The sequence below is a fragment of the Physcomitrium patens genome, chromosome 18 (assembly GCF_059467195.1).
Source record: "Physcomitrium patens ecotype Gransden chromosome 18, ASM5946719v1, whole genome shotgun sequence".
Lineage (NCBI taxonomy): Eukaryota > Viridiplantae > Streptophyta > Bryopsida > Funariales > Funariaceae > Physcomitrium > Physcomitrium patens.
In genome coordinates this window covers 10,665,364-10,737,452 of record NC_143427.1, presented here as the reverse complement: position 1 = coordinate 10,737,452, position 72,089 = coordinate 10,665,364, and the positions used below count along the sequence as shown (strand labels likewise).

General features: G+C 33.5%; 2 protein-coding genes across 5 annotated transcripts; both read right to left on the bottom strand.

Annotated features, from left to right (window-relative positions):
- Nucleotides 1-15,570: 15,570 nt before the first annotated feature.
- On the bottom strand, nt 15,571-20,825 carry LOC112295371 (U-box domain-containing protein 44). The gene is made up of 5 exons (XM_024546871.3): nt 20,689-20,825; nt 18,029-19,547; nt 17,468-17,910; nt 16,491-17,360; nt 15,571-16,265 (listed from the first exon to the last, which is right to left on the bottom strand). The coding sequence occupies exons 2-5, from the start codon at nt 18,972-18,974 to the stop codon at nt 15,984-15,986; spliced, it is 2,541 nt and encodes an 846-aa protein (XP_024402639.1). The 5' UTR covers nt 18,975-19,547; nt 20,689-20,825; the 3' UTR covers nt 15,571-15,983.
- A 3,419-nt stretch (nt 20,826-24,244) lies between these two features.
- LOC112295183 (uncharacterized) lies at nt 24,245-36,804 on the bottom strand. 4 transcript variants are annotated; one of them, XM_024546414.3, is made up of 19 exons: nt 36,651-36,804; nt 34,866-35,224; nt 34,021-34,707; nt 33,632-33,840; nt 31,899-33,430; nt 31,730-31,801; nt 31,242-31,346; nt 30,727-30,910; nt 30,475-30,566; nt 30,026-30,139; nt 29,556-29,647; nt 28,926-29,040; nt 28,644-28,799; nt 28,291-28,400; nt 27,825-27,963; nt 27,373-27,540; nt 26,797-27,088; nt 25,101-26,542; nt 24,245-24,769 (listed from the first exon to the last, which is right to left on the bottom strand). In XM_024546414.3, exons 2-19 carry the CDS (start codon nt 35,186-35,188, stop codon nt 24,587-24,589), a joined length of 6,015 nt encoding a protein of 2,004 aa, XP_024402182.1. In that variant the 5' UTR covers nt 35,189-35,224; nt 36,651-36,804; the 3' UTR covers nt 24,245-24,586. The 4 variants fall into 4 exon arrangements, with proteins under 4 accessions (XP_024402182.1, XP_024402178.1, XP_024402180.1 ...); XM_024546410.3 differs by having other exon boundaries at nt 27,373-27,543; nt 36,651-36,795; XM_024546412.3 differs by having other exon boundaries at nt 27,373-27,543; nt 34,866-35,247; nt 36,651-36,776.
- Between the last annotated feature and the right edge of the window lie 35,285 nt (nt 36,805-72,089).

Genomic DNA, 72,089 nt, shown 5'->3' with positions numbered 1-72,089 from the left:
TTGTTCTCTTCGAAGATAGTTGATAGGGCCTTTCAACCATCGATAGTGTTCCATATCAAGGCAAAAAGACCACCATGTTATTTGGTTGTTGTTGAGGCTTTTATAACTTCTTCCAAATAAAATATTTGAAAGACCATTAGGAGTTGTTCTTACCTCTAATAAAATTACCAAATATTACGAGTCTCTTCTAAGGTTGTAATACCAAACGCATTGTATCTTGCCATCTATTCAAGGAAAAGCATATTATTTTTGAGGATCTTTATCTTGATTACATCATCTTGAAAGTTGTGACAATTATAATATTTCATCTGACAAGTCAGCAAACAAAGGCTCTTCAGTCAAATCCACTGGCTGTTGGTTCTCCATCTCCTTAGCATCACAACTACAAAGAAGCTATAAATAAGGATTGAAAATAGGATGTTATCTTGCCTACATCTTGTTTCTTTTATAAGAAAAGTTTTCATCTTAATTTTGATGGATATCGTCAATAAAAAGCCTCCACTACCTTTGCTACATTTGCAAGATTCTTTACTGGCTCCCATGTGCATTCACTAATATCATATTTATGCCAATGGACAAGATATTTTAATTTATTTTGGCATCGCCTTGAATCTAGGACTTCTTCTATTTTGAACTCTTCATCATTGTCTACTTCTATAATAGGAAGTAGAACTTATCTTCTTTTTGATATGTCGACTGTCTTGTATAATTTAAGAAGAGACACATGAAATACTGGATGGATTTTCTTTGATTCCAATAGGTATAAACAATATGCAACTGGATTGATTTGTGCAAAAATAGGAAATGGTCCAAGTCTATGATAGTCCAACCTGTTATAAGGACAAGTGGTCTTGATATTGTGACAAAGTAATCATATCTTATTATCCGTGTGGAATGGTAGTTGTTTCTTTCGATAGACATCTGCATTGATCTTTTGTTGTTCTTGAGCTTCTTTTAAATGCGCCTTCATTGTTACATGTACCTGTAATAAATGATTTTCCAAATCTTTTGCCACAGAATTATCATCTTTTGAAAAGCCAAAAGTATCAAGTCGTGGATGATAACCATAATTGACAAAGAAAGGTGTTTATTTTGTAGAAGAATATAGTGTATTATTATAAGCAAATTCTATCAATGAGAAAAGAATTGTCCAATCATCTTGTTGGTACTTCATGATACATCTTAAATACTACTCCAAAACTTGATTAACACACTCCATTTATTCATCAGTTTGAAGATAGAATGTCGAATTAATTTTATTTCTACTTTTAGAATCTTGATACAAACTAAGTTCTCCTATCCAATATAATATCTTTGAGTAATCTATTATAGCGATAGATATTGTCAAAAAAAAACTTAATTATTTCTTCACCTATGATAGATTTTGTACATTGTACAAAATGTACCATCTTGGTAAAACGATCTACTATCATAAATATAGAGTCATAAGCACCTAAGATTGAAAGATCTATGATAAAATCCATAGAAACAGAAGACCATGGTTGTTCTCAAATAGGTAATGGTTGTAGAAGTCCGTAAGGTCGATGACAAGGGGTTTTTGATCTTGAATAAACGTTGCATGACTGAATAAAGTCTTTCACATCCTTTCACATTTGTAGCCACCAAATATCTCTGGATATAAGCTCCAAAGTCTTGTTGTATTCAAAATATCCTCCTACTGTAAAGTTGTGATATGCTTGAAGAATACGTAATCGTGCTTCTCCTTTTGGAGTATATAATCGACCTTTGAAATAGAGTAAGTTTTTTTTGAACTCAAACTTAGAAGTAACTTAGGACTTAGAAGAAAGATTCTTGATATTGTGAACAAGAGGATCAGAAAACAAACTTGATTGGATTTGTTTTACAAGGGTCGAATCAACAGTCAACATTAATTTCATTACTCGAAAATGAAAATGATTTGGCTTCAAGAAAATTGTTCTTTGCTCATTAAAAGATGCATCTCTTTCTTTTGGTGCAAGATAAGAACATCTGGAAAAGACGTCAAATAAACCTTATTATTTTTTAGGTCGATATGTGATCCTAAAATCAAATCTTGATAAGAACATGCTCCTACAAGCTTGGCGATGATTTAAAATACGTTGTCATATTATGTGTTGTTTTGCTCAGAAATGCACGTGGCACTTAGGTGTGGAACGTGAGATTATGTATTACAAGAAGCCAAAAAATTCTAATAGGTTTCGTCCATATGAAAAGAATATAATCTGAATTTCAATTCAAAAGTACTTAAAACACACTTCTTAGTAGTCTCAACCATACATAAATCCCAATTATTTTATTAATGTTATATTTAAGTAATTTAGATTTTTCTTGTAAGCTCCAATCCTAATCAATGAGCTTTAACAAGCTATAACTTCTAATCTGACCATCCACTTGATGTGGAAATTTGCATGCAATTTTCAATATAAGTCTTCTATATGCTCAAGAATTTTTAGTCCAACCTAACTTAAAAATTGTGAGAAAACCTCCAAAAATTGCACTAATATTACTCGGCCATCAACTTGAAAAGTGAAGTAGGAATCCTAGCAATGATTTCTCCCTTTTCAACCATTAACTATGTCTCAAAATTGGTGTATAGCTTGATCTTCAAGTCTTCCAACACCATGCCGATTTTCACCTTAATCTGAGTAATAGATCTTCAAATATCATAGAAATCCTATCCAACCTCAAACTGCCACCTTCGTAAACCCTCTAGTGCTAAAAATTAGATATCTCTAAACTACACTAATAGATCATCACAAAATTTTGTATACACTTAGTACACCCAATAATCCAAATAGTATCAAGTTTTAAGTGTAGATGTCACACCAATTGCACGAACTAGCTAAAATTGCTAGCCCAAATTATATTATATAAAATCCAAATCACTGATGCAAACCCTGACTTTGGGCAACAATTGCTAAGTTCTCCAAAATCCACTCAAAACAATTCTTCTGTCTCTCAAAAGAACTTCAATCTAGCTTTCAAATCCTAACCTTTGATCTTCAAATGAAACCCTATTTTGCCCTAGGTCGTCATTTTAGTAGCCAGAGGTCTAATTTCGACCCTGTCTCACAAATGGTCGACCCTCAAGTATCAATCTATCCTATCCTAAGGATTTTTTAGCCCAACCCTATTTTCAACTTAATTCTAGTATCAACTATACTAATTATTTACCACTTTAATCTGATTTCATCAATTTATGGTCTTTCTAAGGTAGTAGAAGAGTCTGTACAATCTAGTCAATAAAATTACTAACTAATCTTCAACCTACTAATTATTAAGATAAGAAAATAACCTAAGAGGCTTTTATAAAAGCCATGTTTAGATACCTCAAATTATAATTAAACTAAGATAATTAGATATTAATTAGAAATTTAATATTTATTATAATTTCACTATATAGTCGTATTACATCATGACAATCTGCTGACATGAAATATTTGAGATTTTTGTGATTTGTATATACCGTGATTAGATTAGAAGCACCTCCTAGATAATGATGCCATTCTTGAAATGAATCCATGATTGCAAAAACTTCTTTGTCGTAGATTTCATAGTTAATCTCGGCTGCTGAAAATTTTTTAGAATGAAAAACTTTTAGATGAAGTTTATCATTTATTCTCATTTGTGATAATAGAGCACTCAAAGCAAAGTCTAATGCATCTATTTCTATAAATAATGCCTTAAAAAAGTTAGTGCAATATAAGATTGGTATACAAATAAAGGCTGACTTCAAAGTTTTAAAAGATGCTTTGGCTTCTTTAGTCCACTCAAGTTTGTCTTTGCAAGACAAATGTATAAGTGGAGCTATAACTTGAGAAAAGTCTTTGATGAAGATTCAATAATAGTTGAAAAAGCCCAAAAAGCATTGGACATCTCTTACCATTTTTAAAATCTTCCAATTCATAATTATTTGAACTTTCTTAGGATCCATCATAAGTCCATTATTTGAAATGATGTATCCTAAGAAGTCGACTTGAGTAGTGTGGAATATACTTTTTTCTATCTTGGCATAGAGTCCCACATCTCTTAATTTTTATAATGCATGACGAATATGAAGTTCATATTCATTTGTGTTCTTAGAATAGATCAAGATGTTGTCTAGATAACAAATAATAAAATCATCTAAAAACTCTCAAAAAACATCATTCATTAGATGTTGAAAAGTTGCCAATGCATTTATAAGTCCAAAAGGCATGACATTGTACTCAAAATGCTCATACCTAGTTCGAAACACAGTCTTCCATTCATCTCCTTCTTTAATATGTACTAGATTGTATGCTCTTCATAGATCTATTTTTATATAGATCTTAGCTTAATTTTATTGATCAAAAAGTCTAGATATCAAAAGTATAGGATACCTATTCTTGATGGTGATCTTATTGAGTCTTTGATAATCAATACACATTTGTAATGATCCATCTTTTTTCTTCACAAATAAGATTGGAGCTCCTGCTGATGATTTGGAATGGCATATGAAATTCTTGGCTAGATTTTTTTCAATATATTCCTTGAGTTTAGCCAATTCATTTTGTGATAAACTATAGATTGGTCCAAATGGCACTTGTGCTCTTTTTTGAAGGTCAATTGAGCAATCATAGGGACAATATTCTGGAAGAGTATCCACATTTTTCTTTTCAAATACATCTTGAAATTCTTGATATTGGCTGAGAATGCCACTTAAAGTCTTCACATCATTAGAAATAGGCATGGCATAAAGGACACAAGGTGATCCTTCTTTTGCACCATACAAGAAAGTATAGGTTTAATTGCACTAGACTTATGACTTTCTACAAGATTAATTTCACTCTTAATTATGCTTTTAGAAAAGTGAAGGATACAAGAAATCCAATCTATACAAGGATTGTACTTTTCTAATCATGATAAACCTAAAATGACTGGATTAAAAGGAGATCTAATTATATTAAAGATTACACAACTACTATGACCATTTATTACTACATCTATAGGAAGTGTTTTATGAGTAACATCTCTAAAAGATAACGGACAACTATCTATGACTTCTACATGAATAGGTTTGATTTTTTGTACTAACGAAATTTTATAACTTTTAACAAATTCTATATCTAAAAAACAAGCTAAGGCTCCTAAATCTATCAAGGCAAAGGCTTTATAATTATTAGGTCCTAAACACACATCTATTATAAAATAAAGAGAGGGTTCTAAGGAGAGGATAAGACCTTCATTAGAAATTATATAAGATTCTAGTTGCACGGTCCTAGTGTAGCTGAACAAATTTATTTTCTAACACATTGTCTTTTTTGATAGATGTGATCCTCATTTTTTGATTTCATCACTTCTTTGTACAATGTTGAGTAATGTATTTAGATTCTCTACAATATAAATATAAACCTCCTTGACGGCGACAAGTCTTTTCTTGTTTGGTAAGAGGTTTAAAACATATTGCTTCAATTTACATATTCTCTACTTTTGAATATATGTGTTGAGGAGATGTCGGTGTTGCCATTTAATTGTAGTTGTATTGAGGACCATTTGTACAACTCTCAGATCAAAATTCAAAAAGTCGATTGTCGCATTTTGTAGCAAAGTCAATTGCTTGACTCAATGTTTGAGGATCAGGTAAGTTGAACATCAATTTCTTTACTTCATATTGTAATCTATAGAGAAATTGGCTAATAAGTGCAGTATCATCCCATTTTATATCAGTTAGAAGTTATTAAAATTGTGAAGCACATAACGTTACAAATTGATTGTCTTATCGCAAAATACAAATCTTGTCGGTTGCAACACGAGTTGTATCATGTTTTCTATACATGGATCAAAATACCACCAAAAATGCCTCCACGTTATCCAATATTAGATCTCATCGTTCAAAAAAAGATGAAAACCAAGATAGTGTTGAACCTGAAAGAAGTGTGTCAATGAATCTAACTTAGAATCTTGGAGTTGGATAGCTTTGATGTTGAAGTTCAATTACAAGTTGTATTTGATTGATAAATCTTCAAAATTTGGAACTTCTACAATCAAACTTCTCGAGCAAGGATACTCTTCGTTCTCTAATACTTGAAGAATGTTCCACCATGGGTGGAGGGACATGATTTGGTGCAGATATTGAAGCAGCTCTAATCATCTTTATATCCTCACTTCCTGCCATTCTTGTTGATCCTTGTGGTGATAAGCTAAGGTGATGCATCATAAGCATCAACTCTCTTAATTACTCTTGCATTTGTACCATTATACTCTTCATTTCAATAAACTCTACCATAATAACACTCAAAAAAATATCTAATATCACTCAAGATAAGTAGAAGAAAGGACTTGAGGACAAAGGAAATACTAAGAATAATATCAATTTTGAAGAGGGTAATCCGTAACTTCTAATATGCTTATGTCTTATCATGAAAAAAGAGTAATCCATTCTTAATCAAGACAAGACAAAGCTCTAATACTATAAGTATACTCTTATCAATCTGTCAAGGACATGAACCAAAAGATGATGCATAAACCAATGAAATCCGTATCAAAGAAAGAATGAAAAAATAAAAAGAAAGAAGTACGTATATTAAAAGAAATTAGAAAGGCTTATTGCCAAAAGACAAAAAAACTTGAGACTATTGAAACTAGATTAGAAGCTTGAAAGGAATTGACAAGAGTGAAGAGGGCTTCACTCTTATCTCTATATATACTATCTAACTAGGGGCTACATGGCAATGCCCTGTAGGACCTCCAATGTGTGTTGACTTTGTAGGACACATGCCTTGACTTATAAGGCAAATTTTTCTATAAGTGGGCCACATAGTTAGCTTGGTCTTCAAGCTAACAACATGTGTGGTACATGGTCAACTTGTTGACCACATTTCTAATCCAAAAAGTCAATTAAAGATATCCATAAAGCCAAAGCAATATCTATAAAGCTTCTAAGAAGCTTCTATAGAAGATATTATAGAATTAACTTATTTTTACTTACTTCTATTTACTTCTACCTATTTATATAGGTAATTACTAGCTTACATGCATATGTTCATGACAGTTCTTTAGGCTTTGAGTACAATAATATATGCTTCTATTGCTATATAAATGATTCTTTAATTTAAATTTAATATCTTGTTAGATAAAAATATTAGCAAAGAAACTCTCTATTGAAATAAATATATGATCTTAGCTTTGGTACCAATCCACAAGGTCACTTTTGTAGCCAAGTAAGTCAACAATCAATTGTGGTGTAGCTAATATTTAATTCCAAGCCATAGAATTATACCTATGTTGGAATAAATTATTAATATTTAATAAAGAAATTTCTAATTATTTGGATTAAAATTATATGACATGAACTACTATTACAATTGCTAGAATAAAAATTATACATAACAAAGCATAGTCATGAAAAAAAAATCTTTAAAAAATAATACATAAAAGATAGGTTGAAGTAAAAAATTAATATTAGTATTATCTTTTTTATTAGAGGAGCTTCTACTTAATTTAAAGGTCTACAAAAGAGGTATAACAAGGTAATTTAGATATTGAACTATTATAGACATCTTTAGATAAATGAAAGAAGTAGTTTCTAATAAAACCTATATAAACAAATACTTAGATAAATACCTATGGAGAACCATTTATAAACAAGAGTCAAAATCAAAACTTGAGACATTAAAATAAGTGTCTATAGCAAATGGATTTTTTTTAAATTTAGGAATGAAATATTTTTTTTAATATCCTTGTTGATTTATCTAGAGATCTTGTCATTAATTACTTGATTAAAGATCTAATATTTATATAAATTTTGAAAGCAAATTAAGAATACAATGAGATTTTGATGCTAAAAAATTAACATTAACATTGAAGAAAGAAGTTGTTTAACACCCAAGTAGTTTGCTTGTCTTTTCTTTCGATTTTTAAGTGAAATTCTATTTGAAATTCTTAAATATTTTATTAATTAGAAAATTAAAATATTTAGAAATTTTAAATAAAAATCATTAATTGATTAAAATATTATATAGTTTAAATTTTCTTATTGAATCTACTTAAAATTTATTATGATATGTTTAAATTAATTAAGATTTGATTGGAATTTTTTCAGATTTAATTAAGTTTATGAAATTTATTTTAGAATTTAATTATTATTAGTTCAATATTTTTTAAAAATTTAATAGAATTACATTAGGATTTTTAAAAAATTGATAGAATTTTTTCAATATTTTATTGGAATTTACTTTAAAATTAATTAATATTTTTTCAGATTCATTATAATTTTTTTAAAGTCTTCTTAGAATTATTTTGAATTTACTTGAGATTTTTTGGAGTTTAATTAGGATTTGATAGAATGTACTTATTATTTTTAGAAAATATTTATAATATATTTAGATTACTTGGGATTTTCTTAGATTTTTTATAATTTCATGGATTTATAATTTTAAATTAATAAATAGTAGAATTGATTGATTTAGGATTTCTAAGAGCATCAAGATTGTCATCATGAATATTTCTAAATACCTAAAGTATTTTTGAATTACAAAAAGAATCATAATTTTCAATTACAATAATAAGATGTTTAAGATTCATAAAATCTAATACATTTCAATCATTTCTCCAAACACAATCGAATATTCTTTTAACTATATGATATAGAACCTTTTACATCATGATATAACAACTTCTTTTATTATAAATGAACCAATAATTAGTGATTTAGAAAAATTAATTAGTACCATGATTCGTACCATGATTTGTATTTTTTAGCATTGATATAGATAAAAGAATAAAAATTTAAAAGAACCATTGGATAAAACAATCTAATTTTGTACAAAGAATTTGCTCTAGTTATACAATTGCATCTAAATTTAATAGTAAATCTTTAAGTTTCTAAAATCTTAGCTTTTTCTATTGTAAAACCTTTAAAATTATATTTTCTTTTTTTACTTTTAATATTTTCTATTGATTGATAATGTTACAATTTCAACTTCACCACTTATTTGTATCAATAAGAATTTTTTTGTAAAATGAAATCAAAATCCAAATTTTTTCCATGACAATGTAAGAAGTCATAAGAACTTTAAATAAAAATGTGTCAAAGCTCCATATGTATTTATTCTACTTCTAAAATAATGAAAGATAATATTTTTTGTACTAAAATAAAGATTTTAAATAAATAATAAGAAATAGACAACAAGATATAGAGCCATTTATTCAAAATGCATGTACTTTTATTAATAATATTTGATCTTTAATAATAATATTCAAATCTTAAGTAGATTTTTTAATAAATAATTGCATATAATATCATCATTCATCAATTCTCTTATGAGCTTTATAACTATACAATTTTTTTTTTAATTCCTATCAATAGATCATTATTTTATAAATTATTAATTATAAATTTAAAAACCGATTAATTTTTTTTATTTTACTTAATTAATTACCTTCAATTTTATATAAAATCCAATTCTTTAAATATTCTAATTATTTTTTTAGCAAAAAATTAATTGTAGTCACGTTACAACCATCTTAATCCTGAACAATTTCAATACACCACCTTTGTTTTTACATTGATCTCCGTTTCTACTTGCACATTTCCAAATTCAACAAAGTTAGTCTACATTAAAAGACTTAAAAGGATTTTCTTTAGAACCTCACACATAAGAATCAAACTTGCATCTACTTATCCAACTTTTCTAATTTCTATAACAAATTATAATATTTTTTAGGATTTAAAATCAAACATTGGAATTAGATGCAACATTTAGGTTTCTTATAATTTTTATCTTTATACATAAAAATTATCTGCTCTAATATTATATTTAACCTTTGATAATTTGGCACGACTTTTTACACAATTTCTTCTTCAAACAAACAAACTTTGTACTAACATTTGTATTATTAATGTTGACAAAGAATTTTACTTATAATTGTACTTAACAATTGTTCTCTTATTCACCTTTGTTTTTGGCTTCTTAATAGATTCCACCAATTTATTGTCTAATTTTATGCCTTCCTTCTTGTTTTACAATCCAAATTGGCTTCCATACTTCACTTTATACTTTTTTTCTTTGTTTCTAGCTAGATCTATATTTTTCCTCTTTAGTAGTCTTCCTGAATGTGACTTCTGATTATTTTCTACTACTTTTTTTTCCATTTTCTTTTTTAATTCTACAACATTCATCACTGGAATTTTGCCACAAATTTCTCTTACTCTTTATTTTGATAATATTAAGCTCTTTGAAAATTTTACATAAAGTAGCTCTTATTTTTAAAAATCCCACCCCAACATTTATCAATTCAATATACTAACTGTGAAAAGTCCAATATTACAATTCACATTCTATATATTCCTATGATAATCTAGTCTTGGCCAAAAAAAATAAAATTATCTTTATAAGTTATGATTTAATGAATAGTTCACAAATCTAATGATTCAAATCTTAATTACTATGAATACCACACAGCTTAATATAAGCTATTAAAAGTTGAAAGAAAGAAAAAATTATGTTCAAACAAAAGAATAAAATTCACTTATTTTTTCTAAGCTTTGAGATCCATTCAACAAACCCTTCTTTTTGTTGGCATCTGATTCTTTCTTGATTTTTACTTTCTATTTGTATAATTTTGATTGTCATGAATTAGGTCTACTTGACTCCTTATGCCTCTTATTTTGTATTCAATACTTTGCTTTTGTTAACCTTTATCCATAATCATTTAATTCAAATAATATTTTTTATTTTTTCTATTAATTATTTCAATCTCTCATCATCTTGATTCTTAAGGACATATATTTCTTCAACAAAAGTAATATGCAATATTCACACAATGCATAGTGATGCAAGCATTTGTTTTAGCATATACACATAGATCTAATTCTATTTCTTGATTAATACTGTCTACAATCCGTAATAAGAAAAAATCTCCAAATTTGATTGGAGTTGAAATTTTACACCAAGAACAAGCTGCAAGTAGCAGAATTGGCCATCTTATTCCTCTTATTGTGCATGCACCACTACAATCCATAATACTTTTCTTTATACAAACTTGTTAAGCGTAATTAGAGAATCAACACCTTATTATAATTAATCACATCCTATATACAAGTAATATTTCTATGACCTTTTACAAACTTATGTGCATTGCATGTTTATGCAAAAAAATATTTGTATATATATCCAAAAATTAAAGACGATCAAAATATAAATAATTATTTTTTTGATTAAAATATTATCCTACTACTTTTTGCCACTAGATAGACCAACCCTTTCTAAATGTCTATACTCTCTTCTTCCTAACCACTCTTGTACATTGTTACTACTCTCAAAAATACAACAAAAACCAAAATCAAAAGAAAACTCTCTATATCTCTTGATGTACTTTAGCAACCTTTCATCTAGCCTACTTCTTCACTTTTTTATTGATCTCTATTCTTCAAAATCTCATGGCATAAAATCAAGATGCCACCTTTAATTTTAAGGTCAATTTAAATAAATGTATTAGAATCTTTAAACTAATATTTAATACCACAATATATAAATTTAACTCAAAAGATTCAAAATTAATTCAACTAACTCGAAGATTAGAAATAAAAAAAAAAAAAAAAAAAAAAAAAGATAGAAGATTAAATCATAAGTCTTTTGGAAACAATTTGGTGAAAAAAATTCAAAATACAACATTAAAGATATTTCATTAAAAAAATATGGAACATTCTAAGACATATTAGAAAAAGAGCCACATAACCTTGAAGATTTTTATTTTAATTTTTACTTTCATAAATACAAAAAAAATATGATATAAATTTAGAATCAATAGAATCATCTTTTTATTTTTTAAATAGCATATCATATATACATTAGTTAAATGGACACAAAATTATCTATTCTTTAAAATTTTGATAAAATTAGAGAAGACATATATATAATAACAAAAGATAAGGTAATTGGCTCATATGGCATTGAAATGAAATATTTTTGGATATTTTGACATATCATTAAATAATATTATATTGCAATAATTGACTAAGCTCTAATAGAAGATCATTTTTTTAAAAGTATTGTTAAAGATTGTATCATCTTTGTAGATAATGGATATAATTAAATTAAATTAGAAAATTAATATTCTACTATCTTACTCAATACTTCTTATATTATTTATAATAAGATTATCCAAAAATAACTTAAATATGTGTTATTAAAATTAATTCATCTAAATTAAATGGTCTTTCTTTTTTTATAATATATTTTGGATAATTTTCTAATTACTTACAAAACCATAAATTAGATCACATCCTCAAGTCAACCACTTCTTTTAAAAAGTATTTTTTCTAAAGCTTATAATAAAGTATCTTTAGAATTATCATTGAAGCATTATTTTATATTTTTTGGATTTAACACCTAGTTTTTTCATATGATTAAGATCATTTTATAGAATATAAGTACTAAAATTAATTTCAATAGATTATTTATAAAAAAAAAAAAAAAAAAAAAAAAAAAATGATTAAAAAAAATATAAGACAAGGATGTTTGTTGGCTCCATACATCTTTATTCTTGTTTGTAAAATTTTCAATATAGCTATTTCAAATGTAATCAAAGAATAAAAACTTTATGGCATTAATATTATGTGGAGATATGACTAAGAAGTCAAATGTCAATATGCAAATGACTCTACTATTACCATCAAAGAAAAAGAAAAAAACTTAAAAATTTTAATAAAATTCATGAAAAAATTTAGTTTGACCATTGATTTAGAAATTAAATTATGCAAATCTATCGTATATTAATAATTTTACAAAACTGTTAGACCCAACTTGAACAATAATTTTGGATGGGTGTGGACTTTTTCTAATATTATTAGTACATTATTAGACACTTCTTTTGGCGTAGCCTTAAATATGACATTGATTGATAGAATTATACTTATGCTTAAATATTTGTGTTTTAATTACAATCAATGTCGCTTGCACTGTTATTAGAATAAATAGCATTTTACTATCATTATTATATTTATTTCTTTCAATTTGAACAAACTCTATAAATTCAATTTTTAAAATAAAATTTATGACTAAAAATATCTTATAAAAAATAATTATTCCTTAATATTATCCAAATTAGCTTATTTAATTTATTATAAGTGCAACATAAAAGATGTCTCTTAAAAATAATCTAAGAACATATAAGATTCTAATAGAAAAGTTTAAATTAGCTATTTTGTACATATAACCAAGATTAATTTTACATCAAGTTAATATAAATATATATATATATATATATATATATATATATATATATATATATTCATTTCTTTTATATCTTTAAAAAAATTAATTTAAGAAATATATATATATATATATATATATATAGTAATTATATAAAGGCTTAAATTAGAAGTGGATTTGGTATAATTAATCTAAAAGAAGCCACCAATAGACTCTCAATTAAATGGTTTTAGGGACCCTATATCCAAAACATGCCAAATTTTAAAATTTTCTTAAATATAGAATGTTAAATGCCAAACTAATAGCTAAAAGATAATGACTTCCAAATAATACTTGGATACTAATGTCAAAACACAAGTAGAAGCCTAACTTATAGATATAGAATAATATTAAAAAAGTTTAGATACAAATATATCTTTATCTTTGGCTTAATCTTCCAACCTCATTCTACAAAGTCCAAAATAGATTTTTTTAGTGGAATTCCAAATTCTCATTTATTAACTTCTACCTAAATTCTTATCAAGTTACAACTTTATACTCTAATAGTTTTTTTTAAAGATCCAATATAATAGCTCATAATAAAAGAAGTTTCTTCTAAAGACCAATCCACTACAAGTATTGATTATATATATATATATAAATTATACTACTATTTTCTCAAAACATAGAATACTATATTTTAACATAGGAGTATTCTATAAAAATTCTAAGATTAGATTAGCTTGTATACCTTAAAGGAGGACCAACTTCTAGTAGTAGTCTTTTACCTATCTATTCAATACAAAAGAGTTAAATAAGACAAATGGTTTCTTCTACTATAATCTACAAAAATTAAAATCTTACATGTTGAGATACAATTAAGAATTCTATACTACAATAAAAATCTTTTGTTAAATTAAGAAAATATAGAACTTGGCAATAATATAAATCATATAGCTTGTTTTTTTTAAATTATTAGAGTAGCTTCTATGACCACTTTAAAAAAAACAAAACAAAAAAACAAAAAAAACAAACTTTGCTATAATAAAGTTAATGAAGTAACCTTTAATCTTAATTCTTATTTTTAGGTAACAAGAGCAAAACTAATGGCATACTTAGCTAAACTTGGATAGAAGTGACTTCAAAGAAACACTCTTACAACCAACTTAGTAGCCAACAACTAGAATTTTCTACTAAAACAAGACCTCTCATTTAAATAAAATGACATTTGATTCAAATCTCATTCCAAAAAGCAATGTTCATTTGGCTTCTATGGCTCAAAAGTGTGGCCATTAATACATAGAGAGGAAAAGTTAGTTCTTATATTAATATTTATTGTGCCTTATATTCTCTCCAAAAAGCTTAAAACCATATTGCACAAATTTTAGGAGTATTATCAAGTTAGTAAAATTTGAAATTGGACTACCTCTTTTATATAAAATAATGTGTAATTCTTAGAAATAGCGGTTGTAGAAAGTCTTCTTGCAAAAGCAAGCTATTATTACAAACATATACTCCCTTTTCAATTTGGTTTAGATGCCTTGGCAAGTTCTAATCATTTCTAAAAGGACTTTGTTTGTAGACCATCTAGATTCTAAGAAACAAATGTCTTTGAAAAAAGAAGTATAGAGGAATCTCTATACTTCAGAGTGAAACTTTAGAGTGCCATAAGATGGCTTGATAATATATTTAAGTAAAAATGTTAAGTGACTAATAGCAATTACTTCACATAGTATTCTTAACTCTACTTTCATAGGTGTTAGGAATAAAGAAGTTTTTTTGTACTATATTTTATTCTATGAATGCATTAGATACAATCTATTTTTGAGTATAAAAAATACAAAGAAAATAAAAATAAAACAAACTTTATATGTAAAGACGCACATGATAGGTTCCATGGACCTTTATTAATTTCAAATTTTACAAAAAGGATATATCTTATTGAAAATAGAAGAAAAGAATCTAATTCATCCATCTGTTGAGATGCATTGGTTTCGTTTCTTCTCTGCATGAAAAACTACAAGTGTTCTTATTGGTAACAAATTTATCTTAACAAAAACGTTTAATTCAACATTTGATACCCATAGTATTCTTGTAAAAACACTTTCAATTCTAGTCTCATAATTGCTTCAAGCTGTAGCAGCTGTTTAGCAAAGATTATTACTCTTGTGATTTGTAGAGATTGTAGCTACTCTTGGATATTTGAATATCCTCTACACATCACAGGCAATAATGTAAGCCCCTCACCTCAAAGCAAAAAAGTATTACAACAACCCCAATGTTGAATGCCAAACTCAATGTTTCTTTCTCTAACAGTAATTGAGGTCACAAACCTATTTGACAACAATTTAACATTCTAATTATAGAACCGGTCTAATCGGGACCAAAAACATCAGATCACATATGCTCCAAAACATACAAGGAACCTTGCACGATAGCTTCAAGCCTTCGGCTTAAACAGCATTAATACACCTTGAATAAATACAGTCGATCACTGAGGAAATCCACGCGGCAAAAGAATGGATAAGCTACTTCTATGTATACTCGACGATGAAAAAGAACCTTTTTGTACACATTGTAAACCCTACACCTAAAAAGAACGCGTGCATGCCACACAAGAACGGAGACGCACCTTCACCTCGATCGTGTATGATAGAGAAGAACTCGGGACGCCATAACTTCTAATGCTTAACTGGTCATTTTTTCAAGTTTTGTGAACTCCACTTTCAACTACTCTACATGACATTAAAAAAAACCTGCGAAATATTCTGCTGGAGACGGACTCCATGAAACAGCAGGTACAGAAAAAGAGAATGGCAAACGTGATGCTCACCGTCTCCTAATCATGGGAGCGTTAGCCACAGAGTTTTGAGGGATTCTGTTTAATGTTTTCAGAGCGTTCTCAGCGGATTGCCTGGCATGGGAATTGCCATGCCGGAATGCGTCCACAAGAGATGTGTGCACGTTAGAGTCGATAGACACAGCTTGCGCCATGCCAACGTTGCGAAGGATCCGCTCCACCATCCACACCGCCCGCTGACGCAGCACCTCGGTGCGATGCTCCTGCATGACCATCAAAATGAGGTGTATTGCATCCGCATGATATAATACCTACAACACACAAGGCTCGTCAGAAAAGTTTCTCCTGTACATGCTCGCCAAATATCAAACCATACAGGGTTCTGAACAAACTCGTGGAGAAATACACTAGAGCACTCGAGCCAGGTTGTGGAGACTCTCAAAAGCCATGAAATGCCACTCATGAGAATGTAGGGGACGCAACCACGACAGGAATAACTTCACATATACAGAGCTGCTATACGAGATGGAGCTTACCATGACGCCTTTATCGACATCGACGGTGTCCATGAGCACCGTGGACAGAGCTCCCATGGCAGCCTCCACAAGGCTCGTGTTGCGGTGGTCAAGGCATGCAAGGAGGGGCCCAATAGCTTCCGCTTGCAGCAAACAAAACGTGGTCTTCATGGAACACACCCCGCCGTGTAGCTCACACAAAGCAACTCTGAGTGGGGGCGTTTTCTGAAACAGGCACGGAAACAGAGGGCATACCGGCACTGGCGCGGGAGGCTCCGGCACTATCGATAGTTGCGGCGACTTGACGGACAGATTCTCCAATGCTAGCGCTGAAGAGCGCTGCACTTCGTCTAGAGTTGAGGTTTGCAGGAGCGCCGTAAACAAGCTTGTTAGATCATTCGCCTGCGCTGCGTCGACGAACACCGGGTCGTCCAATTCGTATGTGAACTGGAGGAGGATTCCTACTAAGCCTTTCTGGAACGCAGCGATGTGACGGGCGCCTCCGATATTGACCACTCCCCTCCTGACCTCGTTGATGCGCTCGACGATCGTAGGCAGGGCATTCTCATCGAGCAATGCGCGCGTAAGGTGCTTGTCTTGTGAGGTGAGGTTGGCTAGTAACCCGGCGGCAAAAGACTGCTCCTCTGTTACGCCTGACTGACCCACCAGCTTCACTAGTGTGCTCAGCTGGCGTGTGGTGACGCGCAATCCATCTGCGAGCTCTTGGGACATGTGAAACGACAGCAGGTATAAGAGTCTGATGGAGACGACACGGAGGTCGGGTTGAGGGGCTTCCAAGAACTGGATTAGGGCGACTATGGCACCCGAGCTTTTGATGGCGGAGACAACTCTACTCACGGCTCTCGGTTTCGATGCTAGGCCTGCTACAACCTGCAGCAAATTTCAATAGCGTTTCAGCATTGCGGCACCTGTGAGGAGCGTGGGAGTGTTGAGATTGAAAGTAGGGGAAGCAGGAGAGATTGGACAAAAACAGGTACCAGGAGGAGCTTGGCCTCAATTTTAGGCCCGGTGTTACTAATCAAGTGAAGGAAGCGGTGAATTGTGGCCTCGGACGTGAGCGTGTCTCCGCCATCGTCGACGGGCATGCTCTCCCACATTCCGCTGGCGTTCACCACATTAGCAAGAATCGTAGCGGCTACCTCCTTTAGTTTCATGGGAACCATATTGGGACCGACGACAAAGAGATCGCGCATTAGAGGAATCAACACCCCCGCCTCCAGGAGCTTGCTGCCATTGGTCTCGAGCGTTGAAATGCTGCGGAGAGCTTTCAGAGCAGCCGCTTTCTCCGAAGACGAGGAGCTGCTGTTTAACATCTCCACTAACGTCCTCGACACGAGCTCACCGGCGCGGGCCTTACCTTCTGGGGTTAGAGTCAGGTCGGAAAGGACCTCGGCCATCTCCACACGAACCTCCGCATCGCCTGAGAAACATGCCATGAAAGGTTTTTAATATTATTTGGAATTTGCAGGGAGGCTAGCGGAGTTGAGTAGCCTACTATTATCTACGTCAAAGAAAAGCGAGGGGCTTGTAGTACTAACCCAGAGTGAGGCGATCGAGAAGTGGTTGCAGACGACCATTCTCCGCCATCTGAAGGATGTTTTTATCGCATTTTGACAAGTTGGACAAGACTTCCTCAGCTATGTCGCCAGCCACCATGTTCTCAGGGCTGCCACTGGTCATTCCCACGAGGAAGAGTATGGCACCATTGGTTGCACCGATCTTCTCACACATAAAATAAGACTTTGATAGCTCGTGAAGAAGCTTTACAGATTCCTCTCGCTCCTCCGGGCCGTCTCTAGCCAAACACTTCACGGCCAGTCGCAGTGCGTCCGTTTGACCTATGGCTACTATGGCATCTTCGTCATCTTCCGCGAGAATACGAAGCATGGCAAGGGCTAGAATCCGGACCACTTCTCCGTTTTTCAAGCGATCAACAATTTGAGGAATGAGCTCAACTTTGCGTATCCGGTACCTGTTCGCCTTCTTCCGGCAGAGCACTTGCAGATCCGTCAGAGCACAGAGTACGTCGTTTTCCGAGGCCTCGACAGTAATGAGTTTCTTTGCAATGCCAATGCGCGACTGTTCGTTCCGAGTAGTCCACTCCTCAATGGTGTTTCGAAGGGCGATGCTCGGTTTCGGCGGAGCAGTAATCAGGTTTCCAGTCACGAAGCACGTTGGCTCCTTACCTGAATTTCGACATTCTTGCATCCATCGATCAATTGCAGACTTTTCATATGTTACGCCATTTTCTAAAGAAACAGGGTCGCGCATGATCTTCCTCGTGAGAGGACATATGAATGCTTCGTAGAGAGGCTCCAACTGGCGATACTCCCGGTGATGCAACATACCATCGGGATCTTCAGACGGGGTGGCCTGATCGCTAGACTGCTGCGCAAGGCTGTTGGAACTATTCTCAACCACGCCCATCATGTGTGGATCATGCGGTTCCTTCGTTTCCTGCACGTCACGTTTAATCGCATCCATCTCGTTCTTCAACTTCGAGCTGCCCCGATTTAAATCCTCCACCCCAACTGCCGGTGCATATGCCTATCAGACGATCTCGCTTCAGTTTTGAGTCCTTCAAAGCTGCGTTGTCAACCTCTAATATGCGACATACCTGCAGATTCAAGCTGTATAACTCGTGGCGCACTTGCTGCATCGATTGGGGCACTGTGCCCGCTGATGCTTTGAAGTCCTTCTGCACCGCAGACAGGAGGATAATCCTCACGTGGATGCCAATGTTGTGTGTGATGTCCTCAAGATGCTTCGTCACACTTCGCCTATGAGTAGCGATGTACGGTCGGCTTTGAAAGCTGCAGGAAGCAATCGAATTCTGTGCGATTTGAATATTCTTGAAGGATAGGCTCCAGCACTTCAATATCAAGCTCGATTGCTTCTGGAAAATCAATCGCAAGTGTGCGCAGCTGCTCAAAACTCCTGGCGCTCTGTTTGAAAATCTCTCGTTCGAAGAGACTTTTGCGTGCAGCTTTAAAATTTGCGGCGAGCTCGTTGGTGTCTTCCTCCGACAGAAATGGATGAGCGATACACTGCCGCATCCTACACACAATTTGACACCAATTAGATACTTCTCATTCTTGACAGACTTATTTCAGTGCAGGCGTCCCGGTAGTGGATATAATCCCCAGGATGTTTTGTGGCATCCGCATCGAATCTCAACCTGCAGAATTCTTCCTGAATTACCTCAGATGATGCGACAAAATCAAAAGAGGATCATGCTATGATTCCTAGGAACGAATCGGCTGCTAGCTGGATGGCTAGAATTTTATACTATCGGTGGGTACAACATTCTCAACCATGTTATGACCCGCAAGTAAGTTTACGCCATTCAATCACGCAAAAAATGCCAAAAGCTTCGAATCTACTAATGCTCTAGGTTTCTGTTTGACTCCAATCGGGCGTATTGCAAGAACTTCCTAAAACCTTCGCACTCGTTAATATCCTGATGAGACCACATTTTGTCGGTACAACTGAGTTTGACCAAATAATCACAACAACGGCAAGATTCAAAGCTACGGCGCCGCTTGGCGATACTGTGGGCAAGCTAAGGGAGGAAAAAATATAATCAGGTAAAACTTTTTTCTTTAAATTCAAAAAATAAAGAAAACAGAAATTCGAAACGAATTGGAGACGACACGAGACGAAAACAGAAAACAAGCAGGCAGCAGCGAAGACTGAAATCTTCGAAACTGATGGGACAGATTAATTTGACGGCGGAGTATCAGTGGCGGTTTTACCAGGTGGAAAGCATGCAAGAATTAAATGAAGGGATCTCAAGTGACTAGATAAAAAATATCTTCCGATGAAACACAGAAAATTTCTTAGACATTTCATCGAACACAACTCTTAAACGCTCTACGCTCCCTCAGGTCTCCACCCTTACTCACCATCTCGAATCTCGTGCTCTCGAAAATTCTTTACCTCTCTCTCTCCCCCTCCCTCCCTCCTCATACTCTCACCCCTACATCCAAACCTCTCTCAATTTCAGCGCGAACACCTCACTCACAGAACCTCCTATAAACCGGCGAGAGAAGTACAACATACCGACAGAGAGAGACGAGGAAGTCTCGCGACCTGCAACGCCAAGCCCGCTGAAAAAAACAAAAAAAACAAACAAACAAACAAAAAAGAAACAAACAAACAAACAAACAAACAAACAAACACAACAAGTAACACTCACCTGCAGAAACCGACCACAACAGGGGCTAGGAGGAGACGAAGAAGTGGCGATCCATAATAGCGTAGGTGAAGAGAGGGGGGGGGGGGGGGTGGTGGTGAAGCAGATGGTCCCAACACAAGCAAGCAACGGGCGAGTAAAGCGCGTGGGAGCGAAGGCGGGGAGATCGGATCAGAGAAGAACGGCTGTCCCCCTCGCCGTCCCACCCTGTGTCCGCGCACACACATCCGAACTATCTGTAAAGTATGTCTGCTGTAGTGTGGGGATTCCAAAAGTATCCTGACGCAGACAAAGGCGCCCAAAGCCGAAATCCATCACCAGCAGCAACACAATACCCTGGCACAATGCTGCTGCTACCTCAGGACCCATACCAACAATCCAACGGGAGGCTCCCACTTTCCCCCTTTTCTCCCTTTCCCTGGGCTCAGGAAATAATAAATTTCTTTCACCTGCTGGCAGCAGGGCTTTGGCCCCTTCCTCAATCTATTATTATTCCGCTGCTGCTGCTGCTATGACGCTAGCTGGATAGCTGCTGGCTCGGTTCCCTTCCTCTCGCTCTCTCCTCTCTCTTCCCTCTCTTTCCTGATGCGCTCGCTCGCTGTGTATACCTGGGTTTGATGCTTCGGAGGGGTGCCCCCACCACCACCCTAGTTTGTGTGTGTGTGTGCGCACTGAGTGTGCGTGCTCTCGCTTATCCACATTGCTGCTGCTGCCTGCTGCAGTGTCCGAATCATGTATCCCTCCCTACACAAACAGGTTCAGGTTCACTGGTTCTATGCCCTAGTAGTTTCTCTTCTGAAGGTGAATGGAGATGTGCCAGTGGGTGGGTGAGTGAGTTATGGTGCTAAGCGTGGTTGCCATGGTTTGTGTGTTTGCTTGTTTGTTTGTTTGTTTGTTTGTATGTGGCGGTTCCATGGAACTACTTCCAGACTGACTCATATTGGCTTTCTCATCAAACAAGAGAGAACTCATCCAATTGGGTAGTTGAGGAAGATTTTTCTCCATCACCCTACCCTACTTGGCTCATCCTCGTTTTCTTACGCCAGATATATTCTTATGATATTTGCATTTCAAGTCTTTTTAATTTTCATGTTTTTTGTCAATTTCATGCATTTTAGGTGATGTGTGGCCATGGTTGGGAAGTGGGCCCTTTGTCTTTATGAGCTCCATTGCAATATCCAAATATTATTAGATTGTTTATTTATTTTTTATTTGTTTTTTGTTTGTTTAGATCCAAGGACATTGCATCTCAATTTAGAGATATTATTGTGTGTTTTTTTCTTCCCCTTTGATTGCCCTTTGCGTTGTTTTTCTTTCTTTCTTTCTTTCTTTTTTTGTAATAATTGATAATTTTCTTTTTTTTATTTTTTTTATTCCAAAATGTGACCAACTTTGTTGTTTGGCTCTTTTTATAAATTTCAGTCTTGATTACAAAGCATTCAACCTCATAACTTATGATCAACCTTTTCTCATAATTATTTTAGTTTGTTTATTATCCTAAATTTGAATCTCCATTTTATATTATTGAGAATTTGAGCTATTGATGCAAAGAATATAATGTGCATAAGATCAATAATATTATCTTTTATTGCAAAACACTAATTACAATCTTTACTTTTGAAAATAGTTCATTTTATTTTATTCTTTACATTTGTGTTTTTGCATTACTTTTACAATCTAATCTACTCACACTAAAATTCCTAAAGCCAATTTTAATCACATATGACTACATAATATGGAATAACATATTAAAAACTACTAACTAATGTAATTAAAAATTAAAAATATAATACTCATATACATAAAATTAACAAAAAGAGGTAGAATTAAACAATCATGATTTAAGTTTTGCAAAACTTCTAAATATATTATTTTTATGATTATTTTAATTATTATTATTAAAATATATAATTATTATAAAATTTAATTATTTAATTAAAATTTAAAAATAAATTTTTTGTTATGTAACTTTCACTTGATTTTTAAATTCAAAACTTACATATATATATATACAAAAAATCAGAAGTTTTAATTTCAATCAAATACTATGTGGCATCATAAAAACTAATAAAATCTAGATACTTATATAATATAACTATTATATATTAATTTGTAAAAAACATATTAATTTTTAATTTTAAAGTTTTTATTGTAGTCTTTGAGAGTATATATAAAATATTAATTTTTTAAAATTAATTGATTTTATGCTTACTATATATATAATTCCTATAATTAGTTTTTACTTTCAAAAGAAATCACTAAATATAATAGTAATATCTGTTACTTTAAACTTATTATAATTTATGTTTAATTATTATTAAATTGTATTTTAGATTATATGTATATGTGTGTGTGTATATATATATATATATATAAATTTTTTTTTTATAAACTTCTTCTATTATAACTTATATGTTGTATTAATCTAATATAATTTGTACATAATATGCTTATATGTATATATATATATATATATATATATGTATATATATATATATTGGAATAATATTTAAATTTATGAATTATAATTACTATTATTTTCATTGAATAATTTTTTATGACTTGGTAGATTGTGTTATTATTTTAGGCTTATATTATAGTATTTGTACTTGGTTATAATATTTTTCTTGTGCAAACAACTTTTTAAATTTTTTCATTTTTTTATTTTTTTGAATTATGTTATATTAGTTAAATGATCCAGTTATTTATTTATAGTATATAATATTTTATAAGTGTTTACATCTGTACAATATATTTTTTGGTTTTTATGTGATTTATTAAGATTTCTTTTATCTAATTTTGATTATTTTATACTAGACAAGTACTGTTTTTTTATCTTTTTAAGTTTATATTTTATTCTGGATATTTTAAAAGAATCTATATATAGAAAACGAGGCAAAATGAACTAGAAGGCTCGATGGGTCACCACAGCTGCGCCGACGTAGTTTAAAGCTTTTTGGGCATCAATCTCGATTGAACAACAGAGTGGGGCAACCGCATTGCCAGTTACCAAGAAGCTTGACTACAGCGACTTTGGAGACGAATTGCTCAGAAGAACTTCAGCTGAAATGCTGTTAAGTCGTGGGTCCTGGAATGAGAGTGAGGAGCTTCAACACACAGATTTGCACCAACCAAAGCAGCGACACCAAGCCAGCTAGGCGTTCCAATGTTACAGATAACCTATATTCATATGTCCGGCTTTGAATGCCGAAAAAGGTTTACAATTGCTTTGTGATTTTATTGTAACATGGCAACTCTTTAACACCACTAATGACCAGGACGGTAATTTTAAGACTTTTATGACAAAGGAACACAAATTACCCTACAGTTTTGATTTCAAATGGACGTTCATTTGATGTAAAAAGGTAGATAAAAGACCTACTTCCTAATGCTGCAGAATATGTTCCATCAGTTGCTTTGCAAATATATAAATATATAATAAAAAAAAGTAAAATAGATCTAAAAATTATTACTAGGAAGTGAATTCATATATTTGAGCTCAAATGTAGTCAATGCAAGTTTCAAGAAAACAAACTCCACAAACCACATTTTCAAGATGTCGGTTTTTAAATATGAGCTTTCAGGATAAATACAAGATACAAATCTTTTCATGTTGGACACTAGTCAGAAACAAGTTAGATCAAGTACCAAAGAAGTGTGTACCCGGTGAATACTCTCTTAAAAAAAATAATCATGAACCTCTATGCTACCTCTTCCACTTTTGCAGAGGGTAGACGATCAAATAGAAACATTAGTGAAAATGATCTAATCAGATGAATTACAGAATTTTGTTGTGCCTTTCCTGTTCAACCTCACCAACAATAAATTGACTTTTCCAGCCAACTGGACAAGTAGGACGAAGAAACTGAGGAGAATTGAAGCCATACTGTAGTGTGGGTTACTATGGCGATCCATCAGTACGCGCAGATATGCGAAGATGAACTGGTTGGTGCAATACTAATGCAAAAGCAGACTCCAAGGTAGCAAAATGTTCCGGCTGCTGGAACTTTCTCACAAACAGAGAAGATGCACTTACACATACCTGGAATTCGTCCAATAAAAGGCTAACTGATACCAAAGATCCCTGCGAGAGATGGGCAAAAGTATCAATATGCTGTGCCAAACAAAGCACATAGAACGAGTATTCTAAAAGACTATTGCTTTCACTTGGAGACTTGCAATACGAACAAATGAGAGGTCTAAGCGGATAATGCGATGAGGACTAGTGACAAACCAATCCCATCTACCTTAACACAGTGTCTATACTTCAGGTTCACGCATAGCCATATACAAAAACTTGAATGTAAAAATGCCAAAGAAAAGCCTCACTTAATTGGGTCAAAACATGATTCTTTACATTTGAAATCACATCTACAATTTTGAATAAGACTAAGAAGCTTGAGTTAGTGTCGAACCTTTTGCTTCAAAAGCGCTTGAGTAGCTGGCTGATTTTGCAAGGCTATGTACACTTGCCCCCAAACCTCATCAAGTTGCTCTCTTGAATAACATTTTTCTTCTTGTATGGCATGTGCCTCTGACTGATCTTGTACTTCCACTTGCACTTGAAGATGCTGTCCGGTGCTTTCTGAGGCACCATCTCCATTGCCTTCCAAGTTTATTGATGATACAAAGTCAGAACTTCCTTGATCCATAGCAATTGATTGCTCTATATTTTCTGGGAAATCAAAACTGCTAGGAATTTTCGAGGAGACATGAGATGTTGCATCTCCATTCATATGTCCTTCAGTTTTGTCTAGATCATCATCCAAGTCTTCTGATTCCATTTCTTCAAGTCCTTTCAAATTTGGAATACACCTGCCCTCATTATATTCCAAACTCTTATTTGAGGCCAGAGCCTCACCACTGCAATTTGCATCCTTAACTACCTCATCAAGCCCAATTGCAAGGTTCTTGTCGTACGATTCGTTATTTCCACGATCCTCATACACTTCGTTTTCATAGGTTTGTGGGACATCCAAATCAGATTGTTCCCGACATGAATCTGAGCTCGCACATAACCCTTCTTCGAGGGCAAGAAGTTCAGTAGCCCTACTACATACCCAATCCGGTAATCCAGCACTTCTACCAATTGCAATAGCATGAGACTTTATAGCATAGCCTGGCATCACAGCATGATCGAATATCACTTCACCATTATCCAATTCAGTTGCTTGAAAATGGTAGTTTGCAACGTTGGGATAATCCTGATCCAATATGTGGAGGTCATGATAGTGAGTTGAGAAAATGGTCCTTGCACGCACAATCTGTGACAAATACTCGATAATTGCTCGAGCAATAACGCCTCCCTCCTGTGAGCTGGTTCCTCTGCCAACTTCATCCAGCAAAACCAATGAATGGGCAGTAGCACGATTGAGGATATTTGCAGACTCAACCATCTCAATTCGGAAAGTACTCTGACCTGCAGCTAAATCATCTACAGCACCAACACGTGTATAAACCCCGTCTGCTATTGATAACCGGGCGAATTTTGCAGGGACAAAGCTGCCAGATTGAGCTATAAGCTGAATAAGTCCCAATTGTCTTAAATAACAGCTCTTCCCGCTAGCGTTCGGCCCTGTTAATAAAACAAGGTCAGCACGTGGCCACCACTTCTCGCTTTCAACTGTAAGTTCCTCCATCGCTTCAGCCCCATCAAGCTTCTCGCCGAGTCCATAGCGTTCAGTAGCAGGTATCTTCTCCGTGATAACATCAAATCCTAAGTAAACGGAGTTTGGTACAAAACGCGAGTCATCTGGTAAAGATAATTCTACCACAGGGTGCCGACCCTCAATTATTGTGATCTCTCGGCCTTTTTCCAGCATATGTGGACGGCAATAGTCCCTATTCACAGCTAGTTCTGCAGTAAGAAAAGTAAATAAATTTTTAAACAAATACGAGGAACCACGACGGGTTAAAGCCGAGAGCTAAATTATTTCTCAACAAATAACCCCTTTAATCATTAACAAATTCAGCAAGACCTAAAGCAATTGTTTCCGTTTCTCTGCTATTCCTCATGCGGTTTATATGACGAAATTAAACATGATACGAAAGAGAATCCTTTGCAGCAAGCAAATCACGTTTTCCAAGTCAGAGCAGAAGATAACAATGTACCTGCGAATGTGCAAAGCACATCAAGGGCAGCCACTGTTTGACTATACTCTCGGACAGGCTCCAATAAGGATACTAACTCTTCCTTCAGTGATCTCAAAAGCTCTTCCTCACGCTCGAAAACCTTTGCTTCAGCAGCTAATAAGCTCGACTCACAATTCAAAAGTTCTGGAGTGACAAACCTCTCCTCTGCTTTCAAACTCTGAAGTTTCTGATAGTCATTGGGAATACAATCCTCCTTCAGTTTGTTCTTACGGATGCTGATGAAGTGGCCACTGTTCTTATTGAAACCAACCTGAAATCATAAATATGCCCCTTTAAAACTTTTGAACTTTCCAAATCACTCAGGCGAACAAGTCAACATGAAAAAGAAATCTAAAAGGGACTTGCTCGAAAATTTTATTAATTAAGTAGAACAAAGCCAGGGAGTGGAATATGAATGAACATCTGTAGTCTTTTCATAACTATCAACATCTTGTTAAGCATCTCGAAGAAAACAACAATAGGGATTGCAAATATATCATAGGATCACTGGAAGTTGTAGCACATTGACACGAACAGGGCAAGCGTATATCTGACCTCTAACGACGGTATGCCAATGCGTAACCGCTCCTGCTCCTCATACATTTCAAGCCAAATCATATTCTCCTGAACTTTCTGACGAAGAACATCTAAAGTCGGATCGACACCTTCCTTCACCAGCTTGCCTGATTGTAGACCATTACCTAGCTCTTCTGCTATCATATTCTGCTAATCCAACAGACAAAAAAAAGAAAGATAAATAAATATATTCAATCAAGCATTCCAAGAGCACAAACGTATCTTGAGAACCCAGTGACATGCACAGAAATTTGATAGATTGAGTGGAACCATTCTCCGTTTTTCTTAATCTTGATGTACAATTCATACAATGTCTTCAAAATAAACAGGCTGTATAAGAAAAATCACTTCACATTTATGTGCAGTGATATTCTATTGCAGAGATGAATTTATCCATAAAAGTCATTGTTGAATAAAACATCAGTGCTTACTTCAACTTTGTTGGCCCATTGTACAGCAGTAGTGGGGATCTGGGAAGCAGCAACAAAATATGAATTGAGTGATGCTCCCTCAATGAGCTCTGCCAAGCTTGGCAAACACTTAATCGACTGAGCCAAAGTCAAAAGATCCCTGTGAGAATTCCAGTGTACATAACACATACTCAATCAGTGCATACGAAACTGTAGTCAGATCCACCCAACACTTTCAGTACAAAAAAGCAAGACAATGATACTTGTCTGCAGTCAGTCGGCACAATGACATGCCTTCATCCTGTAATGAACTGAGATGATGAACAGATTCCCATTCAGTAGAACAACACCAGCTGGAATAATTTTTTATCCCTGAGGATTTCCAAAATGGTCATATGTGGTTCAGTCATACGCAATCATGTAGAGCTGAGCAGATAATGTTCAGAGTATATTCATCATCAACAGCACTAGGGTATGATGTCAAAACCTTGAATCAGCACGCTTCCACGCAATGCGGGCAGCTATACGCTCGACATCTGATACATGCGCTAGTTTGCTGCGAAACTCTGACCTCATTTCATGATTGTGAAAAAATACCTACAAATGATATGAGATGATCAGTAGAAGTAGACGCAATGATCAAAGTTTATTCTTACTCAGTTCGATCAATATAATATATCGATAGCCTTGAATATTCAATCAATTGAACCTCACATCAAAGAAATTTGTGCCCAAGAAAAACACATAAGAAGTTCAGTGACGCAGAAATTGGGCCACGAGAAACTTTCAACACAAACTAGAAGTCAATTGCATCAGTGCATTGTAAACAACGGTATTCACCTGAACGGCATCTTGTCGTCTACAGATAAGCTCATGATCGATGAGAGGCCAGAGCAACCAACGGCGAAGCAATCTGCTCCCCATAGCTGTTTGCGAGTGGTCCAAAGCCCATACAAGAGAACCTTCTGCCTTATCCCAGCGTGACGTCTTTAGCAACTGTGACAGTAATAAAGGTTACAAGATCAGAAACACAATTGAACAACCTAGATATTTTCAAGCTACGACACGCATATTATGTGCTCGAAAAGAAGAAAAAGATAAAAAAATTAGGTGACTACTTGCCTCCAAATGTTTCCTCACAGTGTCATCCATATGCATTGTATCTAAAGTGGAGTAAAAGCTGGGCGATTGAAGAGGTATCTCTTCATTACTAAGTTTCTGTGTTTCCTGAATATATCTGTCAGCATCGTGCACATGTGTCTCAGTAATTTAATATAAAACTAAATGAAGTGAAAATCTTCAAAAACACATACAACAAGATTAACACTAAACAAATCACCCGACTTATGAGGTGCCACAAGCAAAAGTACACAGCAAATTGGAGAGTTTACTGTAACGCTACCGAGAAAATGTTATTAAGCTATAGCAGAGTAGTTCAGGACAATATTGCGGAACTGTAAACTAGTGAAAATGCCGAGAAAATGAAATCCAGGAAACAATCTGATTACCTGCGATGATTCAGACTGATCCTCACATGTTGAGGTACACTAAATAATAAAATTAGAGACTTTCTGAAAAACATAATGATTAAAAATAGGATTGGCATGAGCGGCATGGGTATCATCGGTGTGAATCAAACTGTACATCTAAATACAGAACCATGATCCTCTTTTCGAAGAACCATATTTTGCCGGGACGAGGGGACCGAACTCCACAATATGGAAAGAATGAACGGGATATTGCGATACTTACCCCAACAAGCCGCCTGCGGCCCGAATAGCATGAGATGATCGAGGCACACCAAAGGCCTTCAAGGATTCCTCTCCAAAACTAGCATGTAATCTCTGCGACCGACATAGCGCAATTTAAAAAACAAAACAAAAAATAAAAATAGATACTAATGGATCAAGAAACAGATTGAAATAATGCGTATATCTGCACCAGCTGCTTCAGAGTAGGTCCAATGTGATGAATGAATCATATCCTTGGGGCCATGCCAATGTACAAACAAGCTTCACGAAACGCAGAATCCCAATTTTTTTGCCAGATTATAAACTTTTCATTGGTAAAGTTTATCTGCCAATTTCGCTCTGATCATCACTCCGAAGGCAGCTCAAACATATAAAGAAAGCTAATACGATTCCTACGGGTTGGCAATATGGACTACCATTCTTTAACTGGGAATAAAATAATTTAAATAAAAGAAGAAGTATATCCGGTACCTTCTCAGCAGCCGCTGGAAAGAATTCTGAAGTTGGTCGACTGGAGTAGCATATTTCACTCGGCATGCCAATCGGTCGTAGTATCTCAGTTTTCTTGTCTACAGTACAGACTACCTGGAATCCAGACATTTGTGGTCATACTCAAACAAACAAACAACTCAGATACAACTCCCCAAGTTACAGTAACCTACAGCTGACTGACTTGGACTTCATTCAATATTTTAAAATCATAGGACCACATACACATAAATACTTGGTAGGTCATCTAGCACTTTTTGTGTTGTGATGACTCTTTTTATGCTTACTACATGTTGTCTGGTTCAAACATTGCGAGAGTTCTGTACAATAATATCAACTTCCAGATGCCTCACCCTCTAAAATTTTATGGCTCAAATGTAGAGGGTAAAGCAACACGTCAATATGCATTGTGAAAAGGGCAATAAGCTTACATTTGCTGGAAAAATAATCTCTGAAGGTTGTAAACGCTGAAGTTCATGCAGCAAGGAAGATCTACCCTGTCCTTGTGTTGCCTGGAACTCTCCTGCCACATAAAAGATAGTTAGAATCAAAAAGAACTGAAGGACATTTGAGACATAAGGTTCATTATCTTTCAAATCAAAAACAATTGGAAAGAGATACCACTGACAGAGTCAACCAACCCAGACACCTAGAAATCAAATAAAAGACAGTGCGTGCAGTACCTGTTGAAATATCAGCATAAGCAAGACCCCAAGTTCCATTTTCATCAGCATGAGGAAAGATGGAAACCAAGAAGTTACTGCAAGAATCTTCCAGCATGGCCTCGTCTAAAAGAGTGCCGGGGGTGAGCACTGCAGTAACTTGCCGATCTATTATCGTCCCGCCTTTAGTATCCGCAGCCGTGACCTACAAAACTTGAGCAATATAATAAGAAAATGCAATTATTAAACACGTCAAAAGGACACAACTGATATATGTTTTACTGGTATTAATAATATTAGACATTTTTAAAGAATGAGATTGAAATTAAATATAGAAATAAATTAAAAAGCATAGATTAATTATGAAATATATGAACAAAATGCGAGTACCCAATGTTACGAGAAATCATACGCCAACTTCTTACAGTAGATGCCTAACGACTACAGTACTAAGAATTATACTTGCATTCAAGCATGCACTAAATTATCTGTTTTTCAAAATCAAGATTATACAAAGGAATAGACAAGGATTATGCCTGATCTTGCTTGACGACAGAAATGCCTTTTTTCAGTAGAGTGCGAAGGTAAACATCAACTTTATGGTAAGGGACTCCTGCCATTGGCACCTTCCGTTCCAGCAGCTGACACAAGAGATAAAATGAGCACTTCGAACATCAAAAAACAAAATATATATATTAATTTTTTTAAAAAAAAAACTAGATCAACGGTTGTAGCTATATAATGTCATATATAATGTCATCTACAGAATAAAAGCCTCTTTAACTTCTGCGTTAAGTATCCAAGAACGATCGCGGAAAGCCCACCAATATGAATGGTGAATTATGAATGCAAAGTGACACTTCAAAACGTGTTAAAGATCGAGAGGCATATATATTTCCTACATACACCTTGTGCTCAGAGACGACTCTATCCTCTCATTTGAAACTTTCTGGCTATTCAATGCGAAGCAACGATGTCAATTCAAGCAATGTCAATCAACTTAGGATGGCATTCTGCATCATACCTTACCTCCATCCACCCCCGACAAGCGTATGTTGCAGGCGTGCGCTAACCTTTCCGCATCTTCGAAAAATGCCTACAGAGAGAAACCTTAAATGAATAATATTGAAAACTCGAAATGGAACGAACACAATACTTACCATGTGCATTCCAGGATCAGGAGAAATTAATACCTCATAAAAGTCCCCAACCCTTGAGAGCAACAGAAATTTGGGTCTTTGTCGTTTTGTCTCCACATACTGTCTCATCATGGGACTCAAAAAGGACAGGTTAACAGAACTCGAATGCAACTGCTCCTTTGCCCTTCTCTGCTTCTCGTCCTGAACACCATGTGAGGAATCATTTGAGTCTGGGCCTCTAACCGGTTGAATATCACAAGTATATAGCTCATTGATAACGGTAGCCACAGCAGCGGATAGCTGCTCCTCACAATCACCCACTGTGTGCGCAATATTTCGTGTCGCTGTAGTTTGAACATCACCAGTTCCTCGTCTCTTGCCTTTTTTTCTACTCAACAATGTACCACCTATATTTAAAGGCTGAAGCCCTCCATCCCCTACAGTTGGAGACGAGAGTTTACTCTGCTGAGCTACTTCCAAACCGTCTAAGTTTTCATTTCCAATCAAATCATCGATGGGATTAACGTCCGCAGGATGTAGATTACTAAAGCTTGGATCATCATTACATGTACTTGGTGACCTAGTAGGGATCGTGCATTCCTCGGTACGAGACTTCCTTGATGATTTAAAATATTTCGATGGCAACTCGTCGCCAGAAACAAGAGAGCTCGTCACCGTGGCATCTTCTTCAACTTGATTAACACTTGAGGGTTCAGGTGTACTGGTGGCCAGACCTTCCTCATTGCCTAGAACCAAACCCAGAGCATCTTCAAATTCAAATGTTTTATTGTCTTGTGCATCATCCAAAACATATTTATCTTCCCAGGAAGATGTAATTCCATTTTCTAAAGCAGGGGTGCCTTTTTCCAAACCTAAAAGTTTTTCATCGATAGTAGCAGAGGCGAGCGACTCAGCAACATGGACTCTATTTGCATCCAATTGAATATCCCCGATAGGCACACCTTCAACCCTAGTATCCAACTCCCCAGACGATAACTCCTCTGAATATCTAGGATTTTCGTCTCCCGATAACTGAGCTGTGGTAAAGGTCTGAGTATCAAAACCCTCAAATTTCTTTAAAAATATTTTTCGAGTTCCATCTGAATAGGCAGTTGAGTCCTTGCTCATGAAACTATGGTTAAGAGTGATACTGCCTGTAGTGGATTCCCAGGACTCTTCAGTCTCCACATATTCTGAACTTACACATATGGCTTCAACGTCTTGTCCTTGGTCAGGTGGTTCTAATAATGTTCTCACTTTGCTATCTGGTAAAGGATCTACATTCCGTTCACAAATTATAACATCCACCATAGATTGCTCCAAAAGGGTCTCGTCTACCTCCTTTGAGAGAGATGTGTACCGGTCATTATTTTCTCGTAGAAGAAGATCTGGCTTCAACTCTATGTGACTCGCCTTAAAGGCTTGATCCAGAAGCTCAGACACGGGCATCTCGAGCTCCATCAATAATTTACCAAATACGCTGGCTAGCATATCCACATCCACACCCGCACGGTGGGCATCCTCGAGGCGTGGTAGTTTGTAGCAATCATAGTAAAGGAATTGCAAGTTATATAATTTCGTCTTTCCTGCAAAATAAGTACATGAAATAGGGCATTTAATACAACCAGAAGTGCGAAGAGAACAGTTCTGTATAGCGCATGTGGGAAGAAACAACATAAAATACGTGGCCTCTACACAAAACTCGAACAGACATAACAACACAGGTTATTCAATTTTATCTTTAAAATCTAAAATAGAAAAACGACCAGGGTGAAGTTTTTAGGCACCAAATCTCTTCTTCAGCATTGCCTTGGCAAGATCGATAGTGTCAATGAAGTACCAATGAGAAGGAATTTCCATGGAGCATTCATAACACTCTTTCATGATAAATGGCACGTCAAATCTTCTTCCGTTGTGAGCGACTAAAATGACATCAGAGTTTCCAATTCGCCGACTCTCGACAAAGTCAACAAATGCAGTCATAACTTCTGTCCAGCTGCCATGCAAAGGTCATATAATATAGTCATGGAGGTATCCAGAATTTGTAGTTTGGTTTTGAACGATAAACAATCTCTTGGATGTACAGCATTAATATAACGAGTGAGGTGGAGTAAAGCAATCACAACTGCCAGAACCTTTGAAACACATCGATGTCATACCAAGTGTCAAAACATACCTTGGAATATCATCTCGATTTACCATTTCAGATGTAATCTTGTGGACGGCGGTGGATGCTATTGGCACGGGTTGGTATGGATTAACCAGAGTCTCCAGTGTGCTGCAGTCTCCTCCAGCGATATCTCGGCAAGCTAACTCAACGATCTTACTCCCGGGCTTTAAAAATCCTGTTGTTTCAATGTCAAACACTATGATTGTTGGATCCACTTGCGACTCAATAGGAATCTCATGCGGTCCCTCCATAGACGAATCTTCTTTGAAGCCTTCACAACTGGCTCCAAACACAGAGGGACTTTCACTTGCACGCTCTGCGTCATTTAATGATCTAGTAGAGGTAGTTATCTCCTCCCAGACAACCCCCTCTGTTAAATTGGACGTCAAAGCTAATTCGGAACAGACATCTTCATCAACAGATGCTCCATCATGTAACGATGCCACGCATTCTGTCAATGATCCTAAATTAGGAATCCTCACTAATCTTCTTGAATCTATTTCCCGCATAAAAAAACTACAATCGACTAAACTCGGCCAACCATGAAAGTAAAATGGTCGCAAATGTTTTACATGTAAATCTCTTGCATTCACCATGAATCGGGAACCTAAAGCAGATTTAGTTGTCCTTTCCACTTTATTGACTATTGCATGGAAATCCAACCTGCTACTCTTACCACCAACTTTATGATACCTGCACCAAAAGGCATGACAGCGTATTAAGAAACACAGACTTCAACCACACTACAACGAACCACCAGGATTGTAGCATCTAGCCTCCTCTAGGACCTGAACTATTACAAATCATAAAAATCATTAACGAACCAGAGATGAAACATATTGTAATCTTACCTCTGATAACCTCTTGATAATGAGCACAGCCCCAGAGAAAGCCCGTCGCAATACGATGGGCTAACACCACGAAATCCTAGCTTTCTGCCACTGCCGGCGAATGGTACAGGAGCCAAGCGCTCCAAGCAGCAAGGCATTGTGGACAACACTAGTGTACTTGTTCCTGACCCTCGCAGAGTGGTTTCAACTTCGCCTGCCATAGAGTTCCGACCAACCTTGCCCAAGTGCTTCCCAGCACCAAAGCGCAACCCTGTGTGTCTGAAGGCTGTCATGCTGTCCAGACTCGAAGCCCGTCGATGTAAAAGTGGCCATCGTTGACTCATTCTCCCCAAACATTGTTTCTCCTCATGGTCGACTAACTGCGTTCAGAATCAATTACAATCTGTTCAGAAAATGAATAAAATGAAGAGTGTTATTGGTATATGAATGTCTAAAGAAACCGTCATAGCCAACAAATAAGAGGTCACCAATGTGACAATTGACAAAGTGTTATCGAACTCACTTGAAAACAAAGCTACCTTGTATCAGTCAGTGAACGTTTTTGTTTAATTACTAACTGGTAATTTGTTAAAAACCTCATCTCTCTATCTCTATCTCTCGATGCAGAGAAAGAGACGAGGAGAGAGAGAGAGAGCGCACGAGCTGCAGACTACTGTATAGATGATATTGATTAGGGCTCAATTGACTTGAGTGTCAACGAAGTCAACAATTCACAAACACCTAAAAACATGCCACACTTCAGGGGAAAGATTGTTTTTAAACTAATCAACGCCACTCAAACCAATATCGTCGACCCTTGCGTCTCTCCTCTTAGTCACTCCTCACCCTTCATCTTAACTACTTCTCACTTAGCGCATCTGACGTGTAGCATTTGCAGATCCCTGAATCTACTCCCTTACCAAATGTTATTATCTCCAGGACATTTTGAGCAAGAGAACTGTAGGTAAATATACTGGAAAGTAAGGAATTGACGAAGTAAACTGGGAGCATAAATTAATTTATTAAATCTCAAACACAAATACCAGCAAAACTTTTAATCGGAATTATGACTGTATAATGCAGCCCTTAAACATTAAGCTGCACTTCATGAATTAATGCCACACGTCACTGCACTGAATTTAACAGCTTTTCATGAATCTTTACATGAACATCCTAGAAGTAGCCTACAGGAGATACTTCATCGGAAATTGGAAATGTAAAAGAGAGATTTCGTGCACAACAGTTAGTCAAATGTTTCAACTTCTCTAGCTCAAATGTCAGAATAGTCCCATACCCTCGGATAGATAAAGTAGTTCTGTGTAACTGAACCTCCCTCAATCACGAATTCGGCATGCCGAAAAAGATGTAAAAAATCCCTGTTCCTGCGTGTGTATTACATCGGGTTCGAAATACTAAACCATGAACAACTCGCACTTCACATCCCTCGTTTGCTTCCCCATAATTACACCATATTCAATAGTGAAAAAATTCCTTTCGTGTATACATTGCTAATGCAAAACTCAGTTCAAGACTTCCCTAGCACCTATTCTTGCCGGGATATCCCCTGATACAACCTTCCTGACGCACTGTTCGATGAATTCAAGGAGAAGCGAAAAACCGATACAGTCATCAACTGTGAAACTTAAAAGATGTTCTTCCTTCGTAGATACTTAAAATATGCAAGAAGAATTAATATGTCTGATGGAAACCACCCACAGACACTCCAAATCGTCCTCACTCCCAGTCGGAGAGAAAAAAATCGAAATCATCGGGACCGGAAACCATGCTCTCAGTCAAGAATCTCACCAGGAAAGTTTGCGAATTCGGCAGATCAAAAACAGAACCAATAACGTCCACACATGGTTACGCCAAATCGCGAAACCTGGACTTCGGCAGACCCCCAGAGGCTACTAAAAGCGCAACCCTAACTCTACAGCGGAGAAGGCCCTGCCATTATTCCCCGCTTCATCACAGGGTCGCCCTACGGTTCTCCGAGCTCCTTGCCCGCCAACGGGGCCGAGGCTCACCCCAGGTCAAGTTCCAAACCAATTTCGCGTTCAGCCCAAGCCTGAGGTTTGGTCCAGACCAATCCGTATGGTCCATGCCGAACACTAAGAATGAAAAAAAAAAAAAAAAAAAAAAAAGGGGCTGAGGAAGAATTTAAGCTGAGTTTAAAATGTTCATTTGTACTATTGCAACTTTTGCTGTTGAACTTTCAGAAACATTAACAGCATTCATGCAATTAATTTTTTACATGTCTCAAGTTTTTAGAGCTGTTGTTCACTCAATATTTTTTTATTTTATTATAAAAAATAAATTATATTTTAAATTTTAAAATAAATATCTTTCTGGTAAAGTTTTGGACAATACTTATTCAACTCTTTTTTTAATACTGTTCTAAAAAGTGAAAACCTGCTCCTAAGTTGGTACACCAAAATTTTGTTGGGTTTTAATCCCTTAATATCCCCACTGAAACCCTTAAAACCTGATTTAGTGAAGATAGTTAAGTGAAGATAGTTCTATGACACTAAAAGTCTCTCAAGTGTTACCAATATCACAACTAATATTATACTATAATTGTTTTATAATACTACTTTAGAAGAATTGCAAGAGCATGCTTTTAAGGACATCAAAAAATAAAGCAAGGTACTTGTGACTACCCAATGACAAAATATATTATACAACTTTATTGAAGCTATTTATTAGGTAGAATTATTAGATTAAGTGCAAGCTTCAAAATTATTTTTTATTTTATGCTTTTTATGGAATTTATGACAAGGAGCACATTCAACTTAATAATCAAGTAAAAGATATTTCCAAAGCTTGTAGTACACTACCTTTAAGTCTTAAAGTAATTGGATGATATTTAAAGAAATATAATTACAAAGAAATTGATGAGCAAAGGGAGATATATAATGGTGTATTGAAAAGATTAAAGAAGCTTAGTCTTTTAATAGATGTAATGTTAATGAGATTTTGTGATCTAGATAAAAATTAGCTATAATAATTTAGCTAAGGTGTTGGATTTGACAAGGACTAATTTATAAGTTGTAAATCATTGTATTTCTTTCAATTTAAATAAGTTGATTTGGCTTTGTTTCAATAAAATAAAAATTGCAAATTCAACTACAATAAGTATTGTCAATGAAACAAAGAATGAGTATCTCTAATGAAATAAACAATGAGTATTGCTAATGAAACATTGTTATAAGTTAGAAAAACTTCTAACATCTATTTTCAACTTAGTAGATTTGAAGGAGCTTGATTTAGATTGGAGTAATATAGAGAATTTTTAAATACAATTGGTGATCTCAAAAGTCTTCAAGTCTTAAATTTAAAAGGATGTTGGTATTTTCAAATACTTTCATAATCAATTAGCGACTTGATATTTCTATAACAACTAGCTATGTTATATAGTAATAACATAGAAATACTTATAATATTTATTGGTGACTTGATATTTCTACAAAAATTAGATATATCTTAATGTAATAAAATAGAAAAAAATTCCAAAATTTATAAACAATTTATCTAACTTAAAGGAGCATAATTTGAGTGGGTGTAAAAATTTAAAAACCATGTTGTATATAATTGGTGATCTTATAAGTTTCCAAACATTAAATTTAAAAAATATATGGTTTTTTGCAAATACTTCTACTATCAATTGGTGACTTATCATCTCTACAAGAACTAACTATATCTTTGAGCAATAAAATATAACAACTTCCAATATTTGTCAGTAATTTATCTAATTCAAAAGAATTTTATTTAGACTAATTTCAAAAATTAAAGACCTTTTTGAATATAATTGGTAACTTTAAAAGTCTCTAGATATTAAATTTAAAAAATCTTGATCTTTGCAAATACTTCTATTATTAATTGGTGACTTCACATTTTTACAATAAATAACTATGTATTGGTGCATTGAACTAGAATAAATTTTAATATTTATAATCAATTTATCTAATTTAAAAGAACTTTATTTAAGTAGATGTGAAAAATTGAAAACCATGCTAGATTTAATTAGGAACTTTAAAATTCTTTAAATACTAAATTTAGAAAGATTTTGGTCTTTAAAAATACTTTTATCATTAATTGATAATATAATATTTCTACAAAAAATAATTATGTATTTATGCATTAATATAAAAAACTTCCAACATCTATAAATAATTTATTTAACTTGAAAAAACTTAATTTGAATTGATGTAAAAACTAAAAGACTTAGCCAAATATAATTTATGACCTTAAAAGTCTCCAAATATTAAATTTAAAATAATAGTATTTTTTGCAAACACTTCCATCATTAATTGGTGATTTTACATCTCTACAACAACTGACTATGTCTTATTACAATAAAATATAACAACTTCTAATATCTACAAGCAATTTATCTAACTTGAAAGAACTTATGTTTGGATTGGTGTGAAAAATCAAAGAACATGTTGGATACAATTGGTGATATGAAAAGTCTCTAAATATTTAGAGGGATGTTTGTCTTTGCAAACACTTCTACAATCAATTGATAACCTAACATCTCTATTAAAAATAGCTATGCAAAATAATATTACAACAAACAACATTAAACATGTATAGGAATTTTATCTAACATCAATGAGCTTGTTTTTATATTGTTGTGGAAAATCCTAAATCCTAAATCCTAAAATATTTTAAAAATAAATAAAATAAACATATAAATATATATAAATATATAGAGAAAGTGTGCAAATTTTAGGTTATTTGTGTAAAAATTAATACCATAAATCATTAAGTCATGTGATCTTGCTTACAATATTTTGTACCCATACCTTTTTGCCTCCATAGAATCTAAGATAGATGTAGTTAGGAAGAATTTTATTATGCATACATTATAGGAAAAATTATTGTTGGTAATATTAGGTTATTATATTTCTACAAGACACTTCTATATGATATCTTAAGAAAATTTAGTTGTACCTTACAACCATCAAAAAGATTTTATTAGACTTATACTTGTGGTGCCTAATAGAAAATGATTTGAAACCATTCTCACCCCAGTTAACCAGCTGCAACGAAACTAACTTAGCGTTTGTAAGCAAAATATGAGTAGGATACATGGAACTGACCATATCCTGCATGAACTGCACAGTGGAAAGGCAAAGATCAGAAAACCCTAAATACTTGACGAATCCAGAATGGCTGTATTAGTGACTGGAGAACTATACCTTGAAAAGCACATTGCAACAGGAATTGCGACAAAAGATGTATTTGACACAAAGACTTGTAAGAATACGGAGTGCAGACTTGTAAGTGAACAAGAAAGTTGTACACCCGGGAGATGTTCATGAATCTTTGAATGTCTCGTGAAAGCGATGCACCCTCAAGCAGTAGATCAGATCTTCCTATTACGAAAAGGATACCGAGCTTATCCTTCAATCTCATGCACCACGCCAACTTCCTTCAACAGAAGTATGCAATCGATTGTAGGCCAACTCAAAAGACTTCTTTGTGATTCCCCACTTGGAGGTTACCCACTTCCCATGAGACGTTGAAAGCATAGGACTGTCAGGGTGTGTTGCGGTATAACAGAAGGAAATCTGAGAGACATGAAAACAGTACTTCAATAATATCTGATTGACACAAATGGGCGAAATTGTTTAAAACCGCTGGAACTTAAAGGTTCGATTCAAACAAAGGTCGGAAGCGATGAAGCGACAGCAATCCCATTGTGAAAAACCAAGAACCACAAACTACCACACTCATTTGACCCCATGTCTTTTGATGCATTTGCAATTTTAGGTATCAAGACACATAATATAAGCTTCTTTTTTTTTTTTTTTTTTTTTTTTTTTTCTCAATGTCTAGATTATGATTCAAAGCTGCTGGAACTACGGTTGTTAGCGTGAGGCTGAAGTTCAGTCGCAATTCCCTAAATATCATGTTTGATCTTGGTGGACGCATTTGTCGATGTGAATGAAAATCATATACAACTGTAGCTTCTGCTACAAAACATACCGACTGTGCATCAGCCACATCAAGTTCAGAAATCAGTGGGTCGCATACTAAAAAAACGAGTTTAAAACCGAAGCGCTAGGCGTGAGAACCAAATCGCAACTCGATGTCACAAGTGGCCAAGAATCTAATCGTCCCTGATTACTGCTTACATAAGACATTCGATAAACTGGGTTCCTTGCAACTGTGACACAAAGATTAGACTTTTGAGATCAGTTGCTGCAAACCAGCTCAAAGATTGTGTGTTAAAATGACAACATATTATTGATATATTTGATATGCAGGAGGAAACATAGAAAAATAGGATCCTCCTTGGTTCTAGGCCTCGGTCTCAAGTCTTCGTGTGCTGGAAAGATCTTACTTATTACATACACCATACTCTTTAGTTCTTGCACAATTCTTTGCAAAATCGATATATGTAGATGGTTTTTGCTTGTGTTGATTATCTCAAGCTTAAGGAGTAACAAACAAAGGCCACATCATATGTTTGAATGTCACCTTATGTATAATTGTCCATAAAATAACATTTATTCTTAAGAAACAAGTTTAGACAATTTATTTTTGTCTTGTATAATTTAGTTTTGCCAAAGCACATAGTTTTCTGTAAAAATCTCCTATTTAACAGTAATTTTTTTTGTCTAAGGCCAATAATAATTAAAATTTCATAGAAATTATAAACTAATTATATAAGTCTCAATCATGGATTACTATGGTTCTCATTGTCTACAATAAACAAAAAAATACAAGATACAAATAAATTTTCTAAAAATAATCAAAATAATTAATAGCAATAATAAAAAGTATATAAAATAAATTACAAGGTTTTTAGTATTTTTACTTGAAGAAATTGTATTTGTAGCTGATATGCATACAATATCTTACATACATGAAACATTTTAAATATATATAGCCAAAATTATTCTAATTAAAGTTTTTTAGGATAATTATAATCTTTTTAGTATAATCCAATTTTATTATAAGAAGAGTAGTTCTCTTTAATCCATAATATTTATCTAATGTCCCTAATTACTATTTTTCTATCCATAAGATATGTTTTTTTTTATTTTATAAATTTTTCTTTAAAGATGTAATCTTTTATAAAAAATAAAATAAAATAAAATAGAAGTTTCTTAATTTGGTAATAAAAACTTGGTAGTAAAATTTTTATTTGTTTTTTTAGTCTTTTTTATTTTTTTAATATTTATTTTAGAATTTTTTCAATATATATATATATATATATTTATATATATATATATATTTTTATATATATATATATTTATATATATATATATATTTATATATATATATATATATATTTATATATATATATATTTATAAACATATATGTTAATATTTTATATTTTAAAGGATTTTTTCTTATTATTTTTTAAAATTTTAATAAAATCTATATTTCACCTTAAATTTATAATAAATTTTAGAAAATACTTTATAAATTATTATAATTCTAGACTTAAAATCTTGTCTTGTTTTATTCTTTTTATCTATCATGTTTCTTTCAAATAAATAGTTTTACTTAATAAGATGTATTTACCTAAAAAGTTTAGTTTAAGAAGTTTTAAACAAATTCCTATTTAATTTGCATGTCATTATTACAAAAGTTGTTTTTGGATGTCTGTATTTTTTATCAATTAGATTTATTTACTTCTCTAAATGGAACAAATTTTATTCTCTACTATTATAAAAATAGATGTGAAAAATAATTCAAGTACTTTCTAATATAAAGTTGTTAAAATGACTTTAAAAATATCTTACAAAACTTAAATGTATAAAACTAAAACTTTCAGCAATTCAAGTCATGCTAAAAAGAACATCATACATCAAGCCACAAGATTTTAAAATATAAGTATAACATGCTTTATGATTTTTATTTTATCTTATATAGATACATAAAAATAATTTTCTATTAAATTAAATTTTTGAACATACTCATGGAATTTTGAGTTTAGAAAAAAATATATCTTGTAAAAATCCTTGTAGAAATTTAGAATAAAAAAAATTAAATGATGTGATATACAAGATTTAAAGTTATAAATTGCATTATAAATTAAAAGCCATGTGATTAACTTTCAAAGAAAGGTGGTACTATATCTAGATACTAGTAAATATAAAATCAACATTAATTGAGATTTCACTATAAATAAAATTCTTAATTAAGTTAAAATAAATAAACTTAAAATAAAATATAACAAAAAATCACACCAAATAGGCAAAAAGACCATGAAGTTTATGTTTGTGACTTCTAATACTTTGTATATATAAATTGCAATAAAAAATGATTTTTCTTATTTGATTGAATCAATGCAAGAAATTATGTGCATTAAGAATATTACTAAAATTTCACAAAACTTGTTAAATGCAAAAAAATAATAATAGAAGATATTATTAGTAGTATAATATTTATATAGTCTATTATTAATATATATAAACATACGTTGTAAAATATTTTAGAGGATAGAATCTTGATATAGTATATGTAATAATGATTGATATAATATGTGTAGTTAAGAAAATAAAATTCACATCTAAATTTCTTCAAATACATCAAAAAATGCATTAACAAAATATAATGTATAGTTCAATGAACTATCTCTATATTTATCTAAAAATAGCTTACATAATCAATTACAATCTTGATTATATCTAACTATAATACTATATAGAATTGCAAATGAACTTGTATAAACTTTAGCTTATTCAATCTACATCCTAATATGCAAATAATACAAGCTCAACTACATTGACTACTACATACTCTTAAATGTTCTATTGCAAGACTTAAAACCTAGGTATTAGCTATGAAATTGTTGTATAGTAATACAACTAATAGATGAAAAAAAGAAAAAAATTATATCATAGAAGATCTTATTATAAAAAATAATAACAAGTTATCCTAGAAGTAAAGATAATAATCAAAGATGTAATAAAACTAATAAGTACAAATGCTATTTTTTTGTAAAATGGACTATTATTCAATTTATAAGACAGTAAACAAGATACAAAATATAGAATAAAACTTAAAATCATGGACATCTTAAAATAAAAGTAAACAATATCTTTTAGAAAAAAAACTTCTAAAAAAATAGATGTTGATACTTGGAGCAAACTTGTTATGAATATGGATTAAAATCTGACTTTGAAGCAAAAAATTATGTCTTTATGGCAAATTTAGGATTTTTTTATTGATTAAAAATAAACTAAAAAGAGGTTCATTAGATGGTAGATTTATGTGAATAAGAGATTATAATCTTTGTTAGAGATTTGCAAAGTTAATGTTATTTTGAAATGACTCTAGTTTTTGTAAATTAAAAAGAATTTATATTTTTAAACTATTTATGAGATTTACTGCAAATCTACATGAATATTTCATTTAGATTTGTAATAATATTTTTTTAAAATTAATTTTTAGTTTTAAGCTCAATCAAATAGTTAAATTAAATATTGTTGAAATTTGAATAGATTGGATTATAAAAAATTTAATTTTAGAGGACCAATGAAATTTTTTAAGATTTGTAATAATTTATTAGTTGTATTGAAGCAAATTTCGATATCAAGGACATGAATCTCAAAGAAAGAAAATCCTCAATATACTCTTGTGTTACTGAAAGGAACTAGACTGTCACTTAAAGATGATATAATATTGAACTCAAATGGCTATTACTAAAAACAAGAAGATTAAGAAGTCTTGAAATAAGAGTAAGGATAAGAAAGGCATTGACAAGACTGAAGAAGGCTTCACTCTTGCCTCCATATATATTATCTAACTAAAAGCTATGTGGCAATATTCTATAGGACCTTTAACATGTATTGACTTTGCTAGCCACATGTCTTAACTTGCAAGGCAAATTATCTATGTAAACGCCACATAATTAGTTTGTTCTATAAGCTATTATATGGAATTAACTTATTCCACAAGCTACTAATACATGGTTAACTTGTTGAAAAAGTTTCTAACCTACAACCATATTTAAAATCAAAATTGCATCTATGAAGCTTCTAGAAAGCTTTTCTAGAAGACTTTATGAAATTAATCTATATTTACCTACTTCTACCTAATCATATAAATAACTATTGAGATAAATGTATATGTCCGTGACATTATCTTCTCTTCTAGAGATGAGTTCCACAAGGAGCAATCATCATCTTTCATAGATCTTCACAATTCTTCATCTTGATTTTGATAGATGTCATCAATGAAATGCCACAACCTTCTTTATTGTATTTATAAGATTCTTTGTTGGCTCCGATGTGCGTTTGCTAATATCATATCCATGCTAATGGATATGATATTCTAAGCTATTTTGGTACTGCCTTGAATCTAAGACTTCTTCCACCTTGAATTCTTAATTATTATCCACTTTATAGGAAGAGGTGGCATTTGTCTTCTTTCCAAGATATCTATTGTCTTATACACCTTAAGAAGGGACACGTGAAATATAGGATAGATCTTTATAGACTTTGTTAGATATAATTGATAAGCAACAAGATTGATTTTTTTTACAAATAGAAAAAGATCCTAGCCTACCATAGTCCAACTCATAACAAGGACAAGCAGTTTTGATAATGCAACAAAGTAACCATACCTTGTCACCTACATTGAATTGTAGTTGTTCTTTGTTATAGGCATCCACGTCGGTCTTTTGTCATTCTTAAGCTTCCTTTCATTGTGTCTTTATTATTGCATATAGCTTTAACAAACAATTTGATAAATCTTCCATCGCAAGATTATCAACTTTTGAAAAGTCAAAAATATCAAGTCATAAATGATAACCATAATTGGCAAAGAAAGGTGTTTGTTGAATAGAAGAATGTACCGTATTATTGTATGCAAACTTTGCTAATAGCAAAAAAATTGTCCAATCATCTTGATGGTAGTTGATGGTACACCTCAAATATTGTTCTAAAACATGATTCACCCATTCTGTTTGCTGATCAGTATGAGGATGAAAAGCCAAAGAAAGATTTATATCTACTATAAGAATCTTAAATAGGATTCTCTAAAAACTTGGTACAAATTGAGTCCCTCCATCCAATATAATATCCTTAAGCAATCCATGATAGCCATAGATATTATCAATGAAAGCTTAGTTGTTTCTTCACCTCAAATAAATTTTGTATATGGTATAAAATGTGCCATTTTGATGAAACAATCTACGATTATAGATATAGAGTCATATGAACTTAAACTTAGAAGATCTATTATAAAATCTATAGAAATAGAAGACTATGGTTGTTTGGGTATAGGCAATAGTTGGAGAAGTCCATAGAGTTGATGACGAAGAGTTTTTAATCTTGAACAAGTATCACATGATTGTACAAAGTTTTTGATTGTCTTCTACATTTGAAGCCACCAAAAATCTCTTGATATTAGCTCTAAAGTCTTATTGTATCCAAAATGTCTAATTGTTGAAAAATCATGATGAATTTAAAAGATACGTAATTATGTCTTGTCTTTTGCAATATATAGGCAAATTTCAAAATATAGTAGGTTGTTCTTGAATTCAAACTTTGAAGTGTCATAAGACTTAAAGGAAGTATTATTGATATCATGAATAAGAAGATTAGAGGACATAATTGATTGAATTTGCTTGACAAAGGTTGAATCAATAATTAATGTTGATTTTATTGCTTGAGGATGAAAATGCTCAAGCTTTAAGAGAATCATTCTTTATTGATCAAAAGATGCATCTCTTTCTTTTGGTGTAAGGTAAAAATATCTAGAAAGGACATTTGATAGGCATTGTTATTTTTTGGATCAATAAATAATCTTGAAATTGAATCTAAATGAAGACATGGTCCAATGGACTTGATAACAATTCTAAACACATGCTGACATGAAGTACTTGAGGTTCTTATGATCTGTACATATGGTAACTGGACTTGAAGCGCCTTCTAGATAATGTCGCCATTCTTGAAATGAATCCACAATTGCAAGGAGCTCTTTGTCATGGATTTCATAATTAATCTTGACTATTAAAAGTTTCCTCAAATAAAAAGCTAGTGAGTGGAGTTTGTAATCTATTCCTATTTGTGACAATACGACAGCCATAGCAAAGTTTAACACGTCTATTTCTATAAAAAATGCCTTAAAAAAGTTGACGTAATATAAGATTGGTGCAAAAGTAAATCCCTTCTTTAAAGCATCAAATGATTCTTTTCTTTCTTTATTTTACTCAAGTTTATCTTTAAAAATCAAATGTGAAAGTGAAGCTGCAACTTGATAAAAGTTCTTAATGAAGATTTGATAATAATTGACAAAGCCCAAAAAGCATTACACATCTTGTACTGTTCTTAAAATCTTCCAATCTATGATAGTTTGGACCTTCTTGGGATCCATCATAAGGCCTTCATTGGAAATGATGTACCCTAAAAAGTTAACTTGAGTAGTATGGAATATACACTTTTTCAACTTAGCATATAATTGTATATCTCTAAATTTTTATAACACACAATGATCATAGAGTTTATATTTTTTTGTGTTCTTAGAGTAGATTAGAATATTGTCTAAATAGCAAACTACAAAATCATTTAAAAATTCATAAAAATATCATTCATAAGATATTGAAAAGTGATCAATGCATGAGTCCAAAAGGCATGACATTATATTCAAAATATCTATACTTAGTTTAAAAAGCAATCTTCCATTCATCTCTTTCTTTGATACAAATTAAGTTGTATGCTCCTCATAGATCTATTTTGGTATAGATCTTTGTTTGATTGAGTTGGTCAAGAAGTCTTGAAATCAAAAGCAAAGGATACTTATTTTTGATGGTGAACTTATTGAGTTCTTGATAATCCACACACATTTGCAAAGATCCGTCTTTCTTCTTCACAAATAAGATAGGAGCCTCGGCTCAAGATTTAGAATGGCATATGAAGTCCTTTGCCAAATTTTCATCAATTTACTCTTTTAATACATCCAATTCATTCTAGAATAAGCTATAGATTGGTCTGTATGGTGGTTGAGCTCTTTCTTGTAGATCAATTGAACAATCATAAGATCAATGCTCTGAAAGAATATTTACATTCTTCTTTTCAAAAATAACTTAGAATTCTTGATATTGGTTAAGAATACTACTTGACGTTTTTTTACCATTAAAAATGGACATTATATATATAGCAAAAGATAACCCTTCTTTTGTAGAATGTATAAAAGCTCTCACATATATCAGTAAAGGTTTGACTGTATTAAACTTAAGTACTTCTACTTCACTAATCCAACCTTAGATTATACTACTAAAAAAATTAAAGTTACAGGAAATCCAATCTATTTGAGGGTTATGTTTTTTTAGCCACAATAATTCTAAAATAATCAGATTGGAGAAAAATCTTATTACATTAAACACTACTATATTGTTATGATCTTTAATTACTACATTTAAAAGAACAATCTCATAGATAATATTTTTAGAAGATAATAAACAACCATCTATGACTTCTACATGTACGGATTTAGTTTTCTTGACTAAAGATATTTTTTTATTTTTGACAAAATCTTTATCTATAAAATAGGCTGAGGCTTGTGAATCTAATAAGACAAAGACTTTATGATTTTTAGGTTCTAAACATACATCTATTGTAAAACAAGGTGAGGTATCTGAGGAGAGAATATGACCATTACTAGATGTTGCACATGATTTGAGCCGCACGGTCCCTATTGTACCTAAAGAAACTTATTTTTTGATACATTATCTTCCTTGGTAATTGTGCTCCTCATTTTATAATTGTATTGCTTCTTTAGATAATATTGAGCGGTGTGCTTAACTTCTTCTTAATATAAATATAAATCCTTCTAGCAACGTCAAGTCTTTTCTTGTTCTATGAGAGATTTAAAAAGTATTGTATCAATTTGCATTGGTTCCGGCTTTGATGAATACGTTTCAGAAAACTTAGGAGTTGTTGCCATTACTTGACTTGTTCTTATCTAGCTAAGTTTTTGTTCTTGATGCCTTTCAAATAATTGATTATCAAATGCAATGGCTTGAGTAATAAATTGTTCTAAATATTCTATTTTTAATATTATTAATAAGAAATCTTTGACGCTATCTTTCAATCCATATCAAAATTGATTGATAAGTATTTTGTCATTTCAAACCATGTCGTAAGTGAGGTTTTCGAATTCAGCAGCAAACGTAGTGGCTAATTGTGATGCTTATTATAAAGATAAGAGTTTGGTCTCTACTACTCATTCTCGATCACTTTCTCCAAATGTGGTCATAAACACTTCTAAGAATAAATTTAAATCATAAAGAAGTCTTGAATCTTTTTACATCAAAGATCAAAACTAAAAAAAAAAAACACTTTCAAATAGAAGTGTGCCTATGAAATCGACTTAAGTAAATCCATCTACGTTGTCATAATATAATACGACTATATAGTGAAATTATAATCAAAGTTGAATTTCTAATCAAAGTTGAATTTCTAATTAAGAGAAGGAAACTCGAAGAGACAAACTCGAGGAGATAAAGCTCGTGCATCTGCTTCACAAGAATTGCCCATAAAAGATATTTCAACAATATTGAAAGAAAAAGCAAAGAAAATTAAAGATAAAGATAAATTGACTACTTATAAACTACTTTCTAATGTTGAAGCGGCAGCAGATTTAAAGAGAGTGCTTGAAGAACGTGTGCTCAATGCTAAGGTTGAGTTTACATTGAAAGAAATTTTAGGAATTGCTAAGAAAGAATTCCATAATGTCATTATTGACAATATTAAATGAAAGAGGTAGTTAATGGGAGAAGTTGGATTAAATCATGCTATTGATGCATACATATATGAAGGTGAAGAAGATATATTTGATAATTGTTACAAACAATTAGCAAGTGAAAAGAGGAGTCATAATCAAAGGGTACGTTTTGATGATTAAGGTAATAAAGATAGAGAGGTTTCAAGTCATCATACTCAGAAGCATTGGGCTAGAGCAACTACAGAGGCATTAATGAAGATTGGAGATATGCACGAACCGGTTGTTGCTTTGGTTGACCATAGTTTAGAGATAAACCTTATGTCTAAAGATCTTTATATGAAGCAAAGGTGGCCAATTGACATGGAGCATGGATGAGCAATACAGGCAGCCAATAATACACAAAGAAAGTTATATGGTGTTTGTATGAATGTGAAAATTCAGATTGGTGATGTTGCAATGGAACAAAATTTTTTTCTTCAAGATGCAACATCTTATCTTCTTATTTTGGGACAACCATATATTATTGTAACTTGGATGGAAACAAAGATATTTGATGATGGTTCAACTTATGCACGAATTCGTAGTATGGATGGAAGGAGGGCAGTACACTTTTTAAGTGTGCTTCCAAATCATGAGCGGAATCGAGACAAATTGAGAGAAAATTCATTGCCAAAGATTGTTGAAGAATTCAAGGATTTTTTGGAGGTACCAATATGAAGCGAGATTATAGAAATACAAAAGAAGAGGTACATTTTCAAGATGTAGGTACCTTTAATGGAGGATTTATTAGCATTTTTGAAAATAGAAGTATTATGTATAAGAAGATTGATGATTTAAAAAGAAAAAGAAAGAAGGAATTAAGTACTATTGAAAAAGAATTGTATAGATTGTGAATATTAGAAGATAATGAAAAGATTACTAGTATTTATGAAGAGAATAGACTGGAGGATCCTTTGGAATTGATTGCGTCTATTGAATTAGGTAATGATGATAAAGTTATATCAATTCATTCAAGAGAAGTTTATGATATGATTGAATCTTTTCAAGTACCGGAGGTTATAATTGAGACAAAATATAAGATAGTAGATAAGAAAGTTAAATCAGTTGTTGGACCTTTGCCAAAAGATTCTAAAGAATAAATAGAAAAAGCATCAAGAGAAAGGAGCTTGAAAGATCCAAAGAATATTGGTCACAAATTTACTAAAGAGACTTTTGAAGAATTGAAGATTGGTTTTCATGGTTCTTTATTGCCAGAGGAAATTACCTACTTCAAAGAGATGTTGGCAAAATAAGATAGATCATTTGTCTTTGAATCTTATGAAATTGGATGTGTGGATGCAAATATTGTAACACCTATGGTTATTTTCACTGTACCACATGTACCTTGGAATCTAAGGCCAATACCAAAACCAAGGGCATATTTATTGAGTTTGGTAGAATCATTAAAAGAAGAGATAAAGATGAAGATTTTAGAGCCCTCTTTTGCACCATATTCTAGTCGATGGTTTATAGTGCCTAAGAAAAATGGATCATTACATTTTATTCAAGATATGCAACTAGTGAATGCAATAACTATCAAAAATATAGGAATTGGGCCTATAGTAGATGAATTTGCTAAAGTGTTTATAGAAAGGGCAATCTATTCAATGAGTGATTTGTATTCGGGCTATTACCAATTTTGACTTGTAGAAAGAAGTAGAGATATGACAACAATGAAAATACCACTTGAATTAGTTAGAATGTGTACTCTTTCTCAAGGCGCAACTAATTCAGTTGTACATATGATGAAGGATATGAATAAGGTATTAAGAGATTTTATTCTTCAGAAGACTATGCCTTTTCTAGATGATGTTCCTATAAAGGGGTGCATAAAAGAAGACAAGGATGAAACTTTAGATAAGAAGGAGTGTCGCAAGTATGTTGCTGATCATATATGAGATTGTAAAGAAATATTGACTTGGCTTGGAGAAGTTCATCTTACATTATCGAGTACAAAATCTACATTTGGAGTACAAGAGGTTGTGATTGTTGGACATTTATGTGGATTTTATGGAAGAAAACCAGATCCGACTAAAGTTGATGCAATTGAGAGAATGAAAGAGGATTGTAGTTTTTTAACAGAGGTTCACAAGTTTTTAGGTACATGTGTATTTTATCGTATTTGGATTCTTCATTATGCTCACATAGCGGATCCATTGTATGAACTATTATGCAAGGGCTATCAATTTAAATGGAAAGAAAAGCATACTTAAGGAATGCAAAGATTGAAGAAATTATTGATATTGCATCCAGTGTTGAGAAAGGTTGATTATAAGTACAATAGACCAGTGATTCTTATTGTGGATACTAATCCGATTGCCATTAGATGGATTGTAGGTCAAGATGATTCAAATGGACACAGATTTGCAATGCAATTTGGAGCTAAAGTTTTAGGTACTTGCCAACGTGCATATTCACAGATGAAAAGAGAACTATAGGGAGTTGTTTCAGCTATGAAAGCTGAAAAGGATTATTTGATTGGAACTATGGTGGTAATTGAAACAGGTTTTTTACCTTTATTTGGAATGATTTCTATTTATACAACACCAAATATTATGATGTTGAGATGGATTACTTATATCAAATCACTAAATCCAGAATTTAGGCATGTTGTGAGGAAAGACAATCTGGTAGGAGATATGTTATCTCAAGCAGTATATGAAAGAGAAGATGAGATAGTTGAAGATATTGATGATGTTGGAACAAAATTCTATTCAATATCAAATCTTAATAAGGAAGACAAGATTTTTTTTGAAGAGTTTTATGAAGGAGAATTACTAAAAATTGGTCTTTATCTGAATACCTTGACTAAAGAAGAGAATTGATCAACAGAAAAATTTAATCAAATAAGAAAGAAGGCTTATAGATTTTTGCTTCAAGAATGGTTTTTATGGAAGAGACCAGAGGAAGGAATTGGAATGCGAAGATGAGTAGTAGATACCAAAGAAGATCAACAAAGACTACTCAAGGAGTTCCATGAGAGTCTATGGGTGGAACATAGAAGAATTTGGGCTACTTTTGCTAAAATGAAGGAACAATATTGGTTGAAGAATATGTATCAAGATGTAACTTTGTTTGTAGAATCTTGTATAACTTGTCAGATGTATTCAAATATATGACATCGAGATGGGTTGCATCTGACATATCCTTTGGCTATTCATTTTAAATGGATTGTGGATTTGATTATTATGCTAGTGGGACTATGGCAAATGAGATATTTAGTTTTGGCTCCTGAAGATTTATCAAACCAAGTAGAAGGTAGGGCACTAAGAACAAAGTCCATAGAGAGAATTTACAGATTTTTATTTGAAGAAGTTATTTGTCGCTATAGATGTGTAGGAAAGATCATTGCAGATCGAGGAAAATTGGATGCACATAAAGCTCATGATTTTTTTAAGAGATGTGGGATCAAATTATCATTGACTACTACTTATAATCCAGAGGAGAATGCAAAGAGTGAACGTGTGCATCCACCAATTGTAAAAGCCTTAGTTAAAGCTTGCAATGGAAGAGTTAGAGAATGGCCTCGACTTCTACCTTATGCATTATGGGTTGATCGAACAACATATAGTTTGGTGACATGATATATGTCAATGGAACTTATGACAAGTCAAAAACCATTTATGTCAATTGAAGAAAATGTGCCAACTTGGAGTATGCTACCACGGAAAGATGGGTTGACAAAAGAGGAATTGTTAGCCATTAGAATCTGACAACTTGAACAAAGATCGAAAGATTAGAACTAGCATTAAAAAGATTATAAAAGGCAAGATTAGGAAATAAGACTCGATTTGATAAGCAACATCAATTGACACCTAGAGCAATTGAAGAAGATGATTAGGTATTTGTTTATGATAGCAGTTTGAATAACCAACATAGTACTTTGCGAAAGTTTTTGAAACATTGGTTTGGATCATATGTGGTAGTAATGGTTCATGATAATGCCACATATTTATTAAGAGAGTTAGATTGTACAAGGTTGAAAATATCTATTGTAGGGAAGCGAGTAGAGACTTTTAAAAGATGAGATAGAGGAATCAATATAGAAGATCATGCTGAACATATCGACATTTTTGAAGAAGATAATTATTTTGAAGATGATAGTGAAAATAGAAATGAAGGATTTGATGAAGAAAATGAAGAGATGGTGTGATGCCAATTATGACATGAAGTTCATTTGGCGCATGTCGAAAGATAGGCAGGTTAAGAAGGTGTGGATGTCGTGATCTAATATGACTATATAGTAAAATTATAATAAAAATTAAATTTCTAATTAATATTTAATTATCTTAGTTTAATTATAATTTGAGGTTTCTAAACATGGATTTTATAAAAGCCTCTTAAGTTATTTTCTTATCTAAATAGTTAGTAGATTGAAGATTAGTTAATAATTTTACCTTCTAGGTTGTAGAGACTCTTCTATTACCTTAGAAAGACCATAAATTGATGAAATCAGATTAAAAGAGGTAAATAATTAATATAGTTGATACTAGGATTAAGTTGAAAGTAGGATTGGACTAAAAATACCTTAAGATAGGTTGGATTGATACTTGGGGGTCGACATTTATGAGATAGGGTCGAAATCAGACCTCTAGCCACTAAAACAACAGCATAAGGCAAAAAATAGAGGATCATTCAAAGATTGGAGGTTAGGATTTGAGAGTTAGCTTGAAGTTCTTTCTAGAAACATAAGAATTTTATTGAGATGGTTTTGGAAGACTTAGCAATTATTTTTCAAAGTCAAGGTTTATATCAATGATTTGGATTTTATATAATATAATTAGGGCTAATAATTTTGGCTGGTTTTGACAATTGGTGTGACATCTACAATTAAAAACTTGAAACTATTTGGATTATTGGGTGTGCTAAGTGTATACAAAATTTTGTAATAATTTAATGGCGTAGTTTAGAGATATCTAGTTTTTAGCACAAGAGCATTTCAAAAGGTGGCAGTTTGAGGTTGGGTAGGATTTCTATAATATCTAAAGATCTATCAATTGGATTCTAGTGAAAAATTGGCATCATGTCGAAGGACTTGAAGATCAAGTTACACACCAATTTTGAAACAAAGTTAATAGTTGAAAAAGGAGAAATCATTGCTGGGATTTCTACTTCACTTTTCAAGTTGGCGGCCGAGTAACATCAATGCAATTTTTGGAGATTTTCTCACAATTTGTAAATTGGATTGGGCCAAAAATTCTTGAGCATATAGAAGACTTATATTGACAATTTCATGCAAAATTCTACATCAAGTGGACAATCGGATTGGATGTTACAGCTTGTTAAAGCTCACTGATTAGGAGTGGGGCTTACAAGAAAAATCTAAATTGCTTAAATATGAAAGTAACAAGGTAATTGGGATTTATGTAAGATTAAGACTACTAAAAAGAGTGTTTTAAGCACTTTTGAATTGAAATTCAAATTATATTCTTCTCGTATGGACAAAACCTATTAGGATTTCTTAACTACTTGTGAAACATAATCTCACCTTCCTCAACTAAGTGCTTGATGCATTCCTGAGCAAAACAACATGTAATATGAAATCATATTAGAAAGGATGTAACCTTAAGTAGAGATTAAGTTGTTATAAAAACCCTTATAATTTTGATCTTGTTCCATCAAAATTCTCGAGCATACTAGTTTTTGCCTCTCTTGATTTTGTAGAAGCAAGATTCTCTGAATCTGGTTGTGAGGCTCATTGACTGTGTCTTTTAATTACACAACTTCTTAACATAGACTTTGGACTTCTTCTGTAGGTATAGAAGTAGTGCTTCTATGGTTGATGTTAGTGATGAGTGAAATTTCTCCCCTAAGAGTGTTGACAAGTTTGTTAAGATCCGCAATAGTTGCAAATCTATTCTCACTTTTGCTAAGAGTAGCATTCATAATCTTTCCTTCTATAGATAATTCAAACAAATCCAAAAACTTAAATTAGAAGTAGATAATCTGTAATCTCTAATAAAGATTTCAAGAAAGAAAGATAATCCACTATCTTTAAGAAAAAGATCAATATTGAAAAATTAGATTTTTGTTGAAAGCTACTTAGTCCACAACCTTCAAAATACGATAATAAAAGTGAGATAATCCACTTACTTCTAAAATAAGATAAAAATAATATATTAGTATTCTTATCAAATTATAAAGGATATGAAACTCAAAGAAAGAAAATCCTCAATACACTCTTGTGTCGGTGAAAGGAATTAGACAATCACTCAAAGATGATATAATATTAAACTTGAATGGCTATTGCTAAAAATAAGAAGATTAAAAAGTCTTGAAACAAGACTAAGGACTTGAAAGGCATTGACAAGAGTGAAGAAGGCTTCACTCTTATCTCCATATATACTCTCTAACGAAGAGCTATATGGCGATATTCTATAGGACCTTTCACATGTGTTGACTTTGCTAGCCACATGTTTTAACTTACAAGGTAGGTTATATATATATATATGCCATATAATTAGCTTGTTTTACAAGCTACTATATAGAGTTAACTTATTCTGTAAGCTACCACCATGTGATTAACTTGTTGGCCAAGTTTCTAACCTACAACAACATCTAAAGTCAAAACCGCATCTATGAAGCTTTTAGAAAGCTTCTCTAGAAGTCTTTATAAAATTAATCTATATTTATCTATTTCTACCTAATCATATAAGTAACTATTGGAATAAATATATATATCCATTACATTTGATGTACTAGTACCAAACTTGATTTTTAATAGTTGTAAAAAATTCAAGAGCAATTAAACGTTAGAAAGAAGAGATATTAGGATTAGAAGCTTGACATCAAGATTGGAGAATAATGCCAACTGCCACCCAAATAGATTATAAGATTTTTCTTATATTTAATAAATTCAATCCTCTTTAAATTTGTTGTATTTTTTTACAACTACAAGATTGAGAGATGTGTAAAGTTTGATTTAAGATGGATATTTAATTATTAATTATTAAGATTTAAAATTTGTTATAGAATTTGATTAATATTTGATTAAAATTTAATAATTAAGATATTAAAAATTGATTAGAATTTATTTTTAGTATATTAAAGATTATTAAAGATTTTCAAAGATTATTTAAATTTTATTTGAAATTAATTAAAATATAACAATATATATATATAGGATTTTTTAAAGATTTATAAAATATACTTGAAATAATTAGAAGCTTACTTAGATTCTTTAAGATTGTGAAATGATTTTTTTAAGTACCTTATGCATTGTTTTGGATTATAAATCAAACTTTAAAGTAAATTCAAACTTTTCCATAGCCAAATGTATAATATATTATCATGTTAGTTTTTACATAACATGATAATGAGAGGCAATTATTTGGCAATTTTTCAATATAGTATACAAGGTTTGATAGTCATTATTAGGTTCTTCAATAGATTAAGGATTTAGAGCTTTCATCTAATAAACTAATTTTAATTATTTAAAAAAAAATTTCAAGATACATTGAATAATATGTTTAAAAAAAATTCATATATCTAAAAAAAGACTCATTGTCATTTACAATCCTATTAATTAGACCTCAAAGAGTTTCCAACTTGTAATAGATTATGTATATATTGTTCTATGCACTTTGATTGAGTAGAAATGATATATCAATATCTATGCCTAATAATTACACTCTTGTTTCTATAAAAAAACCTAATTAATTGCTTCAATATTTTTGGCCTATTTGATAATCTTATCTTATCTAATATACATATATATATATATATATATATATATATATATTTATAAAGAAAGAAAGAAAGAAAAAGAAAAAAAGACAGGTGAAAAATAAATTCTTGCAATATTCATTGGATATAATCTTTGCATACAAAAAAACATATAATGAATATCTAGAGCACTAAACTATACATCTAAAATGTACTTTATCAATAATAACATCAATATTATAGATTAAGTATAAAAGATCAAGTATAGAATAATAGCTATAATTATATCTTGGAAAAAGCTTAATACTCTATTAACAAGACTTAGATTTTAGAAAACTTTGTATAAACACTTCTCTTATTCTATTGTTTGTCTTTTATATTAGCAAGGCTCAAATCATATATTACTTCTATCTTCTTTTACTCTTGATTTTTTTCTTTCATAGCTCCTTTATCACTATTACAAATATTATCAATGCTTTTATTTATCTAAATAAGAAGAATTAGATCAAAATAAATAAAAGTAGATAAATTTAATAATATCTTATAGATAAGCTTCTTTGAAGCTTTATAGATGTAGATTTGACTTTATACATGCCTATAGTTGATTGATAGGTTGAAAACTTAGCCAACAAATTGGCCACATATTGCACATATTGGCTACTTATAGTATAAGTTGGTCATGTGGAGATTATATAAAAAACTAATTTTGTAAGTTAGACACATGTATCACAAGTAAGACATATATTAGAGATTATATTGAATGCCTTCATATAGCTCCAGTTTAGTATATATAGATGTATAAGTGAGGCCTTCTTCACTCTTATCAATATTTTTTTTGTTTGTAGTCTTATTTTAAGAGTCTCTAGTATTCTTGTTTTTGGCAGTAGTTATTGTAGTTTTAATATTATACTATCTTTCAGTAATATATATATATATATATATATATATATATATATATATATATACTAACATAAGAGTGTATTGATATTTTGATTTTTTATAATTCATGTTCTTAATAATTATCATGATTTATTAGCCACACATTCTTGTTAATTAGTATTTATCAAAATATCTTTTTAACATGGTATACTATGTGTCACGGACATACATATAATTACCTATATGAATAGATAAAAGTATGTAAAAGTAGGTTAATTGTGTAATATCTTCTAGAAAAGCTTCTTAGAAGCTTCATAGACGCTGCTTTGACTTTATAGGAGTCTATAGTTGACTTTTAGGTTAGAAACTTGGTCAACAAGTTAGCCATGTGCCACGCATGTTGGAAGCTTAAAGAACAAGCTAACTACGTGGTCCATCCATAGAAAACTTGCCTTGCAAGTAAAGGCATGTGGCCTAGAAAGTCAACATATACTGGAGGTCTTATAGAACATCGCCACGTGGCTTCTAGTTAGATAGTATATATAGAGGCAAGAGTGAAGCCCTCTTCACTCTTGTCAACTCTTTTCTTGCTTCTAGTCTAGTTTCAAGGGTCTCTAGTTTTCTTGTATTTTGGCAATAGCCATTCCAGTTTCTTTCTTAATATACATATTTCTATTTTGTCCTATTTCTTTTTGAGAAAAGTCTCACTTACTCTTTAGCTTTCATCGAGTTCTTGTCCTTGACAGATTGACAAGAGTACACTTACAATATCAGAGCTTTGTCTTTTCTTGATTAAGAGTGGATTACCCCTTTTTCTTGATAAGACATAAGCGCATTAGAAGTTGCGGATTACCCTCTTTTAAACTGATATTGTTCTTAGTATTTTCTTTGTTATCAATTCCTCTCTTCTATTTGTTTTGAGCGTTATTAGACATCTTCTCTTTTCTAAGTGCTACTATGGCAGAGCTTGTTGAAATGAAGAGTGCAATGGCACAGATGCAAGAACAATTGAGGGAGTTAATGCTTGCGATGCATCAACTCAATTTACCACCACAAGGAGCAACAAGAATGGTAGGAAGTGAAGATATAGAGATGATTGGGGCTGCTTCAACATCTGCACCAAACCATGTCCCTTCTCCCAGAATGGAACACCCTTCGAGTGTTAGAGAACCGAGAGTTGCCTTGCCCGAGAAGTTTGATGGTACCAGATCCAAGTTTCGAGGATTCATCAATCAGGTCCAACTAGTGATTGAACTTCAACCCCAGAGCTATCCAACTCCAGGGTCACAAGTAAGATTCATTGGTACACTTCTTTCAGGTTCAGCATTGTCATGGTTTTCATCTTTTTTTGAACGACGAGATCCAATATTGGATAATCTGGAGGCTTTTTTGGCGGAGTTTCGATCCATGTTTGGAGAACATGATGCAATTCGTGTTGCAACCAACAAGATCCGTATTTTGCAACAAGGCAATCGATCAGTAACATTATATGCTTCGCAATTTTGACAACTTGCAACTGATATCAAGTGGGATGATGCCGCACTTGTGAGTCAATTTCTCTACGGATTACAATATGAGGTAAAGAAATTGATGCTTAATTTACCTGATCCTCAAATATTGAGTCAAGCAATTGACTTTGCTGTGAAGTGCGACAATCAACTTTTTGAATTTCGATCCGAGAGTCGCACAAGTGGGCCTCAACGTTACTACAATTCAATGGCAACACCGACGTCTCCTCAACACATACCTTCAGAAGTAGAGGATATGCAAATTGATGCGGTACGTTTCAAACCTCTTACTGAGCAAGAAAAGTCTCGTCGTCGACAAGAAGGATTGTGCTTATATTATGGAGAACCTAAGCACACTGCTCAACATTGTCCAAAGAAGCGACGTAACTACAAAATGAGGAGTACGGCTGTCAAAGAAGACAGTATGTCGGAAAACGAGTACGTCCAGCTACAATAGGGACCGTGCGACTGGAATCTTGTACAACTTCTAATAAAGGTCCTATCCTCTCCTCAGAACCATCTCCTTGTTTTATAATAGATGTGCGTTTAGGACCTAATAATTACAAAGCCTCTGCCTAAGTAGATTCAGGAGCCTCATCTTGTTTTTTAGATGAAGAATTTGCTAGATGTCATAGAATATCATTAATACAAAAAACTAAACCTGTACACGTAGAAGTCATAGATGGTCGTCCGTTGTCTTCTGGAGATGTAACTCACGAAACACTTCCTGTAGATGTAGTAATAAATGGTCATAGTAGTTGCGTAATTTTTAATATAATTAGATCTCCCTCTAATCCAGTAATTTTAGGCTTATCATGGTTAGAAAAGTATAATCCTCGAATAGATTGGATTTCTCGTAAACTTGATTTTCCTCAGCGCATTAGTAACAGTTCTATTAACCAAGTAAAAAACCATGACTCTAGTATAGTAAAATTCGCACCTATAGGTGCAAAAGCATTTATACACGCAGCAAAAGAAGGATCAACTTTTGCTATTTATGCTGCACCTATTTCTGAAAGCGTAAAGACTTCAAGTGGCATTCCAAGTCAATATCAGGATTATCAAGACGTTTTTGAGAAAAAGAATGCAGATATTCTTCCTGAGCATCGCCCATACGATTGTTCAATCGATCTCAAGGAAGGAACTCAGCCACCATTTGGACCAATTTACAGTTTATCGCAAGATGAGTTGGCTGAACTCAAGACATATATTGACGAGAATTTAGCGAAGAATTTCATACGCCATTCAAAATCTCCAGCAGGAGCTCCAATTTTATTCGTAAAGAAAAAAGATGGATCTTTACGAATGTGTGTTGACTATCGAGGACTCAACAAGATCACAATCAAGAACAGGTATCCATTACCTTTGATATCAGGACTCCTTGACCAGTTAAATCAAGCTAAGATCTATACAAAAATAGATCTAAGAGGAGCATATAATCTAGTACGGATCAAAGAAGGAGATGAATGGAAGACTGCGTTTCGAACCAGGTACGGGCATTTTGAATATAATGTCATGCCTTTTGGACTCACGAATGCATCAGCTGCTTTTCAACATCTCATGAATGATGTATTTCGTGAATTATTAGACAATTTTGTCGTCTACTACCTAGATGATATCCTGATTTATACTAAGAATGTTGAAGAACATGAAATACATGTTCGTCAAGTATTACAAAAACTCAGAGATGCAGGATTGTACGCCAAGATGGAAAAGTGTGTATTTCACACTACTCAAGTTGACTTTTTAGGATACATCATTTCAAATGATGGTCTTATGATGGATTCTAAGAAAGTCCAAACAATCATGGATTGGAAGATTCCAAAGACTGTGAGAGATGTCCAATGTTTCTTGGGATTTGCCAATTACTATCGGATCTTCATCAAAGACTTCTCACGAGTTGCAGCTCCACTTACACGCTTGACTAGTAAAGATAAATTCCAATGGAATCAAGAAGCGGAAGCAGCATTTGAAGCCTTGAAGACATCGTTTGTCTCTGCACCAGTCTTATATCGTGTTGATTTTTCCAAGGCATTTTTTATGGAAACAGACGCATCGGATTTTGCCTTGGGTGCAGTTTTATCACAAATGGGAACAGATGACAAACTTCATCCGATAGCTTTTCATTCAAGAAAATTCTCAGCAGCCGAGATCAATTATGAGATCCACGATAAAGAACTTCTTGCAATCGTGGATTCCTTTCAAGAATGGCGTCATTATCTAGAAGGTGCTTCTAGTCCAGTCATTGTGTATACAGATCACAAGAACCTCGAGTATTTCATGTCAACACGCATGTTGAATCGTCGTCAAGCTCGTTGGAGTATGTCTTTGTCAAGATTCGACTTCATTATCACTTATCGGCCAGAAAAACAACAAGGTTTGTCCGATGCCCTGTCTAGACGTTCTTATTTTGCACCAAAAGAAGGAGATGCAGCTTTTGAGCAACAAAGAACGGTCCTCTTGAAACCGGAGCAATTTCATCTCCGAGCAGTGAAATCAACATTGACTGTTGATTCAACTTTTCTCAAGCAAATCCAGTCCAGTATGTCCTCAGATCCTCTTGTTCATGATATCGAGAATAATTCTTCCAAGTCTCATGATTCTTCTAAGTTCGAGTTCAAGAATAATCTATTATATTTTGAAGGACGCCTATATGTTCCAGAAGGAAAAGCACGTTTGCGTGTTCTTCAAGCACGTCATGACTTTCCAGCAGCAGGGCACTTTGGATATAATAAGACTTTGGAACTCATATCAAGAGATTTTTGGTGGCCACAAATGTGGAAGTCAGTCAAAGACTTTGTACAATCATGTGATATTTGTTCAAGATCAAAAATTCCTCGACATCGACCTTACGGACTTCTTCAGCCATTACCTATACCAGAACAACCATGGTCTTCTGTTTCTATGGATTTCATCATAGATCTTCCAAACTCAAGATCTTATGATTCTATATTTGTGATAGTAGATCGTTTCACCAAGATGGCACATTTTATGCCATGTACAAAATCTATCACAGGTGAAGAAACAGCTAAGCTTTTCATTGATAATATCTATCGCTATCATGGATTGCCTAAAGATATCATATCGGATAGGGGAACTCAATTTGTGTCGAGATTCTGGAGGACTCTTTTCAAGATTTTAAAAGTGGACATAAAGCTATCTTCAGCTTTCCATCCTCAAACTGATGGACAAACAGAGCACGTAAACCAAGTCTTGGAACAGTATTTAAGGTGTACCATCAACTACCAACAAGATGATTGGACAAACCTTCTGCCATTGGCAGAGTTTGCTTATAATAATACGGTACATTCCTCCACGCAACAAACACCTTTCTTTGCCAATTATGGCTATCATCCACGACTTGATACTTTTGATTTTTCAAAAGTTGATAATCCTGCAGCAGAAGATATGGCAAATCGGTTGTCAGAGTTACATGCAATAATGAAGGCGCAGTTGAAGAAAGCTCAAGAACGACAAAAGATAAATGCAGATGTATATCGTAAAGAGCAACCACAACTCAACGTGGGTGATAAGGTATGGCTACTTCGTCGCAATATCAAGACCACTCGACCTTGTGACAAATTGGACTATCGTAGGCTTGGCCCCTTTTCTGTTTCTGAACAGATCAACCCAGTTGCATATCGGTTACATCTACCGGAGTCAATGAAGATCCATCATGTATTCCACGTGTCTCTTCTTGAACCATATAAGACAGTGGATATACAAGGAAGAAGACAAATGCCACCGCCTCCTATAGAAGTAGATAATAATGAAGAATTTGAGGTGGAAGAGATATTAGACTCAAGGCGGCGTCGAAATAAGCTGGAATATCTTGTTCATTGGTGCGGATATGATATTAGTGAGCGCACATGGGAGCCATCCAGGAATCTAGCAAATGCATCAGCTAAAGTCAAAGTTTTTCATCAACGACATCCATCAAAACCAAGATGAAAACCTCTCTTATAAAAGAGACAAGATTGAGGCAAGATAACATTCAATTTCCTATCCTTGTTTGTAACTTCTTTGCATTTTGTGATGCTAATTAGATGGAGAGCCAACAACCAGCGGATTCAACTTAAGAACCTTCGTTTGCTGACTTACCGGATGAGACATTGCGATTGTCACAACCTTCAAGACGACGCAACCGAGATGAAGACCCTCAAGAACGACATGTTCTTCCTCGAATAGATGGTGAGATACAACGCGTTTGGTATCACGACCTTGGAAGAGATTCTCGATGTTTGGTGATATTATTGGAGATAGGAACGACTCCTGATGGTGTTTCAAATGTATTATTTGAAGGAAGTTATGAAGGCCTCAACAGTGATCAAATAACAGGGTGGTCTTCTCGCCCTGGAATGGGACACTATCGATGGCTAAGAGGACCCATCAACTATCTTCGAAGAGAACAAAGATCAGAGTATGTAGCAAATACAATTCGCCGCATATTAGATTTTCTCAATATATAATCACCGCTCCTCGTGGAACTCGTCCCTAGAAGGGGGGGTAATGTCACGGACATACATATAATTACCTATATGAATAGATAAAAGTATGTAAAAGTAGGTTAATTGTGTAATATCTTCTAGAAAAGCTTCTTAGAAGCTTCATAGACGCTGCTTTGACTTTATAGGAGTCTATAGTTGACTTTTAGGTTAGAAACTTGGTCAACAAGTTAGCCATGTGCCACGCATGTTGGAAGCTTAAAGAACAAGCTAACTACGTGGTCCATCCATAGAAAACTTGCCTTGCAAGCAAAGGCATGTGGCCTAGAAAGTCAACATATACTGGAGGTCTTATAGAACATCGCCACGTGGCTTCTAGTTAGATAGTATATATAGAGGCAAGAGTGAAGCCCTCTTCACTCTTGTCAACTCCTTTCTTGCTTCTAGTCTAGTTTCAAGGGTCTCTAGTTTTCTTGTATTTTGGCAATAGCCATTCCAGTTTCTTTCTTAATATACATATTTCTATTTTGTCCTATTTCTTTTTGAGAAAAGTCTCACTTACTCTTTAGCTTTCATCGAGTTCTTGTCCTTGACACTATGTTGTTAAAATATATTTGCATAGAGTGGAAGCACAATAAATATTACATGATACTTTGCATCAAAATTTTAGACTAATCTTTCCAGATTTCAACCAATATTGAATATATATTATTGACTTTAATGTATTTTTGGATATAAAATTCAACAATACATGCCCTTAATATTCAAATTAAGAATATATCTTTTGTATACATAGATATTTTTTCTTAATATTTAGGAAAAAAATATACATTTAATGCACATTCAAATACTGTTTGACACAAATATTTTGAATATTAAAACAAAATCAAATAAATATGTATACTCAATATTACATTGATTCATATTTAAAGTTCAACTTCATCTTTAAAATTAATGTCATTTTATTAAACTTTGACAAACATTAATACAAGCAATTTTTAATTAATTAAACCTAAAATTATATTAACTTAAGAAAGTTCATTCATAAATCAATCAAATTAGATTATTGGTCTTTTCATTTTCAACTACTCAATTGCACCTTTCATGCGATATTATCACTGTTGTTTATACCTATTACATAACAAAATCTATTATTTTTTCTACAACCAATGTAATTGATCTATTTCTAAATTATAATAAATAAAATTTTAGCATTAAATTTATGTATGTTAATAATTGATACATATAAAAAATTTATTACATTATGTATTACTTATGATTTAATCATACAAGCTTTGATTTTTAATTCAGCATTGTGTTGATATTTTATTCAAAATTTTGATGTATAGCTTTAAACTACTCTCTTAGTATTGAGGTTCCATATGCCAAAAAATAAAAATTATAGTCTTGAATGTGGATAGCAAATATTAATATAGTTCTAACAACAATGTAACTTTAATTTATTTTGAAAGATATGAATTGAGTATTTTCTTTGTTCTTATTTTATCTTCCCATTTGAGTAGAAAAGAATATTTATTTAAAACGATTAAATCAAAGATTTCATGTAAGTTTTATAATTTAGAAGAATATTATCTTAAATAAAAAGATATTAATAGCATGAGGCTTTACTTAGTCAAATGTATGAGGGAAATGCTTATGGCTTTGATAAAGGATTAGAATGACAAATAATGAAGTTTTTGTTTAGATGAACCTATTTTGAAGGCTTCATTCATCCAACCATCATACAAAAGAAGATTGTCTATTGATTTTCAACATGAATATGCAATGAGTGTTGAATTAGAGAATTCAAAAGTAATGTTCAATAAATTTGAGTTTTGTATTTCCAACTTAAACAATGTTTTTAGAGCAATTGATTTATTTTCTTTTTTAGAAAAAATTAATTGCTCTGTTTTAATAGTAGTGGAAAAATCTAATAAGTTAATAAGACATTATTATTATTTTGAGAGAAATATTAAAGAAAGAATTGAAGGAAGAAGAATATTTAATTATAAGTTGAATTCTTATTAATTGTACTTCCATTCAACAAATTGATAGCTTTGACTCCTTTGATTATCATAGTGCTTTCTTTGCTCATTGAGAAATTAATCTCCAAGGAAAATAAAGGATTTCTTATTATTATATATGTTGTTCTACCATTATCTATTTTAATTTTTGTATTGATATTTCTAAATTTAAGTACAAATATTCTTGTTTTAAATACATCTTATAATAACTGACTTTTTTCTTGGGAAGATATGGAAAGAGTTTTCTTGGTGTCCTTAAAAGGAATCGCTCCTCTTTTTCCCCTTGCCAATAGAAAACAGATGACTTAAAAAGCATGGAATTGAAGCAACACTTTCTTGTGTTTGCAAATCAAAGTTATAAGGGTTTACTTTTAGATAGCAGAGGTGCGTCCCTTTATGATTCTAGGATAAAGTCTCAAGAAAAATTTAGTAATTTTAATATAAATAACAATGTAATAGCAGTCAGGACGGAATGGGAAGATCTTGGCGATTTCGCTGATGTTGAAATGTGTTGGTATGTTTGGAAAAGAATTCTCATCTATAATTGTAGAAATAGGTTCAAGAGATTCAGCTTGTTAGTGTTTTTGAGTATAATGACGCACATGGAGAACGATGACGATTGTTTAGGTGTCTATTCGTGTGGAACAGATTTTATATCTTTAAAAAATGCGTCAAAGCACATAAAGATTGTAGTGTCGCAAAGCTAATAAAAGATCAATTGTACAAGAAGGAAATAATTGTGGCCTCAAATCATATGAAAAGGAGGTTCATATGTTTCAATTTGTGTCGGTGCAAGTAACCAACTGCAGCGTTCGTAGTTTCATAGTGCAACATCTATATTGGTCCTTCCCTGGTTGGTCTGATTCTGCTATACAAACAAGCATAGACAGACTTGTGATTCTGATCGACGACTTTCTCCCTCTATTATTTATTTAGTTAGTTAGTTAGATCACCAACTTAGGTATCCTCGCTATACTGCCGTCAGGGATGAGTCTTCTGATTTGTCACCTGGACGTAGCTGCAATATGCCACAATACTAAACTTGCGAATCCAATTCAGTGATGAACTTCACTTGAAAGAAACATTGGTTGCAGCCGCCGTCTGTTGTCACAGATGAGATCTCGACAGCATGCGACTTCAACCGCCCAGGAAAGAATTGGAATGAGTCTGGAGAGGTCAAACGTACACAGGTAAACGGAGGTCCGTACCCATCTAGGTAGACTTGAGATCCCTTCTTCTTTTGAGTTTGTACATGTAACTTCGTGTCCATGATTTCGAACCTAGGTTTGAACGTTTTGCATAGGATGTTATCCCACCAGCTGGTCATTATGTTGTGAGTTTTAATGTGCTCTTTAATTGCATGGAGAATCGTTCAAGCTGGACATGCATTTTTGCGGAAAGTATATTCTAAATAATACTGTGTTTATGATAATTCTCTTCAGTGAGTACAGGCATCTCGAGGACCAAATTGGATCTGAATAATTTCCACCCACTACCAAGGGAGGTGCTTCTAGATACTTTCGTGACCTACCTAAGGACGAACAACAGAGCAAGCTAAAAGATCGTTTGCAAACTTATTGTCAGAAGGTACTTAGAATCTTGAACCAGTCTCTTTGTATGTGGTCAGCGAACATGCCCGTAGCTGTGGTTTGTGCACATTATTTTTGCAAGCGCCCAAAAAAGATTTCTGTGCTGTTGCATTGTATAGACTTCAACGAGACTTAAGCAGTTCCTTTGTCTTGGTGTTGCTTGGTAGATCTTTTCTTCTCCTGGACTCTATGTTCCTATTTCATGGCAGATGGGACTTTGTTGGGTGATTGGGCTTCTACACTAAGTTTATTTATTCGGGTGATTATCTTCCGCAGCTCGATTTGGTCCAATTGTATCTTCTGAGTATTATCGGAGTGATTATGTTATGTTGTTTCAGGTTTACAAATGAGTGCTGGACAAATCGCTTACAGATGTTCGATCGGCCAGTGTTTGTATGCGAGAGCATCCAATACATCTCTTCTTCCATTCTGTACGAGAGCTTCGCTATCATCTGAAATTTATGCTCTGTATCTTGTATACTGCAAGGGGGTTCGTCAGTATTCCATGGAGATGGGAGTTGTTGTGCTTCACACTTGGGCAAAGATCATTCAGAATGCCGGTATCTTAATTGAGGAGATCGGAGAACCTCGGAATGGGAGGGAGACAGGGACAGGGAGTGCACAAGGGAGAGGGGTATCCTCAATGAAGTCAAAGATGAAATTCGAAAAATCTAGGACGGGGATACGCGGCGGGACAGGGATTGGCGACGGGACTGGAAGTTGCACCGGGTAAGAGGGAGGGAGAGTTTCTGCAGGACTGGGAGGTGGGTCCGTGGGAGTCGAGAATGGGGCTGTGAAAGTCGGGACTGGGAGTCGGGACTATGGGAGCTGGCACTTTGGAATTTTGGACTGTGTCGCGGATTGTGAAAGTCGGGATTGGGTGGCTAAATTGGGAGTCGGGACAGTGGAAGTCTCGATGGGGAGTCGGGACAATTGTCGGTGTCAAAGTACGAGAAAATGCAGAGAATAGGCTTTGGTGAAAACGCACATGAACCAATTAGTGCAGTGGATGGAAGTGTAAATAATATCCCACCAACGGTTTCTGATGCGATCCACCGTAGAAGATGAATATTGCTTATATTTTTCCTTGCGTTTGATCTGGAATCATGCAATATCCATTGTAGTGCCGTGAACTGGTGGTACCACGTGAACTGGGGATACTATCAACCGTGGTTTTATTACTTGTTTGGTAAGTCGCATAGTTGGATAATTAAACGGATCAACCACCGATCTTTCAGTCTGAACTAGTTTCGACATAAAATCCGCGGCACCTCGGTGAAGGTTGCTGCGCATTCCATAGCAAGGTAGTGTACGCGCGACAACATGTGTTAAATGATCTTCAAGTTGGTTACATTTCATTGTTTCACAATCCTAACCTGACCAGAGCTGAGGGGGTAAAATAATCTCATTAATACATGAGCTTAGCTGTTGCGGAAACTGCGATCAGCCATTTTGGACAAAGATTGAGTATATGCTAGTTTTCAATTGAGTACCTGTTGTTTTCATGTTGATCACAAGCTGGCTTTTACAAGTTAGTTTTCTGTTGAATACAGATTGTTTTCATATTGATTAGAGGCTGGTTGGTTTGTTGGGTACAGGTTTTTCACTAGTTGTTTGTTCTAGAGAATCAGTTTTGAGCAAAGAAGATAATATTACACATATCAAACATCAACAAGTTTGTATCGTTGGAGGCAACTTGTCCTACTGTTTTCATCAATGAAGGTAACAAGACTCCTCAACAGCCTGTTTTGATATTTCTTAACAACTGAATATGCATAAACAAAACCGCAGTAGACACCATGTGTGTACAAATATATATATATATATATATATATATATATAATTTGTATACATGTTTTATACTTTTTTCTTTCATTCTGATGTTGCAGTGTGCATTAGTGCAAACATCAGTAAAGTAATTTTTTTTCCGACTTGTGCAGGAATTTGAGCATACATTCCAACAGTATGTCTCGTGTTTGAGAATGAGGCCTTGCATTGCAATATTGTGAAAAAAGTATGATACTGCCATTAATGTGGAATGTATTTACTGTGGATGATATTCATCCCCCGATCGACAATATTAATATTTTGGATTCTTCATCAAACATGAGTGTCGACAATATATAGCTTGCAATGGGTGTGTGGTCTATTTGAACTTCTTCAGATCGCCTGGGGAGACGAGATAGGACACCATACCAGATTCATGTGCCTGCAATACTGAGCATGTGTCTTTTGCTCATGCACTCACATCATCAATCAAAACACAGCACTTTAAATACTAGAAACAGGCACATAAAAAAGAACAAGCACAATGCAAACTAAACCCTAGAGAGCACACCATGGAAGTCGAAACCGAACGAACTCTTGTTTTCTTGCATTGATGAAGGTCATACCCAAAAAGGCCCAGACTGGATTAATCCAAATTCTCCAAACTGCTACTATAACACTGGACCAACAGGCTACCAACATCAACTGCAGAAACCTTGCACTTATAAATCCACTCCTGCTGCCAAGCATCCAGAAGAAACAAAGCATGGCCCAACCTGGGTGAGTACTTCAAAAGAGCTCAGAGACACCGAACGTTGCCTTCACCCGCTGAAGCGCCTACCCTCAGACAGTTTGTCAAATCCTAATTTACTCTTTATAAAATCAACCGATTTTAAATACTTGATCTGACAAATGCACAGTCGGTGCTTTTTGTAGCAGGAGCTGATAACAAATATGGTTTCCCTTGACATTGACAGCTGCCTTGAGCAAGATCAAACATGACACCAAAGGAAATGCGACTCAACTATAGTCCTATGCTAACGACCGTAGTTCCAGTAGCTTCGGATCATATTATAGACAGTGCGAAACAGTGGTTTGTATTGTGTGTCTTGATACTCAACTGCAAATGGAACAAAAGTTATGGGGCCACATTAATAGTTAGTTGCTGTTAGTTTTTCACAGTGGCGTTGGTGTCTCTTCGGCAGTTCTTCGCTTCCACGAGACATTCAAAGATTCATGAATATCTGCCGGGTGTACAACATTCTTGTTCACTTCCAAGTCTGCACTTCGTGTTCTTATAAGTCTTCATATCAAATACATCTTATGTCGACAATCCCTGTTGCAATATGCCATGCCAAGGTGTAGATCTTCAGTGCTATAAACTATCATTTGAGATTTGTCAAGCATTTAGGGTTTCCTGATCTACACCTTCTATTGTGCAGTTTATGCAAAACTTGGTCAGTTCCACATATCCTACGCACATTTTGCTCACAAACCCTCAATTGGTTTCGTAGTAGCTGGACAACTGGGGCGAGAGTGGTTACAAGTACATGTCAACAAGGATTCATGCCCTGTACGTGCGTTGATGCATTGGAAATCCACTTATTCAGGATCTCGATAAGTCGCTGATATATATCCGACACTGAAGGCCACTGCAACAACTAATATTCCTCCGTATCTTGACTCAGGATGTCGCATTTCTGTATGTGGTCGATGGGACGACGTATTTACGAACACCCACCTGACAGTGCTAAACCTTCTGTCCGAATGATTGTGAGCATGTTGGATGATTAGGGGATGGCGTGGTTTTGCACGGGAGAAGTGCAGCGCTGTCACGACGACGGATGTGTAAAGATCATTGATTGTAAGAGGAATATTGTGAAATTGCAAACATTGAGAGGTGTGTATCACTTGGGAAGGAAACCACAGCTGCAATTTCCACTACTCATAATTAACTTCACAGTTTCTCATTGTTGTTCTTCTAGCTGCAATTTTGCACATTTTGTTACTAAGTGATTGCACTGGAACAGCTGGAAGCTGTGCTTTCAGCTAAACTCCATGTGGACAACATTATGCTACATGTAGGCCCCTTCTTCAGCTATTGTTGTTATATCACCATCGGCACGGAAAGGCTGGGCTCAGGAAGCTAATGTGGGTTACCGAAGATTGTCCTGATTTATGCTCAGAGACACAGCTTATCAATGAGGTACTTTCCTCTCTGACCCAGTTAAGCCGATGCTTTCTTTGATTAAATAGTTTTGATGAAATGACTGAGCGATTCACACCTACATGCAGATTTATTAGCAGCGATTTAACCTACCACACTCTGTGCCAATTTGATCACAGATTTATTGAGAAATTTGTGATTCCAATTACGATGATTGTTATTCCAATTACAATGAAACTCGGAAGGGAGAACATTGGAAAACCTTTTGCCGAGGATTGGAGAGATGTCTACAATGCTAAGCACCAGAGCAATTGAGTGTGAAGTGATTCATTGATCAATTCATGTGTACAAATTTCTTACTTAAAGAATCATTTCATATTCATATGGTTATTTTACACAACAACATTGGTATCACATATATTGTTGTGAGGTCTTCAATAGATACAAAATACAATACATCAATCAGC

Coding starts and splice junctions, on each gene's coding strand:
- LOC112295371 (XM_024546871.3), bottom strand. CDS start 18,974: ATGGATGCGATTAAACGTGACGTGCAGGAAACGAAGGAACCGCATGAT. Junction 17,361..17,467: donor TTGAGGCCAAGCTCCTCCTG/GTACCTGTTTTT, acceptor AATTTGCTGCAG/GTTGTAGCAGGCCTAGCATC. Junction 16,266..16,490: donor ATGTCGATAAAGGCGTCATG/GTAAGCTCCATC, acceptor TGTGTGTTGTAG/GTATTATATCATGCGGATGC.
- LOC112295183 (XM_024546410.3), bottom strand. CDS start 35,188: ATGAGTCAACGATGGCCACTTTTACATCGACGGGCTTCGAGTCTGGAC. Junction 31,347..31,729: donor CGGGGGTGGATGGAGGTAAG/GTATGATGCAGA, acceptor CTCTTGTGTCAG/CTGCTGGAACGGAAGGTGCC. Junction 30,911..31,241: donor CTGTCGTCAAGCAAGATCAG/GCATAATCCTTG, acceptor CAAGTTTTGTAG/GTCACGGCTGCGGATACTAA.